Here is a 60,948-nt window from a genome sequence, read left to right on the forward strand (position 1 = left end):
GATTACCCACTATAGACAGTATACGTCCTAGAAGTCAAACGTTGAGCAAGGAAGGTCACTCTTTACCTCAAAAATAGTAGTTTAACAAAAAATCTCAACACAAATTAAATTTATGAGCTTTTTACAGACCTTGCAACTGATATAAATTTCCAAGAAAGCAAATAGGTGAATCTTAAATTAATATTTTTGTGTCAAGTCGGTCATTTTGTCAAGCATCTGTAGGTGGAGCTACTTTCTGTGTTTGCTCAGCCACATTATCATCACTGATTGAGGTGATGATATTGTGCAAAACACAATAATAACAGGAACTTAATCACAACTGAGTTGCTGACAAATTTATAAAAATTTTATTAATTTCTACTTAAAACCAGGAAGTCAAATCATAAGTATATTCCAACTTTTTCTGTGTTTATTTTTCAGCACAGTGAGCAGAAGATTGAGAAGTTCAGCTATCTGATTGTGACTCGGACAGAGGCAGTGGAGGCAGAAACAGAAGGTGTGAACTGGGCCAGGCTGATCGCGCCAGTGCAGCGCAGATCAAGACACGTCCACTGTCGAATGTGCTGCCCTGATGGACAATTACAACACATGGTGGTGACAGCAAAAAAACACAGCAGGTAAAGGTCCTGCATTACAGATACAGTTTCTAAGTGGGAGTCAAAGCTTGGGTTTAATTTGTCCCAGAAATGTGGCTCAATAACTGTAAGAGACAGTATTAGGAGTATTAGAGGCAGCAGTATTTGGCATGTGGCAGGTGTTTCATACCTTGCCTGTAATCCATTTTACACAGAGATCACACAATAGGGCTCCAACAAAGTGCCTTCATTAAGACACCTTTGCTTTTTTTTACACACAACCACATAGCGGCAGCATCATGCTGCTCCAGTGTGTGATTTTTAGATGGCATGGCAGCGTCCCAGAAGCACAGGTATGAAACACAACAGTGCCATCCTCTAGTGTGACATACTGTAAGACATATGCATCGGCAGTATTTTTATAAAACATAACAATAGCATGACATTGCAATTACAACCATTTACCATCCCTGTTATATAGTTGCTGAGAGTAACGAGCTTTTGGACCTCATTGTCTCCCCAATTTACGGACATTTTCGACTTCTATTCTTCTTCAAATTAGTTGTTAACTGCTGCTAGCTGCTTTCTAGATCTCCCTGCAGTGTCTCACACACATAGCACATCATCAAAACATTACACTCATCCACGGTCCCGTCCTGGCAGCTGTTCATTTTACGGAGACATCGATTTGCTGCTGTTGTCACCTGCGTTGCTGTCTTAAAGGCGAGACAAACTTTGGTGCATTCCATTTGCTCAAGGACGTCCATACTTCTGATGTCCCGGTCAGAAATTTCATATGGGACTCTCTGAAGTCAGATTACAGATTCTGGAAGTCGGAGAGCCCCTACCTGAAAATCCAATATGGTTGCTGTGCACATCAACAAAAGTGAAAACTGAAGTATTGTACTGTTTTTTATCACTTCAGACCTATTTGTGTCTCACTTACAAAGTCATACACACAGTCCTGTCCAGCTTCTATCTGTGAACATGTTCCAGTGTTTGCAGGTGCAAAATACAGCGTAATGCATTGTCCTCAACTGATGGTAACAACATCATGGTTATCTGACTTATCCTTGACTGCAGTCAACTCTGATCTGACATCATCCTAATCTGCAAATTTGGATTTGAGGTAAACTGAACGCACATTCCTCCATTTGGCAATAGTACCTTTTAAAAAGAACAGCGAGGCGAAATAACAGCACAAAATTCCCACCTTGAACAGGCAGCCTAAAAGGGGCTTCTGATACATGTGTTGTATTTATTATTGGAGGTATTTTTTTAGATAAATGTGCATAAATATAAAATGGCAATAACATTTTAATTGAACAAAATAAGCCAAACTTCTGAAATGTTAAATGTTTTTAAACAAAAGCAGCACTGCAAAACTTTTCTGACATAAAATTGTCTGTAATTGGCATCAAATAATAAGGAAACAAGACCACAAATCAGACATTCAATGCCATTTTTTGCAGTAGTCATTTTTAATAAATGGTGTCACAAACGCATTTCTGACTCCATGCCAAAAAAGTTTTGATACCCAGTCCTTCTGACCATTATAGTCAGATGCTGCTTTTATTGGATTAAGCTCATTGGTTGTTCAGTTCACATCCTCAGATCGTGGCATCTCTCAGTTTGACTGAAAATTGTGTTTCATCTCCTTCAATCAGAGATGTGTACCGCTGTGCCCGGACCAGCGACTGGGGAGATCAACTGCCAGTGATTCAAAGAGTCGATGACGACGTCCAGAGTGACTCAGAGTGATTATTCGGCCAGGAAGAGACGCATTCTTTAGACTTTTGAAACAATGGAGACACCCTAAAACTCAGATAAGCCTGTTGACAAAGAACTCACTAGTTTTTCATTCAGCAGAACTTTGTTTCCTTACTGGAGTTGTTACCGAGTCATTTAACAACCTTTGATAACTTCGATAAAATGTCACAACGAAAGTACTTTACCCAGCTTTATTGTGCACCACCTTCAACAAAATCATAGTTCACTTCATGTAACAAGCATGCTGCAATTTGGACAGTAATGTGATATTTGAAAAGTCACAAAATGGATGATAGGACATTTCCTCTTGCTTGTTTTAGTGCTTCAGGTAAAAATTAACAATCTGGAAAAACATCATCCCTGTTATATATACATCTGTGGTCATTGAGAGAAGTGGATCATCTTGATGTGGACCTTGAAATTTTACTCATTTGCCATTTTTGTTATGCTATGAAGTCCATCAATGACTGAAGATCAGATCAGATCCCAGTGCAACCTAGATGTACACACCTGTATTCACTTCCATTGATTCTATCTGACTCTCAGTAAACCGCATTCATAAACTGGTCTTACGTGATATTTCAAGCAGTGCTCAGACCCATTTGAGATCTTGAGTTCTGATTATTGTAATTCATTAAATACAAACACACAATCACAGAATATTTAAGGTCAGCTTTCAACTCCCAACAATCTCTTTCAGGGCTGAGGTCAAGTCTGGGTACTTGTACTCATATCCGGCCTCTTGAGTCCTCTTTGGTATGACTTTCTGGCCCTGTGTGAGGACCACGGCCCTCTCAGAGCCCAGTAGGCTGTTCATGACAAAGCTAGGCACAGGAAAAATAGTGGGCCTCCTCAGGAGCCGGCCCAGTTCTTTAGTGAACTCATAGTTGGTGTTCAGCGCAGGTGCAACTCCGTTTAACACTTGTGGTGCTGGCGAGGGAGTGTCGGCAGAGGGCTCCAGGGCATGGGAAATAATTCCTGCCAGGTCAGAGACGTGGATCCAGGGGAACGGCTGTCTTCCTGACCCCAGAGTGCCACCAAGGCCAAGCCAAAAGGGGAGCAGCATTTGCTTCATGGCACCACCATCACGGCCCAATACTGCCCCTGGTGGAGGGAGGGAGGAATTAATGTTTAAAACCGTACTAGGAAAGATTTACGATAAATAAAAGTTTTCACCAGCATATAAAGCTCCTACTTTCAAATGCAAAAACAGAAATAAAATGAATCAGTCTTACACCTTCACTTATCACCCAAGACTGTGCAGGAACATGTATACCAAAATAAATATCTGATTTTAAAGAACATCATAACAGTAGTGAGACCTTAACATTTAGAAACTGAGCATAACAGGGTTTCCCACACATTAATTTATTTGTGGCGTTCCAACATGATTAAAACATCTGCTGTCACAAATGGATATTTCTATTTTCTAGCTGGACTATTCATCAGGAGTGCAATAGGATTATGTGTGTAATTTGTTTTTTCATAGCATCATACTGTTGGAGTGCAGAGCACACTCTGAGCAAAGATGGAGCAGAGTATTAAAATTTTACATATTGTGTATAAAATATGCATAGTGACAGCCCTCTAAAGGTTGAAACCTGGCTATTCAAGGTAATCAAGTGATGTTCTCCCAGCTACTTATACTGCTGATCCACTTGTTACCTGTAATGCCTGTCGCTTCCCCCTCTCTTTGTGCATGTGCAGGGGGCAAGGAGGTGCTGTGGATCAAGAGGCAGCACGATCGGGTGGCTGGGTGTGTCTTAGGCCCCCACCGCCCGTCCCATTTTTGATACTTTTTCCACATGCCAGGGAGGAGACACTCAAGCTAAAAGTGGTTTTAGTTACTCTTTCAATTTTGCATTAACTCAAAAACTCCTCTTATCCTTCAATCTGATCTGATCAGATTAGCTGTGAATGGAACAGATCAATTATCCACGCCACAACTGAAAAACTGCTGCTGAGGAAAAAAATAACTAATCGAGAGCTCAACCTGCACTGCGTTCATGGACCCACAAAAACCTCTGAAGTTAGAGAGGGGACACTGAATGACAAATAGGGATGCAAACGTATTTAGAAGAAAAACAATGCCACACATACACTCTTATTTTTTGGGAAATGCTGTAGAAACTGTTCACAAACAGCAGTGAGCAAGTGCTCCAACCCTAGAAAAACTGACTCACTATTATAATACATTTCTCATTGTCATTGTCCTTCTGTGAAAAAAAAGGGAAATCTGTTGCACAAGAGCAATTTGTATGTAACTTTCTGATGCTGAAATACATGGTTACTGGACATTAAACTTTCTACTGTAACTTCAAACGAAATGTGAGCTTTCTTATACCAGGCCTGATGACGACTTGTTTGGTGGTTTTAGTCACATTTTCAGGAAGAAGTGCAGAAGCCTCCCACTCTTTCACAAGTTTGGAGAGGAGGTCAAATGGCGTCCAGTCACTGTCTTCTGTATACTCAGCTGTCAGACTGGGCCTGTAACAAGCTATGGGTCAAAAAGTAAAGAAATAAGTAAAGTAATAAATACACAGTACATATCACTTGCCATTAGCAGCAAATTATTAGAATATTAAGGATTTTTTTCTGCAGAAACTTACCCACACCTGAAACCAGAACCCAGGAGTGAGGGGGACTGGAGGAGGTAGCAATGGCTTGAGCCAAAGTTTTTGTAGTGTCGATACGACTGGAGAACAAATCCTTTTTATAGCTTTCATTCCACCTGAAACCCAAAAATAAAACAAATCAGGTGGCAATCCAGAACCCATGCAACCTCATTCTGAACAAAAAATTCATTATCAGGGATTTGTTCCCATTTAACCACATGAGCATTAAAAGTCAATGTCTGACGCTGGACAATAAGTTCTATCTCGCAGTGATCCCCAAAAGCACTGGATGGGGTTGAGGTCAGTGCTTTCTGCAGGCCAGTCAAGTTCTGCCATGCCAAACTGGGAAAACCTTTTCTTAGTGGACCTGGCTTTGAGTACAGGATAAACAACTTTCCCCAAATTTTCGCCACAAAGTTGAAATCAAGAAAAACTAGCTAGCTCAGTGACACACCACATTTTAGAACAGGGGTTTACAGAAAACCTTTTGGCTATTTAGTGTATTAGCGATTGGAGAAAAGAGTTTGGCTGTATGCAGCTGTCACTCAGGCTGTTTACTTATTGCTCACCATCGTAGTGGGTTCATCAGATTCTCTCCAGCCAGGTTGACAGCGCCCTCACATGGTGGGAGGCCATGAGACTCTAACTCACCCTGTAGAATCATAGAGAGGAAAAAAAGTTTATAAAGAGATAAGTAATCTGCACCAAAAAAGCTGATGTAAAAAAGATTCAACAGACATTAGAGTAAAAAAATGCTGTGATGAATTAGGAGTTTCCCATGTTTAAAAAATGACCTTGGTCCTGACTGTTGAACTACAACTCCACATTAACCAGAGATCATACCCATGTTATCTTCCCTGGACCAGGCTTGCGAGATATCACTGTGACCTCATGACCCTTGTCCCTGAGCATGCGAGTCAGTTCACGGCCTACAAAGCCAGATCCTCCTCCTGAGAGGCAGAAAAATATGAAGAAAAGCACATTTATGCAGATGAATCACAGATGCACACAGAAGCCATTTCCCTGTAGCTCCAGGAGTGCTGGAGTATCTAGAGTTAGAGAATTACTAGAGTAAATATGTGGATTTATATAGGATGATAAAAATAAAATAAAAGCATAACTCTCTATTACAAGTCATGGATAAAAGGAGGACTTAATGTTACATAAAACAGGGTGTTTGGTTTTGAAAGGGGGTGAGGACAGTGTGGCTAAGATTTGAATGCGACAATAAATCTTTACATTTTAGTGCAACTATCACAATTGGTAGTTTTCATACACACATAGATAAATGTTTGTCCCATCTGTTTTGGGGTTTTACAGGAATTTAAAAAAAACAGCTACCAATATAATCAAAGAAAAATCAAAAACACTACAAACAAGACATACAAAAAATATAAACTGGAGAGTATGGTAAGCATTAAGTAATTAACAGAAAGGGAGAATGACAAACTTTATGGAAGTCAGGGTCTAACATAACTGTACTATGAAGATTTTTGGTGAGTTCCCTCAACAAGTATTTGTTTACATTGATCACCTTATCTTTTCATTAATAACATATTGCATTTTTTGGCAGTTATAATAACTGTGGATGAGAGAAAAGACAGATTAGGTCATATTTGAACTAATGTTACTAATACATAATAATTATTGTGCTGCATAATAATGTATTGACACAGTTTATTGGGTTGTTATTACTTTATGGTTGTCACACTAAAAGCTTCTGGTCGCTGAATGGTGCGCACTGCGCATGCGCCACATACATGCTTACAAAACAGGACTTTAGCAAACTTAGCTTAGCATAACAATTAAACAGCACAGTGACAGTTCTCCGGGTTTAATCACGTAGCTAGCAAGCCTTTTGACTGTGACTTTATGGACGAACATTAAGCACACGTAACTTACTTAATACCTGCTCAACTCATTCTCAAATTATGCCTGCAACGCTAACATTGGCTAGCAGTTAGCTAGTAACGTTATGTCACATTGACCTTTCCGAAGCAACATTTGAAAAAGTTTTAATTGTTAAATAACTTGCATACCTATTAAAACTCTCATGGTGGGTCAGTTGCCGCCGTGTGACTGACACAAATCGAAGCCGCTGCAGGTCACACTGTTTCCTTACCACCGTTACTCTGCGAGTGACAGTGACTTTTGTGTCTCGCCTTTTTTGGACCAATAAGGTTTCCGTACACGGCAGATACGTCATTTTATAGTTCAAAATAACTATTTTTAAAGAACAGGTGGAATTCAGTCACCAGCAGTTATACAGGCTGCACACACACACACACACACACACACACACACAACTTTTGCGTCATCTGCTGAGAGCAAATATTGGTTGTCATTGTCAATTATTGCTATTGTTCATTAGATGGCTAAAAAATACAGAGGAGCAATATATGTGGATCAGTAAAGGAGAATAAAAGAAAATGAAAAAAAATGAACTCTTTATTACAAGCTATGGACAGGTATGCAGGGGCTTGTTAATTAAAACATAGTATTTGGTTTTAGGAACAAACTTTCGTACACACATTAATAGATTTTTGTCAGCTTATTGATTTGATTTGTAGGGGAAAACTCAGCCACCAAAATAGTAACAGACAAAACACTCAATAGATATAAAATGGGGAGGATAAACAGCAGAAATAAACAAAAAAGAGAATATAACAAACATGATAAGTCACTTAATGATTATCTAGCACTGACAAAGTTGTGTGATGTTGTATGTTGACTGTCATCGTAAGTAGTGATACTGAGATTGTTGAATCTCAGATGCGGAGATCACTACTGGTTATTACTCTGGTTTCCAAAAAAAAAAAAGGGGGGGGGGGGGCTGTGCGGCACTTCTTCTGCCACTAGACGGCAATACCTGTGACCAATCACACCTGAAGCACTTTTTGCACTTACTAAGAGTTTTTTCCTTAAGTCTAAATTCTTGCTTGTGTTGTACGTCGCTTTGGATAAAAGCGTCTGCTAAATGAAATTGTAGAATTGTAGAATGATAACTCAGGGTTTGCTATTACAGCAAGAAGATTTTTTTTAACTTAATCTTTTATTAGATAAAATGATTTAACATTTGTTTGCTGTCATTGTTAAGTACAAGTTTCTTGTTATATTTGATTTCTGTTCTCTATATTTTATTAGTTTATAATAATGTTTGTTTTGCACAACCATGCTCCTTTGCTGGATGAATGACATATGTTCGTTCGTTGCAATATTTCAGCGGAAAAAAAATGAATGATATTCATGCATTAGTGCGATCATGCTTTACTATTAGAAACATGTGTTTTTAATATGCTTTTGGCTCTCTTTCAGCCTTCAGCGCCAGACCCGGAAGCTGTTTGTGTCCCGACAGCAGACACGTGGTTTTGATGAGGCGATAAATTGAGCCTCAGCTTCATTAACAGTCTCTCTTCCTTGTTGCGGTGATGGAGGTTACACATGCTACGGCGCAGGGCCAAAAAACAACCTGCGTGCAGCTTTATTGACGGTAAATGTTCACATTTTGTATCACAGTAGCTTGTTTATGTCGCAGCTGGTGTGTTTATGTATCTGTGTGTCGCAGTTTGGTGCGTTTATTCCTGCACAGATTGCCGTTGTTAGCATCGTGGCTTCAGTAGCTACAAACAGACCGCATGGTCTGCGCTAATGAGCAGTTAGGCCGACAGTATATAGCTCACATCGACGCTGACCTAATTAGTAGCTTGACTATTAACCACGTGTTTTTAAACTCTTGCTTTTTTTCTTAAAGACACGCTGTGCTGCATTTTTGCATGGATTGTGCATTAACAAAATGAAAAGTAGTTGTGTGCACCTGGCAGGCCTCAATCATTTTACCATGATCATGCACTCAGTCGCCTGTTTGTACGGCACATTTAACATTAATGCAAAAGTCATGTAATAAATCCTACTTTCATGAAGGTTATCTTGTTTTTGTGAGGTGTTGATGCAGCTGTGGGATCATTTTAGAGACGTCATATCAGCAGGTGCTCTTTTGTTTATCCCGCTTATATTTATTAGGGTAGGCTTAATAGTATAACGCATGGCCTTCAACATTTTTGACTTTTGATTTTTGAAGAGAAAGCGCAGGGAGTCAGGCAGATGGCCATATCGGCACCTGTCTTTGTACCTGTATTTGCTTTTTCGTAAGATGAGAGGAAACTTCAATTATTTGTATTTTCAGACACATTTTAATTTTTGAAAGGAGAAAATATCAAACAATTTTGAGGACCACCTTCTCGGAATTGCAGGAGAAGGGGACCCCCTTTTTGAGGACTGAGTTTCAGGGGTTATTTTTCAACCTTTAAACAGTGTTGTGAAAAAAAAAATTATTATCTTAATGGAGTGAGAATTTATTCAAAAAGTGTTTTGTTTGAGTATTTATCAACTTATCTGGCAGTGGAGTGTGGTGTCATAATATTGCTAGGAATCATTTGCACCTTCTGCATACTGCCATCATCCTGCCATATTGCATTCTGGGTATTGTGGTTGTTTTTTTTTCTACCTGCATCTGAGAAAAGCACCACCTTTTTAATGCAAAGCTTTAATTCTGTGGTCAAACCTTAATGATGAGTTGCATGTGAGTCCGTGTTTCACCTGAACCTCATGATTATTCTTTCACTGCACTGATGGGTTTGACAGTACAGACACTAGTGAGGATGTTTTGTGTTGCACACTTAAGTCTAACCTGTTGTGTTTTCTTTGTAGGATATAAGAGCTTGGATTTGGATGCATTTTCATAAGGTCAGTATCTGCTTCATTGTTTGATGCATGAAAGATGTGCATTACTATTTACTGTTTAACATGATTGTACACTCTACATTCTCGATCAGCACCAAATATTTATTTTTTTATTTTACAGGTAATGAAAATACAGCATCAATTTCTGGATGTCCCATGATAGATAGATAGATAGATAGATAGATAGATAGATAGATAGATAGATAGATAGATAGATATAGTGCAACACCATTTAAACTCTGAAATTCACTTTTAATAAAGCTTCATGTGTCTAACTTGAACTGTATTGTAGAATGTTTACTATGTTGGAAAAAATAGGCACCTGATGACATCTTCAGTATTTTTTTTTTTTTTTTTTAAGCTGTGTAAAACTGGATATTTGATGTGGTCTACAAAGATTTAAAAGCTGTCTGAAATAAAAATGAATATATAATATGATGCATGTGGTTCAACATTTTTTGTCTGTAGAACTTCAAGTCTTGTACCAAACACTTTTGCTTTACTGAACAATAATATATTCTAAAATATGAAAAGGTGTATAACGATGTATAGTACCATGCAGAAGCATTACAGAAGCAATTTGTCAGTGCAATAACACTAAGACTTGACTAACTGAACTGTTGTGCAACAAATGAAAATGCTGTTAACGGTCAAGTAATTGCAGAAGTGAAGGGAGGAAAAAAACAGTTGACAGACTAAGACGCATCTAAACATTGACAAAGGGACACACTCTCTGTAGAGTCAAGATTTCACATTTTCATGTGGTTTATTATAGATGGCCCAATCTGGGTGCAGTTTGTACAAAACTCTTCAAACATGTCAGAACTTGGATGAGGAGGGTGCAACAGTGCCAGCTCCAGATGTTTTAAGAGGAAAAGGTGACCTGCCCTTCACAAGTATTGCAAGTGTGTTTGAGTTCTTTACTAGTAAAAATAAGGGTCATGCACCAGATTCTGTCCAGATAAACACTGAGTTGGTTAAGCTGTAGAAATGGATGTATTTTGTGTGAAGGGCCAAATGGGCCACATCTTAGACCCCTTTTTAAGTCTATATAAACACATTGAAGAGGTTTATAACTCAGTGGAATGTAGTTGCTGTAAATGTTTCAATGTTTGTATCATTTATCATATATGCTAAATGGGGCACATAAAATAAAGGGACACCAGTTAAGAAATTACATTTTTTTCACAATATGTTCAAGTACATGTTGCTGTTTTTCTTTTGAGTGTTATTCTCTAACTTTTACAAAATGTGACAAAATAAAAATGGGCTATAAAAATATTTACAATTCTAGTATACATATCAGGTACAGTTTAATTTCTTGTTCCTGCACCCCTGACTTCCAGTCAAACTTTCTTCAACACAATCAACAAAGTACAATACCTGATGGTAAGCTGCTAGCTGGGCTTTTGGTTTAACAAATTCTCAGAGCACTCTTACATATGCTCAAAGTTCATTCAATGCTTATCTCCCATTTTGTAATGTTGTAGGTCCTGTGCTGTTTGTGGAGTCAACATTACTGAGTCCCATAGTGTCTTTACTCTTTTTGGTCCCTGAATGGTCTAATGATGTGCCCTCAAATAGCCGAGCCATGAAGGACAAGCCATTCTGCTTGATGTAGGACTTCCCGGCGAAAGTGTAGAGGACGGGATTGGCACAGCTGCTGATGAAAGCTAAAGCTGAAGTCACTGCGCGACTGGATTTGGTGATATAGTCCAAACTGCAGATAGATAGAACATTTTAGATCACACCTACAACATATGTTTAAAGAAAGTAGTCTTTGAGTTTCGCAGCATTCTTGACAGCTTAATTTAAAAATCCTCCTCTTAAACTAACTGACATAAAATACGATAAGGAAATAAATGGAAATTAATTAGCAGACCCCCTGGTCGCTAATGCAGTGATTTAAATGAGACACAAAAAAGTAACCACTGGAGACACAATTCAACAACAAAGAGACACAAAACATTTACAGCCAGAGATGCAAAAAAAAGTTGCAAGCTGACACAGACAACTACAAAGAAACAACAATACAAAAAAACACAAACATACAAAAAGCAACTACAAGGAGATAAACACAAAACTACGGCAAAGAGACACAATAACAACAGTGAGACACACACAGACTACAAAAAGACATGAAACATACAGAAAACTACAAACATGCAAAAAACAACTACAAAAGACACACTGACTACAAAGAAACAAAATGATTGAGACAAAATTACAATAAACACAAAATAAATACTAAGGAACACAAAGCAACTGACTACAGAAAGCAACTACAAAAGACAAAGACTGACTACAAAGGAAAAAAATACAAAGAAGCACAAAAAACTACAAAAAGACACAATGACAAGACGTAAAACACAAAAAAGTGACAAAAAATACAAAGAGACTGAAAGCAACTGCAAAGCTACAGAAAAAAAACAACTACTAAGAGACACACAACAAGAGATGCAAAACCACTACAAAGAGAGACCGTATGATCTATCAGTACTGGCTTTTTAACGTAGAAAATAATTATTCTGATGGCTATTTTACTTATTTTTTGATTGTCTGTGAAACCATCTTTTTGTGAAAAAACAAACAACTTTTAATTACCAACAGTATAGATTCATATACTTTTTTTTTTTTAAATTGCATTGCAGTCTCTAAGAAATGCAGTTTCTTGAAAGAAATCGTCAAAAAAAATATCTTTGGTTTTATCAGATGTATGTAAATTAATCATCTTTTCTCAAATGTGCCATCAGGCAAAACCCTTATCTAATGTCTGGTTTTAGATTATTAGGGTTTAGTGCCTTACTTTGACATTTCTGGGAAAAAAAGCACAATTATACACAAAAAACTACTTTGTGATGTAGTGCTGTTGCTTATGTGCAGCTCTAATAAATAATGAACATTTCACCGAAAAATACTTTTGTTTGAGAGGTTGGGTGAAATTGGTGAAAATCCTCAGTTACTCACTTTTCTCTTACAGGTGAATCCTCCGGATACCACTCCGCTGCCACCTTAGACAGACCAAAACATTCTCATTGTTTATTCAAAAGATCAGATAATTGTTCCAAACTCAGAAATGTATTTCAAGTGATAAGTGATGCTGTGAAAATGCCCTCACACACCTGCATCATGTTGATAACATGGTACGGCAGCCAGAAAAGACAAAATGTCACCACAATGGCCAGAATGAGTTTCTCGCTGCGGACCTTTCGGCGGAACTTGGTCTGCCTCAGGCGTCTCAGGATGAGGATGTAGCTGGTTATGATGACTGCATAAGGAAGAATGAATCCTGCCACTGTCTCTAAGGCATACTGAAACCTCACCTGCACAAGGGGAAAACAGTTGTGTTCACTGTAATGATTACATGGATTTACAGTAGACATGACAGAACCTGACAAAACAGGACAGAGCAAGATGAGAAAACATGAGTGTTCATTCATAAAACAGAAAGACTTTACAAGATTTTGCCTTTCAAGTGAAAAAAACTGATTTGGGGGTTTAGTTACTCTTTCAAAATCTAAATAGCCATATCTAGAGTCAGTGCTTGGTTTGTCCATTCTGGGCTCCTGTAGAATTAACATGGCAGACTCCAGGGACAAGGACCCTCTCACTATGTAGGTATAAACTGCACATTCTAAGGTAACGAAAACACATTATACACTGAAGAAAACATACTTATTTTATTTTTCCATTTATTTTAATATATCCTCCTTAATCCTACACAATATGTATACATTTTTAGTTTATCATTGATTCCAGCTCTAAAAGCTGTGACGAGTCTGGAGACCAAAAGAGAAGTAAAAAAACAAAAAGTGGATGTTGAATTTGTCAGGTGGCCATATGCACGAGTCCAAAGGGCTTTTGATGAATTACAATATAAAATAATGAGATTAAATACAGATGTGAAAAGAAATGTTAGTAGCAGCCCTAGTCTACTTACATGTCGAGCCAGTGTGTGATTGGGTGCACACACCAGTCTTGTTCTGTTCTTCTCATCTTTGTCCTCTCTGACGTCTCGAAACACCAGTGACGGGATAGAAATGACCATCACCAGCACCCACATGCCTACAATCACCCTCCTCACAATCTTCCTGCTGACCTTGGAGGACACTCTCCTCGAAAACACCACAGCCACCAGTCTGTGCAAACTCATCAGTGTGATCAGAAAGATGGAGGCGTACATGTTGGAATTGCACAGGTAGAACAGGCCTTTACACAAGGCGTCACCAAAGACCCACGTCTGCTTGGCCAGGTAGACAATGAAGAAGATGGTGAGGGCCATGAGAAAGCCATCAGCACACGCCAGGTTGAGGATGAGCAGGGTGGTGACGGAGCGTCGTCGGATGCGAGCTAGGATGCTCCAGACAATGAAGAGGTTGCCAGGGACGCCCAGGAGGAAGACCAAGCCGAGGATGAGGGCACCCAAGGTGGTGGAGATGTCATTGCTCACAACGCTGTCATCCTCGAGGTTATTTGGGCCAGGAGTGGAAGACAGATAACTGACGGTGGTCATAGTAGAAATTTTAATCCTAAGGACAGGAGACAAAGTTAGGGCCTTAAAATGTCTTTCGAGCAATGTGAAGGGCATTAAGTTGAAATGAGTGTTGGGAAAATGATGAAAACATCTCTGAGCAGAGAACAAGATCAGCCATCATTTAAAAGAGGCCATAAATGATTGTTAGTGTCTTGTTAATGTTTAAAAAAAGGGTATATGGTGTATGTCACACTAGAGGCAGATGCTGTTGTGTCACAGAGGCTTCCAAAATGCTGGCATGCTGTCTATAATCACACATTGGAGCAGAATGATGTCATGTCAGAGGCATAAAGCAAGGACCTGTTAGCTGCTCTACAGTGCAATCTCTGCATATAAAGGGCTACAGTTAGCCTCACAGCCTTGTGCTGGAAAATGAGTTCCAGATTACATCACATGACTCACCTGATCAGTTTCCTTTGCTGTTTGTTGTCAACAGGTTCTCTGTGTAATCATATACAACATATCTTTGTGGCATCAATGTTGTTTTCATATTACAACTTAAAGCTTGTGAACACACCAAAATTGGAGGAGTGACTATTAACGAGCACATGAATCCACTATTGGCCTTGTTCTGGCCGAGGTCTCCAGATTTAAAAGCTTCTATTTCATTCACCATAGCAGGCAGCATGAGCAGGACTCTACTGTGACAGTGCGTTGGAAAATTAGGGCCATAATGAGCACTCTGACTTAGTTTGTTCATTTTCACCCATCACTACTCTTTGCACAAGGTAAATGGTTTTTGGACATGGGTCTTGACAAAAATAAAAATATAATACCCTAAAGTTTTATTTTCCCTAAATAGAGACAAGCAAACTTGTGGATGCCTTTCTCATGACTTTTTAGTATCTCTTGGGAAAGTTTTTCATTGTTTAGACATATCCATATAATAATTCTGGGTAAAGATAACACAAACAGTGGATTTTTTTTTTTTACAAGAAAAAATCATGTACATGCATACTTTATACTCACTCTGTCAACAATCTGTTGATCATTGTCAATTATTAAATGTTACTGGGGCAGAGATAGAAATCTTTGTTGCCACAAATGACATTTTCTCACTTCAGTCTTCTGCACACTTTGTCTCATAAAGATACAGGATGTTTTTTTTTGGTAAAGTGCGCAATAATAGCGGATGTAGACCTACTTTCAACACTGATAAAATTTGAGCTGAAGTATGCTGAACAGAACTTATTATTAAATGTATATCTCCATATTATTAGATGGTTATCTCTTTTGAGTTCTTTCTGAAAATAGCTATTGCAGTTTTCAACAACCTGCTTTGATACACTTTTTGTTTTTTTTGTCAGCCTTCGATAAAACGGTTTTCACAAATGTCCACCCAAGTGTGTGATGCCAGGTGGTAAAAATTGTGGTGATTGAAGAGGAAGCTACATATAATGCCACACGGTTGTATGCCTCCATGCCAACAGTCAAGTTGCACTTGCAGTTTGCAACCACATTTCTGTAAAAACATGGATCCTTCGCATACATATTTTCCCCGACAGCACAGAAGATCTATACAATCACAAGTCCAAGGTGGGCACCCAGGCTTCTGGAGTTATGGTCCAAACCACCTTTGACAATCAGTTCATTCTTGAGGCCATCTTTAGATACTGCATTCACAAATGTAAGGTGCATGATTACAGTGACCCTGACCTTTAAACACTAAATACTTATCAGCTCATCACTGAGTCTAAGCGAATGTTTGTGACAAATGAAGAAAATTAAGAAAGAAAAGTTAAGAAATTCCCTCAAGGTGCTCTTGAGATATCATTCTTTCACAAGAATGAGACAAATGCAAAGTCTCTGTGACCTTGACCTTTGACCACCAAAATCTAATTAGTTCATCCTTGAGGCCAAGTGAATGTTTGTGTTAAATTTGAATAAATTACCTCAAGGTGTCTTGAAATATTACGTTTACAAGAATGTGCCCAACATACAGATGGACAGATGGACAGATGGACAACCCAAAAACATAGAAAAGGGTGATAGAAGTTACCATTACAAAATACTGTGCTGGTAATGTGGTTCTTTCAAATGACACCTTATTTGGATAGTGATGTTCTGAAGAAAATAATGCATTAGTAACTGGTGATAAAATATTTTAAAATATCATTCACCAATGATGCACAAGCTGTTTTCACAATTAGGGGCTGGCTGCCACCCTGACGCAGCCTAAAAAATATTCAGACCCTGTAGCCAAATTAGCTCAGAGGCAGCATGCTAAAACACGCCAAACACTACAAGCACTGCGTCAGAGAAGAACAGTATTTCAACACAATCTTTAATTTTACTGTCTTGTCTTGTCCCTTTCTCTCTCACTATCGTTTCACATGGAAAATGATGCCATCCAGTGCAGAGGTCACAGAGGGTTGACCTTTAAGGAAAAGATAGTTAAAGATCCCAGACCAACCCTGATTATCATTATGGACTAATATACTAAAAAGAGATTTTAAACATGAGTGGGATGGAGAGAGGTTAATTGGTTCAGAAACGATATGATTGCCACGAAACCACATTTGTGAGAACGCAACATCAAGCCCTTACTTTCTGATTAAGTCCTAATTTCCTTGTTCTGGTCCCACTAAAGCTAACTGTTTATTTTCCCCTGATGGCTGTGAACCAGAAGGAATGAGTAAACAAAAGTCTTACGTCACTAGTGGAAAAATGCTACAGAAAGCAGAGTCTAAGCAATTAACTGATGCTGGCAGGTGATCACATTGTTTCTTAGACAATAAAACTGTTTAAAGTTTTTAATGAAACCAGGTGTCATAAAGTGTCATAAAGACAAAAAATTGGCCTGTCAGTTAAGATAAAAACACAAACATCTGCAAATTATGAACTTATGCTGCAGTTGAAGTACAACTTTAATGGACAAACTGCACTACACCCTTAAAATTGAAGTTTCAAGTTAGAACCAAAAGTGAGACTTCATGATGATGCTATAGGGCAGTGGTTCCCAATTTGTGGGTTGCAGTCCAAAAGCGGGTCCATTCTGAATGGACCACAAGTGACTCATGAATGCCTCAAGTTTGTAAAAACGCCCCTTTTTTTAAGCACAGACCTACAGACTTTGTTGAGGGCCTTATTTATCACATCAGCCTATTGTTTCCAGTACAGCAACTATTTTATTGCCTTGTTCTTGGCACTATTTGGCCTATTAAGATTGTGTTTTTATGTTAGCAATATTGAAGCAATAATATGCACTTTTTAAGTTGCAGTGCTATTTTTTTTTATATTCAAGTTGTTTAAAGAACCTGATTAGGTTATTTGTGAACCTTTAAGGGTTCTTCTTTCAAGGTTCCACAAAGAACCTTCTATCTCGAGGTTTCTGAAGAACCCATGCAATTTAGAGCTTTAGAAAACCAATACAGGTTCATGCACATAATTCCCAAGGAGCTTTTACTGGTTCTATCACAAACATTAAAAAAAAAAAAAAAAAAAGGTTCTTAAAATATCTGGATTGGTTTTTTTTCTTTTCTTTTTCTTTTTTGTTTTCCATGCTTTTCCACTTAAATCATCAGCTCTGAAGAAAACACTGATGTAAAAAAATGTCTTAAAAAACTTTTAAACTTTTAAAACTTTTAAAACCCTTTTAGACATAAAAAGGTTATTTAAAGTGTGGAAAGTTCTGTAAGGTGTGACCTAAAGATGTATTTGTTCTCCCTTAAACAGCAAAGAGAGGTTCTTAAGCATAAAAAGGTTCCCCACAGCATTTAAAGTGTTTCAGAGCACGTGTGTGTAAGGAGAAAAAACATTTGATAGAACATTTAACAACTGTCAGACTAAAGAAAGAACTGTAAAATAATATGCAAGAGAAATCGCCAATGGAAAAACACAAATTATTATCACTGTAAAGTACATCAAAGACATGATTTTTGAGCATATTAAGCTGTCAAGCTTTTGTTGTTTTTTGCTGCCTTGTTTTTAATCTGTTGCTCGTCTGAAAAGCACTTTGTACCCTTTTTAAGAAAAGTGCTATATAAATAAAGTTGTATCACTATTTTATTTAGGTTCAAAAACAACAAAACAAAACCTGAATAGACTTTTGAAAGAATCTGAAAATCACCACAACACAGCAAATTACTTGCTCCTGCCAGAAACTGTTTGCCAATAAAGAAATAGCAATCTTGCAGTCCAAAGTTTTAAAATAATGACTCACAGGTTTGTAATAAATCTGCTAAGTGTACATAATCAAGTCAAGAAAAGTAAATTATTATTCTAAGAGGCAGATGCTAGTAAGGAAATCTGAAGGAAAATGTTAGTAAGAGTCCTAAATCAAGTTTTCCACTTCAAAAGTGACTGACCTTTCCAGGACTTGATGTCTCTCTATGGTTTGTGTCAGATTCAATTATTCCTCTGCTGCTCTCCGCTCTGTCTGACAGTGTTTCCCCTATGTGACAGTCTCTGTTAGCTCTGTTCATAATAAACTGAATCACATCCTGCCCTACAGGCTGTAACACGCTGTGGTTAGAGAGAGGGAGGCACAGAGGTGTGTCCTTTCTTAAAACTCTCTCTCCCTCCCTCTTTCTCCAGTGTTGTATGTTCAGCTCCATATAAGTTTCTAATCATGTGGAATGTATCTCAGGTGTCTTTGATATGCATTAGGGGTCTTTTTTGATATCAACAAACGCACATTTTTTTCGAAAAAACATGTCACAATGTCATGTATCAAAATGCACATTCGTGTATCCATTTCGTTCACTCTCTGAGTCAAATGTTGCGTAATCTTAAGACACAGGGGAGTATAGGTGATTCAAATTCTTGCACAAGCTCCCTGTGTCATGAATGTCGGGCACACAAGCGCAAACACGCATACAGATAGCACACACGCACATCAAAACTCAAACTCACCAGTTTGTACAAGTTTCTGACTCTGACAGGAATGTTGCTTTTTCAGAAAAGACAAAAAGGAGACACAAGAAGAAGTCCAAAGACGAAGACTTTATCCATTTCGGGAGGGGTTGCTGAACATGCATAACCTTGTTCAGTGACATCATGGCTCACATTTATGCACTTTGCATTGAACACCAATAGACGACTCTACGTGATAGCTACCTGTTAGTTACTGAGCCAGAATGAACTAAGCACCAAACACCAAACAGTTTATCACTTTGAAATCCTGATTTAAAAGCTATGTTTCAATTAATCAAAGTACAGCCTAAACAGGTGTTTAAATGTGGTGGAGAGTTCTGCATATGTGAACGTTGTTTAAAGCCTTTTGTGGCTTCAGAAGGTGTAAAATCTAATCGATTGCCTCAAGTGACATCCTCATCTCTGGCAATGTCATTAGTTTTGCAGGCATTTGGACATTAATAAAAAAGTTAATGGATCAATAAGTCATGTCATCCACTGGGTACCATGAATATGTGCACAACATTGTGTGGCACTCTGTTGCACAGTCATTATTGAAATTGCAGTCTTGACCAAATCAGTGAACAGACTTTCAGCTTGCATCATGCATTTTGCGAGGTGAAAAAGTAAAAGGGCTGGGGGGGGGGGGGTTTAGTCAGAGGCAGAGCACAGACCACGCTTACTACCCTTCGGGGAGATCACTTTGGGACCTGGCTAATGAGGCTTTTTTTTCCTGAAACAAAACATTTAAAGGAATACTCCACCACCAAAATTACCATTCTTGTATCAAGTATTCACCCCATGTTACAATCATTTCCTGAGGAAAACTTTCTTGCATTCCTCCACTGTGAACTAAGAACCCAAAAACAAAGAAAATTCTTGATGAGTTGAAATAAATGGGGTCTGTGTTTCATAACACCAAAACTACAATGATCAGCCAAAACATTAAAACCTTTCACAGATGAAGTGATAACATTGATCATGTTGCTACAAAGAAATGTTTTACTGGGAAACCTTTGGTACCGGCATTCATGTGGATGAATTCACTTGACATGTTCTACCCTGCCCAAGTACTACGTGCTTCCTGAGGGCAGTGGCCCCCCTGGCAGGACAACACACCATGCCACAGTTCAAGAATGGACAAAAAGCTCAAGGCATCGACCTGGTCTCCAAGTCACCTACATCCCAATTTAATGGAATATCTGTGGGCTGTCCTGCTACCCCAGAAGTACCCCTGATCCACAGTGGGGCCTGCTTGGATCAGACTTAGCTCTGACCTGTTGAGGCATGGGTGGAAGTTCTCTGGGGGTTTCCTGTGGTGTCTGGCACTGGGGCGTTGGCGGCAAATCGTTTGAGTCCTGTGGATTGCAAGGTTTGGGTACTAGTATGTCTTATGAATTCTCAGTGAGATTGGGATCTGGGAAATTTAGAGGCCAGGTCAATGCCTTAAGCTCTTTGTCACATTCCTCAAGCCATTCTTTAGCATTTTTTGAGGTATGGCATGGCGCATTGGTCTGCTGGGGGTCCACTGCCTTTGGGATGTGACATTACCATGAGGGGGGGTACTCAGTCTGCAACTGTGTTTGGGTAGGTAGAGTGTATCAGGAGACCTCCACATGAATGCCTGGACCCGAGGTTTCCCAGCAGAATACTGCATTATGACAAGATGATCAGTGTTATTCACTTCATCTGCCAGTGGTTTTAATGTTTTGGCTGATCAGTGTATTTCAAAACTATGAGGGGTGGAAGTAAGATGTGATAAATTGTAAAGAGATTTGATTGATTTAAGGCGTATTTGATGAAAACAGTTGTGATATGATGAAAACAGATTCATGTTTTATCATTTTTCCCATCTTACATTCATCATTCATCACGACTCCCAACCTTCAGGCCATAGCTTTACTTTGTCTCATCTGGTCAGGTAACCCCTGGGGATCGCCCAAAAGGAACTGGAAAGAGGGATATCTGGAGTGCCTCGGTCAGCCTGCGAACCCTATCTCTCTGTGACCCTGTAACCCCACTCCAGATAACAGTTGAAAATGGATGGATGGATAGATGGATGGATGGATATTCTTTCTACTTATTGTAGAAAGGACACTTTTTTCCTCTTGTACATTTTAACCTATTGCTTTGTTTAAGGGCGCCTGTAAATTAAGTCTCTATAGGTAAAAAGGGCGTGGCTCACTTTCTGAGCAATTAATGTCACAGTCCAAGAATGAAGTCTGTTTAGTCATCACACACACACACACACACACACACACACACACACACACACATAAACCCCACACATACAGAACATATCACTACAACAGAATAAATATTAAAGATTCGGTGTCTCCATATCAGCTCAGTTATAGTTATTAATTCAGGTGATATTAAATTGAATGTCATTACACATATAGAACCATGGAATAATTCATTATTATAAAATGTTAAACAGTTATGAGGTTTTCACCTGACAACTGTCATGGTTATAGGTTTTGAGTTATATTGTGGACTTTGTTTTGGGGTTTTATGTTTTCCAGTTACTCATGTTCTGTTTCCAGCTTTATCTTTACAGTATCTATTCTCATGTCATGTCTAGTTTTACCCCCTGTCTTTGTGTTTCCTTGATTAGTTTCACCTGTCTTGTATCAGTCTCATTTGTCCTTCCTTGTTAGTCTTCCCTGCATACCTGTCCTGTTTGTCTTTTTTGCTCCATCCTTGTGTTCCCTGCCTCACCTTCATTTGTCCACTGTTTTTTCTCCAAGTTCACTGTGTCCACCTACCTCAGCTGTGAGTGTCTTGATTAGTGCCCTCTGTGTACATATACCTGTGTGTTCCCGTTTGTTCGTCTTGTCAGTTCATCCATAATCCTTGCTGTAGTCCTGCCCTGTTACCCTTTGTGTTACCTTTGCTGTAATTCTACCCTGTGTTTTCCTGCGTGTTGCTGCCGCCGCCTTCACCCGAGTCTTTAATTGTTATCCTGGTCTGTTTCAGTTTATTTTGTTTTTATTTGCGTTTTTTTCTGTACTTTGTGTTTTTGGTACCCTCTTTGTTTTTCTGGACTTCATCATCAGCATTAAATGCACGTTTTTTGTTTGCGCACCAGTCTGCTTTTTGTTCTGCATTTGGGTCCTCATCCAACCTTACCCCTCACAGCAACGCTGAGGTAGAATATGATTAAATGTCTCCATGTCTGACAGCTGTCGCCCATTGGTCTTTACGGTTCTATAGAAAACCTTCACCAATTACAATCACTATTTTAATATTTGACTGTAGAAATTAAACAACTCAATTTTCATTCTTAAACAACTACATCGGGAATATATAATTTTTATATTTAATATTAACATTAATGTATAGGTTATGTTCAAGTCATTTTGTTTAAATACATTGTATCATTTGATCAAATGCTTATCATATATTTTATAATATTTCTTATCATCTTAATAGTGACAATACTGGCAGTTTAGATGTATAAATCTTTGTCTCAGTGCTTATATATTTGTAGTATTGTTAATCAGTGCTACAAGTTGCATTACTCTTTATTTTTTTATTTTTAAATGAATCTATTATATTTACTGTTCATTTGTTTAAAGAAAAACAACAATCGAGCAAAAAGATTTAAATCAATACTACCTTCAACATTTGAGCATATTGTCATTATTTATATGTAAAGTAATATTAAACACCACTGATCATATTAAACGCCATAAAAATTACTTCGGTTAAAAGTTTGAGTGTGTAGTCTTTCGTGACATCTAGCGGTGAGGCTGTAAATTGCAGACAACCAAAACTTCTCCATGTGCCAAGCATGTAGGGGAAGAATGGCGGCTGACAAGAAAATGCAAAAACATGAAAACACGAAATGGTCATTTGTAGATCCAATGTTTGGTTTGTCTGTTGTTGGCCACTATAGAAACAACATGGCAAACTTCCTGGAAGAAGACAGCATTTGTGATCTAAAGTAACAAAAACATGATTCTGACTTTCAGTGGATTATAAACTAATTAAAACATATTGTGAATGTTATATTGTGTTTCTACCACTATATCCTTAATGTAAATCCTGCAATCTTATAAACCATCGACTCAATCAGTCAACAAATCATTTGAATCTGTCTCTGTGACTCAGAACATGAGTGTGTCAGGGATCGAGTTGTAAAAACATTTTTATCAGTGATATCAATATTCTGTATCCTCAGGCTGTGAAAGATGACTGTTGAGGAAAATCACAGTGAAACTGTTCTGTCCATAGATTGTTCTGTCTCTCACCACATGATGGCAACACGTCCACAGGAGTCTCCGGTTTTCTTCCCCTCTCATAAACTTGACACTCAGCAGTTCCTCCTGTGTGTTGCACTCATCCATCACATTGCAGCACTCCTTTTAAACAATTTATTAGCCATTCAACTCCACAGTTTCACAACCCCCAAAACTTTCCATTTCTAGAAAGGCTCTGTGCCTCAACTACCGGACATGTGCACAGATAAAGTACCTGCCTGTAGTTCTGCTTTACTAACCAGTTACTGCGATTTTCATTTGATTCGATTTTCATTTGTAGACACTTAAAATAGTTAAAACAAGTTTCTACAATTCAGGATTCCCATTTAAGGACTACTGTAGTTACTGTGGCCTTAGATCAAGTCAAAGACTAAATCTCAAAATAACTTAAACATGACACTGGTATTACACATATTTTAATCATATGTATATATGTAACTGTATATCTTCCATGTAAATATGATTTTGTTTTCCTTTTTATTTCTTCCTTTAGCAAAAAATGTACACTTGATTCTATTTTCTCCCCTGTCTTATTGTTGTATTCCCTGAAACAATATTTAAAAAGTTTATACATTTCCTGTGTGTGCAGCATGGCATGCTACAACTGCATTTCATCGTGCGGTTCTGTTTTGCGTATAGGCCTGCAGCTAACAATTCCATTGTCAATTATTCTGTTGATTATTAGAAATCAAGATGAGTTGTTTGGTCTATAATAATGTCGATCAGATTTTCAGATTGTTGCAACGGAGTAAAGAAACCAGAAAATATTCACATTAAAGAGGCTAGAATAAGAGAATTCTGACTATTTTTCTTTAAAAAAAAAAATCAAACCAATTAATAGATTATTAAAATTAGTTGGCAATCAATATAGTAGCCAACAACTTATCAATTAATTAATTAATCATTGCAGCTTTATTTAAATAGTGACAATGACGCTAAATCTAGAACTTGAAACTGCATTTACTTATTTAATTTTTTTATTTTTTGACTTTTCCTCCACACTAAACAAACATGATTCACACACAAAAACAATGCAAAAACAGAGTGGATAGATCTGAAATGCCAGCCTTTGCAGTTTAGTGTGGATGAGAAAGCTTTAACTTTTCCAAAACAATGATGCACAGTATGCTTGCTTAGACCATTAAGACTGTGTAACAAAGTTAGGAAACCAACTTCCCTCCAGCAGAAAAAAAAACAACTTGAAGCTGACTCAACTTCTACCACAACACGGTGCCATGTAATCCAGGAAAGTTATTGAGTTGCTCAATCAAATGCATGCAGGCACATATTGCTTGTAAATGGCACCGTTAACATGAAAGCTGCAGTTTTGTTTACTTTGTGATTGTTGGGATATAAAAAATAATTGTCGCAATAACTCTCCAGAGTTGTAATATCCTGTCTCAAGATTCAAAAATGTATTTGTCACTGACTCACTGACTTCACTATGTGCAGTGAAATGCTGAGGTTAAGGGAATGGTCTAAAAGGCAATAGCAATACTCAGAATAAGCAATTAAAGCAATTTCAAAGATAACAGTTCAAATGTAAAGATATAGTATTAAAAAAAGGATTAAAAAGTTGAAGCACTTATTTACGCTCATATCTAATCAAAGTATTCTAATACAACAGTTTGTATGACATCTTTTGGAAAGGTGCCCCACGAAAGACATTACATACTTAATATTAAGTCACTATGGTTAGGTTTAGGAAAAAAACACGGTTGGGTTTCTTCAGGTTAGGAAAGTATAGTTACAAAGGTTAGGTTTCGGAAAGTAAAGTTACAAAGGTTAGGTTTGGAAGAAGAAACACTGTGACAGCTCTAACGACCTGGGAAAATACTCATAATAATAATAATAATGATGATGATGATGATGATGATGATTATTATTATTTTTTTTATTATTATTATTATTATTATTATTATTAGTAGTAGTAGTAGTAGTAGCAGAATCACCATCATTATCATAAATTATATGTTTTGAAGAAAAAGTATATTAATTCTCTCTCACTCTTTCTAATTTTTCACCTTTTACACATTTCTTGCCAAAAAGCTGATTGCTTTTGCTCCTATGTTTTGGAAAGAAATTGAACCAATTTGTTCATTTTTCAGAGATTTAAATGCTTTTGAAAGGCCTCTGAATACAGCTCTAGAAAACAGTTGTTAGTCCAGGTTTCAAAGGGTTAGAATAACTCAAAGCTCACTTGGTTTAAAGCAGTGGCAAGCACCAGTCTCTTGGGGGGAAGTCCTGTGTTGTTTGACCCCTCTACCACCCCAGCCCTCCTTCTTATGTGGACTTGTGGTCTTCGTGATACTTCCATCTTTACTCACATCATGCACTGATGATGTGACTGCAGTCTTTCCGAAATTACTGTCTCATGATTACGTGATTTATATACGAAAAGTATGCACACTGCATGAGAAAACTGCATATGCCTTCCTGGAGTGTGTTTCATCTCCTTCTGTATAACACATTGGCACTGTAGACTGCAAAGCAATAATTCACATCCCTGAGCCACCACAGCGCCTCAAAACAAACTGAACGCTCAGAATATGAAAAAAACTCTCATTGGATTCATTTTTTACGACTGGTATTTAAGGGAAATGTATACACTCCTTAATTTTGTTATAAAGCCCAATAATAGTGTCACAGGGATTTGGTATGGGTATGAGTTATCAGATTCTAGGCCCCAAAAAGTCTTGCATTCGCCCTGCTGGTATAGCACTTTTGCCTCTTCTGACCAGACTGCAACATGTTAAGCTCAGGATCCAAGGCCTGCCCACACAACCCCAAGAGGATGACAGGGAGAGCGAAGCCCCAGTTACACTCCAGTACAACATCCATAATGATTGTGAGAATCAGAGGAGGACAAGGAAGGAGGACAGAGGGGGGAGGAGGAGGAGGAGGGAGGGAGGACTAAGGAGCTGGACTGAGGCGGAGAGAGCCAGAGAGAGTGTTTATTTAAGTTTTTCGTCTCCTGACTCAGACAGAGAGCAGACTACAGAGGATAATGAGAGAAACAGATCTTTGGTAGAAAGGAAGAGGGGAGGGAGGGGAGACTGGAGAAAAGGAGGGACGAGGAGGAGTTGGTGGGGAGAGGAGAGAGGAAGGAGGAGTGGGGTAAAGTGAAAAAAAAAGAGGAAAGGGGGAGGAGAGGGAAGAGTGACAGCCAAAAAAGGGGGGCTGTCGTGTTCATCGCCACAGGAAATAGGCCCTCTTATGTTCACTAACTGACAGTTAACATCACAGCCCTGGTGGCCGTGCAGCCGGCCTACAATGGCAGGTTTTGGAGACAGCGAGCTGCTTGCCATGAGTCTTGCTCATGAGTGGAATAGTAAGCACATTGTTTTGGGGTTTAAAAGTGAGAAAATGTTATTGATGCTGAGGATGATGTGATAATTCTAGAGGGGAAAAAAGGCAAGAAAATAATGTGTGGATGATGTTAACCAAAATTAAGCTGGAAAGGCAAGCCATATTTAGGGGGTTGAGATATGTTTAAGTGAATGTGGAGTGAGTTTGACTAAAAGAGAAACCTCCAGAGTGAGTGGGGAGGAGGGGGGAGAGGAGGGAGGTTGGGCAGGGGGATTCATGACTGACAGGCACAAGGTCCTATGGGGAATGAGTAACGGACCAACTGGAGCTGGGAAACCCACCCAAAGGCAATTAAGGGTAAAGGACGACAAAAATATTTGATAAACTTTTTTTTCTCCTCTCTGCGTCTTGTACGGGGAGGAAGAAGCTACAAGGATGGCGATGGAGCTAGAATGAAAGACCCCGGCTGAATGTGGGAAATATGTTTCGGAAAAGATTGTGAGATATCCAGAGCGAAGATTTGGACCGCAAGGCATCCAGGCTGAAAAAGTTGCCGAGCAAGAAGCATCGTGTGGCTCGGAAAAGTTGCTGAAGTTACATCAAAATCTTCCCAGAGGAGGGATATTTGCGCAATGGCACGCACATAGGAGAAAGACAAAAACTTTTGGGGTATATCTTTGGGGAAAGTGTGTTTCTCGAGGCGCACCAAGGACGTTTAAAGTCGCCGCTGTATCCGACGCAGGGAGATAAGATTGTATCTCTCGATCTGTATCCTGTCCGTGCTGCCGGAGGGCGATGGGGGCCGCGCCGGGCTCCGGCTGGGAGGAGGGCGAGTTTGAGTTCAAGTTGGTGTTTGAGGAGGACCCGCCGCCGCGGCAGAGCCAGGGGCCATCCCCGGTGCGCACAGCCGAGCCGGAGAGCTCCGTTCCCGGGGAGGAGAGTGAGTGCGCCCTACTGCACCTGGAGTCCTCCAGCAGCAGCAGCATGGGTTAGAGTCATTTCTTGGATAGTTTGAATGCGTTGAAGTGAAGGAGAACAGTAGATCGAGGAAGTCTGAGCGGTCTGACAGTGTGACTTATAATGCATGGGAACGTGCGTGTGTGTGTGTGTGTGCGTGTGCGTGCGTGTGTGTGTGTGTGTGTGTGTGTGTGTGTGTGTGTGTGTGTGTGTGTGTGTGTGTGTGTGTGTGTGCGTTTGCGTGCGTGCGTGTGTGTGTGTGTGTGTGTGTTTACAGCTGCATGTTGCATATGTTCCAATGAGGGCCTTCATCTGTATGCGTTAACATGTGAAGTGTCTGTGTGTGTGTGTGTGTGTGTGTGTGTGTGTGTGTGTGTGTGTGTGTGTTTGAACTTGCATGTGATGTGTGTGCGTGCCTTTATCTGTAAGCATGTGAGCATTCGTATATTTGTTTTTGCGTGTTTTGTGTGCATATCTGACTGTACGCCTGTTAGTGAGTGCAGTTGCGTGCGTGTATTTGTGTGTTTGCGCATGTGTGCGTGCAGCCCCAGACTCAATGTGTTTCCAATCAGCTGTGCGTGTGAGTAGAGTTAACAGCTGCCATCTGGGGAGGAACCTCAACCTCTGTGTACTGAACAGGCACCACATACACACCTCCCTCCCTCTTTCACTCAACCTCCATCTCCCCCCATTTTTTACTCCACACACACACAAACACAACAAACACACACACCTCCTATCCTCACATCCACTCTCATTTGTTTCCCGCCCACACTGGCATACAGTTGTATTACCACACCCAAGGCATGGAAGTGAACTGCAGGACAAACAGAGCAATTCTTCACTCAAGGTGATAAGTTTTTACTTTTTCAGAATGTTACAGGAGAGTTTTGTCAACTTTGGTGGCACCCATGGTGTTCAGATTTATGTCCTGAACTCTCCATATCTTTGATAAAGCATGCAAACCTGTCGAGCACAACTTTTTTTGGCTTGTGACAGAACAATGTTGACTTGCCGTTCCATGTCATAGGTTTGACATGTCTACCAGTTGTGACCAGGTCAAGTAAACATTTCTACTTAAACTAACACTCTTATTTATTTCAGTAACTTTTAGATTTTTGGAGAGGTCAAATGTAGAGCTGTACTGATTCCAATTTTTCTTGAAATATGTAATATCTCCATCTGAGGGTACAGAACACCAATCAAGTGCTTTATTGTCTCCAAATTTATAATCTGTATATCGCTGCGTAGAGCTCATTGGAGTCAGTTTTATATGAGGTAACATGAGGCCAAATACTGTTGTGGTCCTAAGAAGTTGGCAGTTTGCCGTGACTTAATGAATGTAATCTATAACAGAGCCACTGATTTTTTATAATGACAATGATGGAAAAACTGCAGTAAATGTGGATAAGTCATGTCATGTCCGCAAACCAAAGACTGTCCATGGCTAAAATTATTCAGTAATTCACAAGTAAAAAAACATCTATGTTAGGTCTGAAAAAGAAAAACAGTTTTCAAGCAGTAATATGTCTGTTCTGCTCTCTTATCATCTCAGCACTCAGATTTATCCTGTGACACCTTATAGGGGTCATGCTCCCCAGGTTGGGAAGCCTCTCCTTTTGAAAGGTTCATCTCAGGTTGCAAAATGAAATATGACCGAATAACAGTTCACCCTGAAATCAAAATTACATAATTTTGTAACTTGGTTTGTGGAGCTCAAAGCACCAAAATAAATACATTTGAAAAAGTCAACAGTAATGTCTCTTTCCAGAAATCATGATCCGGCCACTCAAGATAATCTACAGATCTTGTTGTGAGCAGTTTCATGGAGGAACTATTTTCTTTCTATCAAACTGTACCTGCCAACCAGGGTTGGAAATTAGCACCAGCCATCAGCCAAACCCTGGTAAAATATGCAAGTGGCTGCTAGATTTGCTTCACTCACAAGCCGAAAAAACAATGGTAATCTATTGAGCAGCTGGTAGATTTTTGAGTGAACCAGCCACATACAGTAGGCAGGTGTACAAAAAAGTTAATTTCCATCCCTGCCTCCAACTGTATAATTGCACTGAAAGAAGCGTGTATCTACTCATGGATGAGAGGCTAGTGCTTGTGAAAGCACGAGATGTAAACGTTAATGGGGTTCTCCTCAGCTGAGCTGTAATATTAGCTAGCTCAGTGGTGCTAAGTCAGCAAGCAGTAGATGCACACTTCCCTCTGCATGGTGATACAGATGCATGTATTGTTCAGTTGTAGAAAATAATTCCTACATGGAACTGTTCACAAAGTGGTCTGTGGATTATTTTAAGAAAGCAGGTCGTGATTTCTGGAAAGAGACAATGCTGTTGATTTTTTCAAATATATGCCTATTAATACATATTTTGCACTTGGAGCCCCCCACAAGTCAAGTGCCATTTAGTTCCATTATATTGGAGAGAAGGCAGACATCTCTACAGCTGACAACTCAACAACTCACACCAAAACAATCTAGACAATCACCTGTAGACTTTAGAGCGCTACAGGTGAGAAGAAAAATCCGTTTGTTTTTTTTCCCGTTACAGGGGTTCTTTTTGGGGAGTTTTTTTCCTTGGGTGATGTGAGGGTCTAAGGGCAGAGGGATGTCGTACACTGTAAAGCCCTCTGAGGCAAACCATGTTTTGTGATAATGGGCTATATAAATAAAACTGACTTGACTTGACTGTCCCTTTAAGATAAGGCATCCCAAAAGACAGTGGCAAACTGATGGTGTGTACAACAACAGTCAGGTAAACTTTGGTAAGGTTAAACTCTTCTGCTGGTCTGCACACAAATACATTATTGTTTGCTAAAAAGTTAAAAGAATCCAGAGGAGGTGAAATTATCAATTATTTTATGAGAAAAAAACAGCTTGAGGGAGGTCTGAAAAACTACAGTAAATATTTCTGTTCAGTGTAGCAAAAAAATATATGTATTTTACTTCGATCTCCTTTTTATCATCCTGTGACCCCTTGTGGGGTTCCTACTGACTTTTTGCAAGGTTCAACTCAGGACACAGAACAAAATATTACAGTACATTAGATCTGTTAGATCTTTATTGTCTTAGGTACATTTTCGTGCCTCATAAACTTCTCTGCTGGTCTGCACACAAACATCTGAATCATTGTTTCATGTGAAAAGAGAAGTTGCCTCAGCACTGCAGCTTTAACCACTTGGAAATATTTCTGTTGCCAGGAAACATTTGAAGAGATTTTTCACCCCGAGTCTTAATTTGTTGGCAGTTGCTGTTTTGTGTCGGCGTTGCCCAAAAATTGCCCGTAGGGCCCGCCGCCACTGCAGCACAACAATGATCAGTTGGAGCCTCGTTCATTACAGAGTAACTACTGTTTGGCTCCGTGTGGAGGCCGACCACACCACGCTGGGGAAATGTTGTGGTGAGGACTGTGGTCTTCAGAGGTCGTGTCCTCATTTGGATGATTAGTTGGCAAAAAGAACGAAATGTTTTGTTCTCTGAAATTTTTAAAGGGAGATGCAGAAAAGCCGAGATTCGCATCAGAGTTGGTTTTGCGACTTTCTGCCGTGTAAGATTTGGATCAGGGCGCCAAATGTTTGGTTACAATTCCCACTTCACCCTTTAATGCACTATTTATGACTATAATACATGGTAAACATGGATTGAAATAGTTCTTCACACTCAAGTAGAGTTTATAAAGGTGTTAAGTAAATTGTTTCCATATGTCTGTGTGAGATTATGGAACATAAAACCAAATCTGCTTTGTCATGTAGTTTTTTTCCTGACACAAGCCTATATTTTTGTTAATCTGATGTACAGAATACTGTATCTTCATTTTTGACATGTCTGGTTAGAGTTCTAGAAAGGTATCATTTACTATTGCAAAATCATTCACTACAATGTTCTGTGTTGCCTTGCTGTAGAATAAAAGTGTTTTTGGCTATTTAAGGTGAAATAAATAACAATATTAAGACTAACACTTTAAGGGTAACTTCACTACCTTTTCACCTGGACCCAATCTCCCATGTTTTTGTGCTTAAATGACTAATGGGATCAGCAGTTTTTGAAAATGGTCCAGTATTGAAATACTGCTGCAGCCTGCAGCTGCAAAACTGGCTGCAATGTAATGTTCAGGCAATCACACACCGTTAATGTATATCCACAAAAAGTGCTTGTTTTGCCACTGACAGGCTCAGATAATTACGTAGTGTCTGACAACATAATGGAAAGGAACCATACAGAGATAGACTCTTCTATTATATAGTATGATCCTTTTAGTTTAACCAGAAACAGACCCAAAATCGCTGTTGCTAAATCTGCCAGACTCCATAGAAAAACAACAACCAAAAAACCCAACAGTGATATTAACATAATTAGACACAAGTTATTCAAAGAGGACAGGAATAAAATAAAATTCACAAAAGCCATCTTTTTTCGTCTTTCCACTGTTCCAACAATGACCAAAGTTGGTTCGGTTTACACAAACCTTTAATTCACACAGTTAGATGTAAATATATGCTGGCTCTATACACTCTAAAAAAAACGGTTTATTTAAGTCTGGTGGGTTTAGCATTAGCAATTTTGGGGTTGTTCCTGGTAAACAAAAATGATCATATTCTATAACAGAAAAGTCTATCTCTGTAGGGATCCTTTCCGTAATGTTTTCAGACACCTACATAATAATTTGAGCCTGTCGGTAGCAAAAACAAGCACTTTCAGTGTAAATTGTTGGTGCATAATTGACCCAAGTGGTTACATTGCAGCCTATTTGCCGCTGCCTGCAGCAGTGTTCTTACTCAATACTGGACCAATTTCAAAAATAATTTTTCATATTAGTTACTTAGACTCAAAAGATGGTAAAACAGGGCCCACATTGGAAAATACTGAAGCTAACCTTTAAAGAATAACAAAATAAACACAGTTTAGATAACTGTGATAAATGTGTTTCATTTAAAAGAGTAGTTCATCAGCCTTGCATATAACCACCCCTATGTGTCATTTTTACACTTTGGTTTTTGTACAGATCAAACAAATAAGATTTAATGTGTTATAGTTAGTTAGTAACTTTAAAAGTGTTGCTAGATGCATTTTGTTACTTTTGGACAGAACCAGGCTCACTGTTTCCTCCACTTTCAAGTCTTTATGCTAAGCTACGCTATCCGTCTAGCGGCTGCAGCTTTATTTTTTCCATACAGATCTGAAAGTAGTATCAATTTCATCTCTCGGCAAGAAAGTGAACCATCATATTTCCCAAACGGTCAAACAGTTCCTCTGTGTTAGAAGTGACAAAACACTGCACTTGTTTCAAAGACATTTAACTGCACTTCCTGAGGAAAAGTCCCTGTTGCATGCATTTTCCATATGGCATCAATTACAGATCAGTAAATTAAGGAAAATTGATGTGTAATGAACGATGTAGGCATGCTGATGATAAAAAAATGAATCTCTGCATACCGCAAAATGTGTTTACAGTGTTTTGATTGACATGTAATGAGTATTTCTCGTGCCTTATTCAAAAGAACAGCATGCTCTGAGAGCTTACTGTCATTTTGAGGTTGTGAAAAAAGATTAATGGGAGGTCACATGACCCCCAAAACCCACAACATATGATATAAAAAGAAAGTGTGTTTGAACCAAAGAGAAAAGAGTTGTTTTTTACTAGAAAGCAGCCAGAAGATAAATTGTTGCCATGTGGCAGTGAAGGTGTGTGTTAGGAAAATGAACACAGCGTAAACTCTTTATAAGCAGCATTTCATAATCAGCATTTTCTAGCAAGTAAGACCAACTTTTGTCCACAGTTTTGATACTTTTGCCAACAAAGGCATACAAGCTCACTCTGTGCTCTGAACCTGTGAATTTGCCACCTGGTTCTGCTTGAATTACTTTTTGCTGCCAGTATTTGTCATGCCTTCACACATTTAGTTTAATTATTCTTTCTATCAGTTACAGATAACCACCACTCAATTAGCATCCCAAGCCCGCCACCCTCGGCCAATCAGCGAGCTGGGATGCATTCCCCACCTCCACGGAGGGCCCCCACCAGAGAATTCAGTGGGACCTATGAGAGTTTGCCGGCACGCTCTGTACAGGTGAAATGACCTGTTTATAGGTCCTGTTCACTCATAATCTAAGTGTTGCACCTGAAAACTTAAATGGATACTTTCCAATTTTCAACCAGCTTTGTATCATAACGATGTGCAAAGTATGTGTAAATGAACTGTGGTAAACTTCCCTCCATCTTACCAGTGCCGAGATCTCCATACATACTGCATTTTTGTATACCACAGACAGAAAGTGTTTGGAAGAAAGAGAGAGAGAGACCCCCCTTTGTCTCTCTCAAACATAAACCAGAAAAAGGCAGCAAACACTTACATTTGAGAATCTTGAATAAGCAAATATTTGGCATTTCTTGTGTTATCGACTGAGTGTCAAAACAATTTTAAAGGTGTCTCTCGTTGGCCCTCCTCCTCCCTTCAGGTTTCAGAGTCTCGTGTTGTTGAGTGTCCAAGCATCCAGATCACCACCATCTCCCCTGAGGATGACGTAGCACCCTCCATTTCTAGTTACTGGGACATGGGTGGCGGTGGCGGGTGGGACCGAGAGCGCCTCTACCTCCCCCTGCTGGACCCCTTTACTTACCGTGACAGATGCCCGGGCTCCCTCAGCCACAGCCCCAGTCCTGGCTCTAGCCCCTCCTCCCGAGGCTGGCTCAGCCCCGCCTCCAGCTGCGACTCCCTGCTGGTGGAGGAGGAGGAGCTGAACGAGGCTACAATCAATTTTGGGCTCTCGCCATCCTCAAGGCCAACGTCCCCTGGGGGTAAAAAGCGTAGAAATTCTCCCCTGATCTCCCCTTGTACTTCAAGGAGGGGTAGTTACTCAGAGGAACTGCAGGGATGTAACCTTGAGGGTGGAGACTCCACCAATCAGTCTCAAGCTCCGCCCAGCAGCTGTGAGCTCAGCATCCCACAGAAAACCAGGAAGACGTCGTTGGAACAGGTGAAGACGTTAGCATGGTTTCATGGTGTTTCTTTAAAGCTTGTTGTCTGGCACTAAAGTGGTAAACCATGTGTTCTAGTTGTCTCCCAGGGAGGTGGATCAGGAGCAGGCTCCAGGCCACAGCTCCCCCTGCCCGCTGCCAGAGACCCAGCACACAAGGAGAGAGCCCCCTTCGCTGGGCATGGACTACCTCTCTGTGCCCCCCGCTCTAGCCTGGGGCCGCACCCGAGCCAGTGCCCACAGCCCTCTGTTCAGGCAAGCATACACACCACCTACGTACATGATAATATCCATCAAAAGTCGCAGTTTGAAGTTCAGTACTGATGATATGTTAACAGGATACCCTAATAACAAATACAAATACAAAGAGAAACAAACACTGAATTTTGAAAAAAGTGACTACCAGTGTGTCTTTTTAGAAATAGTCTCTCCATTACTATTATAAGAAGAAATGCTTTTAGTGAATTTTTAAATGTGATTTTTCACCACAACAACAGCTGCTGTGGCTGGTCACAGAGAGCTTGCTGACACCAGCATTTGGAACATTTCATCAATAATAGGGGAACAGCACTTTGTTTAAAAATTCCAGTATATTCTTTCCATGGTCAAGGAGGCCAAGAGAAGTCTCATCAATATTTGTGAACATGAGCTACTCTTTCCCAGAGCCAGAAACCAGAGAGGAAAGTGTCCAACTTGAGATGTCCTCAAGTACAAGTCTGGAGCTGCTCCATGGACAATGAATGGGTTATTTGGGTATAGGCACATCCTGAATGGCCAGCTACATTTATTCTTTTTGTTAAAGCGAATGCGTGCAGTGTATTTCCTAAAGAGTCCTGTAGAGGGTGGAGCCTGTGTGAAATAGAACAGAAAACGTACCTTTATAATCAATCGTTCCCCTGGCTGCTCTCTGCAGACGGGTTTCCATTTACTCTCAAATTGCGTAAATTGAAATTGTGAATATAAAATACGCCTAATGGAAACACGTCAATTTTGAAAAAACACCAATTTATTTCAATTTTGAAAAAACACCAATTTATTTCAATTTTGAAAAAACACCAGTTTATTGCAAAAAAGTTTTTGCAAAACTGCAATGGAAACCCTTTTTCTGCTTTTATAAGTCACATGATGCTATGGCTATGCGCTTGTTGGTAGGAAGTGGCTCCTTCGAGCATGATGCCTCAGGCGCTGCAAGAGGTCTTATTGCATTGCATATGTCATGTCATAAATTGGGCAGTTATTCTGGAATTTTTGAATCCACAGTTCCTCTGTGAAATCACTTCCCAGAAATCTATCACCTCCCAGAAATACCTCATATGTGGCCACTCCCATGTATAAGGGGCTTGCCTTTCCATTATCGTCACCTTCGATGGGAAATAATGACGGCTAGTGTGGTGACTGCAATAGAAATAAACCTGCTAATGTCTTGAACATCCATTGCCACGCTTCTTGGAATGTTATCACCAGAGGAGAAGTCGTATAACATCACTTAATAGAAACGCAGCATTTCTAAATTGTGTTTTATCAAGATTTCAAAAATACTGCTTAATTTTTTCGCAAATCTGTAATTGAAACTCTTGATTGCCATCTAGAGCAATGATTCCCAACCGATGGGTCATGGTCCAAAAGTGGGTTACAGGTCCATTCTGAATCAACCACATGTGACTTGCAAACCTATCAAATTTGTAAAAAACGCACTTTATTTTGAAGTACACTGAATTTCCAGCACAGAGCTTTTATTTTGAATTCCTGTTGTAATATGAGTGAATCACAGACATGTACATCACAGAGACAGCAAACTAGCTCGATGACATGGCTAAACACACGTATGACATTGAATATATTAAATTGAGTGGAGCTTGAACTAATGACAAGGGAAAAATGTGGACCCCTTGGGTGGACCAGCTGGGAACCACTGATCTAGAGCATCTTTTGCAATTCATTGTCTACTGACAGACTTTATACTCTATGACATCTCAAGTTTGAGTTTCATCACTTTAGTTTTTTGATTTGGAGTAGAATTCTTCCTTTTTACTAATATTTTGGGCCGTCTCAGACTATAATATGTAGAAATTTTAAAATGGGCATACGTCCCCTTTTAATTAATTTTACTGGGGCTCTAGTAATCAGTGAGTGCATGCACGGAGTCTGAGTAAATTTGTGCAGTACATAGTGTGAACTCTGCAAATCTGCATCATATGTGCACTCACTTGGCTCTAAGAATATAATTCAGGGTTTAACAACATCTGCTTAGTGTTGTATGAGAATGCAACAGTAAATTTGCTTGCAGCATGTCACTGTGGTTTTATGTTTTCCAGCAAAAAAGAAAGAAAGAAAGAAAGAAAAAAAAGATTAACTTGATTTAAATAACCCACTCATGATTTATCTTTAATGAAAAGTTAAGATGAAAAAAAAGTCTTTTGATCAAAATAAAAATATGGAAATATATGCCTTGATACCCTATGAACTGTCATATATAAACATTCAGTACATCAGTTTTATCCACATTACTGAGCATTTGCTCGTCTCTGCAAGTCCGTTTTGCGTTTATCATGTTTGTGTGTGTAAATTATATGTAAATCTCATTATTTGGTCTGCAAAGTATTTATTCATTGGCATCTCAGCATTGTTTTAAATATCTACTGCAACTAAAAGTGTTTAATGTTTTACTGATATAATCCATGTGTAGGTCAAATGCTCTGCCGCCACTCGACTGGCCGCTGCCATCCCAGTTTGACCAGTATGAGCTGCGAATTGAGGTGCAGCCTCGACCACACCACAGAGCCCACTATGAGACAGAGGGGAGCAGAGGAGCTGTCAAGGCCACACCAACAGGACATCCTATTGTCAAGGTGAAACCCAAAACTGCAGGTTGAGGCAGCTGCTTTAAGTGACACAGATTCCTTAGCTTTTCTCAAAACCACATCTTGCTTAGGAATGCTGCAAACTTATATACTCATAATTTATTTGCTTTTATAATGAGGTAGTTTTAACAACTGCAACTGTCCTTTTGTAGAATGTAATTTCTTGTGAAGCTAAAGTAGAAATTTAGTTTGAATGTTGTGTTTGCGTAGCGCTGGAGCAAAGTCTCAGGACACGTGTTGTGGCTCACTGCTGTCGGCCTCATCACAGTTTGATCTCGTCCTTCACACTGTGTCTCTCTACAGCTGTGCGGCTACACAGAGAGGAAGCCGCTCTCCCTTCAGGTTTTCGTCGGAACAGCAGACGACCGATCGATCAGGCCACATCCTTTCTATCAGATACACAGGTACTGAACTGCATCTCTGTTTAAAATCAAGTTTATTACCACACTCCCTCTAGTCTACATTAATATTCAAGGGACTGTGTGTATTCGTCATCTGACCACTGTGGCTTTAACCATTGCATAAGTGACCACCAGCTGCTTCTAGTGTTGCTCCAGGAAATTTCTTGCACCACTTGTTCTCAATGTAACATGTTATTGACGAAAATATCAGTGTAGTGAAGATGTAAAATCTTGAAAGGCCAAGACATGTTACTACTTTGAGGCCTAGCGTTGGCTGTTATTTTGCTCAGGGTTTCAGCATCTACGTATGAGATTTTTTGGGGGACATTAACAGCATATGATTTGTCTGTATTCCAATGTATTTATGCAATTTCCTACTACATTATTATTTGTTCGTTTCATAAATTCATATATGCATAAACCGAAAACCGTTTCATTCAATTATGCTCACTATGAAGTCCTTTGGTAGCCAAATGGCTACAGTGCATGCCCATAAGCCCAACTTAATACACATTCTGGCTTCTACAGATCTAGAAAGTAAAAATTAAAAAAAAAAGAAAGAAAAAAATGCTCCTATAATGTCGGAGCCCAATGGCTTGTTTTATTTGACCTAAAGTCCAAAATCCTAAGATATTCGAATTTACAATTCAATAAAACAGGCAAAACTATTATGTGCTGTAGCCTGCACATTTTAGAAAATCTTGCTTGATAAATTTCTTACACAGTCAATCTTAATCCGCACAAATTTGGACAGAGCCTCAGTCTATCATGGGACTTTGATTCTGTAAACAACTTTAAATGTAAGGCTGTTAAACTCAGCTGCTTGTGCTTTCTCAGGGTGACAGGGAAGATGGTGGGTACTGCCAGTCATGAAAGCGTCCAGGCGGGGACCAAACTACTGGACATCCCCCTCAACCCTGAGAACAACATGACTGCACTGTGAGTATTAACGAGACTTTTCCTCTTAAAGCCCACTTTTTAGTGCATGTTTTTCAGCCGTATACTCCAGTTTATACAGTGCAGACGTCTTTTTGTGTATTCTTTCATTTAGATTTCTTTTACTGGACCAGTGTTAGGTGGATAAATTTACAAACGTTTGTGTCGTAGCATCGACTGTGCAGGGATTCTGAAGCTGAGGAACTCTGACATCGAGCTGAGGAAAGGAGAAACAGACGTCGGAAGGAAGAACACTCGCGTCCGTTTGGTGTTTCGTACCCACCTCCCTCTAGCGCCCCCTGTAGCTCCGCCTGGTCGAGTCCTGGCTCTGCAGGTAGCCTCCCTGGCCATCGAGTGCTGTAAGTAAATGGGCAGATGAACTAGAGAATACCCCTTTGCATAATACTTACCAAAAGCAGGTTGTGTGTAAGATTTGTGGTATAAATTGGGAGTATCAGTGGTTTAATTTGCCCGCCTCTCCCTGCCTCAGCCCAGCGTTCAGCTCAGGAGCTGCCCGTCATTGAGTCTGTCAGTCTGACTTCCTGCTCTGTGGAGGGAGGAGAGGAGCTTCTGCTGAGTGGCTCCAACTTCCTGCCAATCTCCAGAGTCCTTTTCATGGAGAGAGGGACAGGTAAAGGTCCATCAAGGAGACAAAATCGTTTCTTATGATGTTTTTCTGATCATTTGTCTCTAATACCTTGATCAGGATAATATAGAGCCAGTAAAGATTCTGAACTACTTTCCAGAAAATACTTGTGACACACTGCCTGGGGAAAAAAAAAAAAGGAGTGAAAAAGTGATACAATTCAGATATGATCACTGAGTCTGGAAATTAATTTAAATAATAGTTAAAGTAATAATAATCCAGTCCATTGCATTCAGTTTTGAATGGTGCACCACACCGCGCCAGTGACAGCTGTGACGGGAGGCATTATGGTTTCATTTTGTGTCCATATCACAAGAGCACCTTGAGGGAATTTCTTCAGTTTTGGCATAAAAATCTTCTCGGATTCAATGATAAACTATTTAAAATTTTGTGGTCAAAGGTCACTGTGACTATGTGTCCCCCTCATTCTCTTGAACACAATACCTCAAGAATGCCTTGAGAGAAGTTCCTTAACTTTGGCACAAACATCCACCTGAACTCAAGGATGAAGTGATTAGAATTTGGTGGTCAGAGGTCAAGGTCACTGTTACATTACATTACATGTTTTTGGCAATAACTCAAGAATTTATATAGATACGACAAAATTTCACACACATAGGATAAGTGATGATGTTTTATATCGAAAAGGTAAGGTTTGCAAAAACACTTTTCATTGCCAAACATAGAAAAAGAAGGGGAAACATTTGTTGCTGATACCAAATTAGTGACACTAATCTTGCATGTCCACCCTGAAATTGTGCAGATTGTGTAGATCTTCTGTGTTTTGGGGTTGAATATGTGTGTAAGGCATTCATGTTTTAGAATTGGTATCATATTTGAAGCCATGTTAACTGTTATGGCTACATATGAGTGTGGACAGACATGGTTTTGAACAGTTATTGCAACTTGACTGGCATACAGACGATAATTCTAATGTTATACTCTATTTTATTTATTAGCTCAGCAACAGCTCAATACATTGTGTTCTGGCCTCTGTCTTTCCGTTAACACTTTGTAACAGCAGTCTGGCACTTACAGACTGCACAGTTGTGCAGCATTCAGTGGAAAATTATTGTAGGTCTGTGTGTGTGTGTGTGTGTTTGTGTGTGGGTATCTACATTACAATTAATTCTCCCTAATGTTTTTAAAATGTTAGATGGTAAACTGCAGTGGGAGGAGGAGGCTCATGTCGACCGTGACAACAGCAATGAGGTAATTTTACGTCTGGGATATAGGTTCTAAAAATCGCAATTTAAAAAGTCTCTGCAACAATCTGACCTAATTTTTTTCTGCACCTCTTTTTGCGACAGTGTTTGTTGTGTGTGAGGGTGCCGGCGTACAGTGACCTGTCCGTCAGTCGGCCAGTGTCAGTTAGTCTTTACGTCTCCAATGGGAAGAGGAAAAGGAGCAGCACTCACTGCTTCAAATATCTCCCCAGTGAGTGTCTAATCACACCGTATTCACCTCTGTCTATCTTCTGTCTGTTGGAGGTTATATTTATCATTATATATATATATACACACACACACACACACACACACACACACACACACACACACATATATATATATAAAGAAAGATGTGACACCCCTCCCACTGTCTTGGAGTTGGAGGCTGTCCTGACCAACCTCACCACACAGCTGGCCGACATGAGAGGGTCGTTACCTTGATTACGCTCACCTGGGCCTTGCAGGCTATAAAAGATGAGCAAGGTAGCAACTTGATCTCTTTTCCTCCAGCACACATCGACCCTGCATTCCTGGTTTTTGGTTTTGAGCCTTCAAAGCCTCCACAGCACACTTGGCACACATCCATTACTGACCTGATCTACACACTCCATTGTCCATTTAAGTTAATCTTAGTTTAATAAATTATACATTTTTTACACTACATTACATTAACTGAGCCAGTTTGTGACAAAGAGAATTAAGACTTTTGTACATGATTCTAAAAAAAAAAGGCACAAATTGGTGTATGAAAATTCACAAGAATGCAGAAAATTAAGTGTTAAATGTTCAAATTTTTTTGGCGGAGGACCCCCAAACCTTCTGTTTCATATGCCTCATCCCAGCGATGAAACAAAATCCAAGCCCTTGCAAATACTTAAGTCTCCAGCTGTGGATTTCATTCCCATTTCTCGTGATTTGTTTCAATATGGAATCATAACGAGTCTATATAAATATTTATCATCCTTATGTTCATTAGGAGATTTTCTACTACAAATTGTTTTCACATACAACAGTCTTTAAAAAAAACAAAAAATTATAATCTTATAATATAAAAATTGAATCAGACATTTACATGAATATAAAATTCTTAAAATAAATAATACATTTTAAATAAAAAGAACTGTGTTTCTAGCTTTATTTGCAGCAGAATTAAACTAAAAAAGCTACAACATAAAACCTTTTTTTAAATGTTTATTTAGAAAACATTGAATAATAAACATAAAGATGTTATTACACATATTAGTTAAACTGTTTCTGTTCCTCCTCACAGTTATGTTCAAAGAGGAGGACCCGTTGCTGTCCCGGCCGTCTGTGCTGCCTCTGGATGGGGGGACTGTGTGTCCTGTTGGGGGTCAACCCAGGATGGACAGGGGCTTCCACACGAGAGGCGACCCCATGGCTGATGATCGAGGCCTGGGCTTCCACCTGCCCCCTTACCCCTCCACCTACTCCCCTCCCTGTCCCACTATGGGTTACCATGAGGAGTACTGCTCCAAACCCGACGCTGCAGTGGAGGAGCCCGGCGGGTCCAGGGCAGCCCTATCTGAGCGTCAACCCAGCTTTGAGAACCTGGAGCTGGGCTTCACTGAGCTCCTTCCCCCCCTGTACCCCCGCGGCCCGCAGCCTCCCTCCCCCTCTCCTTCCCCGTGGCTGGACTCACCGTACCTTTCCTCCTCACCTTCTCCCTCCCACTCCTCCTCTCTCAGCCCGTTTCCTGCCGGCAGTCCCATCTCGACCTCCCCTCTGCCTCCCATCCCCACCTCCCCCTACCCCCAGTACTCTGCTTATCCTCAGGAGGTGTGTCCCTCTCCTCCCTCCAACCCCAGCCCATATCAGGACATGTGCCCGGCACCCTACTCCCATTACGAGGGCTGGGACCCCCAGGGAAGGGTGCTGGGGATGGGACATGGGGGAGAGAGGGATGCCAAGATCCAGGAGTGCCCCCTAGAGTTTACCAGCTCTTCTATGCACCACATTACATTTGAAGAAGGTGAGTTGCTTTTGTCTTTATCTTATTGAGTGCAATAATCTGATGAAAAGATGAACTAATTGACTAGAACATAGACATTTTAAGGACAGAGACGATAAAGAAATGTTTTTATGTACAGTATGGATGTTTGGATGAATGGCAGAATGAATGTGTTGAATGATAAACTGACAGGTAGACAGCAATTGTCTAAATAAATGGTTAAATGCATTGCTTTAGAGTAGTTGAATAAGATAATGCCAAATTTCTGTCTGTGAAGACTCCATAGGCTTAGAAACTAGGATGTATAATTTAGTTTTTTAATGATATTGAATTATTATTTCCATTCACTGGTGCTTTAGATGATAGTTGGAAATGCTCTCCATACTTACCTCATACCTGTCCCGGTAGTCACACTGTATATCGTTTTAAACTAGAAGGGCACTTTTAGAGCGTAGACCTCCGGAGAATGTCCTATCTTGTAATGTTGATAAAAGTGAAAAAATACTTTATGTACTTGCCCCCCTTAGGATCTGTTCCAAAATTTAATGAGTAATTACAGCGTAATTCTATTTTTCCGTTCATATTATTTGCTTGCATTACCATTTAACTGCATACTATAAAACAACGTCACTTATAAAACACAAGCATTGTCAATGATGTTAAAGTCTGAACAAATAGAGAGTTGACAGATGTCAATTTTAATCCCATAATTTGGGATTAAATTCAGGATCAGAGTGGAGCTGAATTGTTACAAGCATGTGCCAGCCATCATAGTTGGGAGTGAAGCCTTAGATGCAGATATCCACCTGGAAAATAACTCCTCTTAATGTCTGAATAAATTTAACCAATTCCCAGTAACAACCAGTGAAGACTTATGTCTTTATTTTGATTTCATGATTCTTGAAGTGATATTAATTATAAGTCGTTCTTCCCTTCAGTGCAAAATGACAGAATGCTGCATTGTGTAGCCTAGGTAAAAACAGTGTTATTACAGCCAATACCAAATTTGATATTTGATTATGATATATGAACCTATGTTTTTTTTTCTTATTAAAGGGTCAGTTCATCCCAAAGTCAAAAATACATATTTTTCCACTTACCTGTTGTGCTGTCTATGAATATAAATGTTTTTGGTGTGACTAAGAGTATTAGAGATATCAGCCTCAAAGATGTCTGTCTTCTCTCCAATATAATGGAACTAAATGGCACTCGGCATGTGGTGCTCAAGGCACAAAAAAATAAATTTAAAAAGAAAAGAAAAGAAAAAATCTACCACCAAGTTTTGTGAAAACTGGGCCAGTAGTTTTTATGCAGTCCTGCTGACAAACAGACAAACACACAAACAAACTGAACTAACAACATAACTTCCTTGTGGTAACAATAGATACATGTAAACAAATACTTTTGATAAAGATCCCTTACATTTTTTTTAAAATAAGATGCACTGAGTGGGATCCTAAAAGTTGAAAATGTGTGTTCTCTGGTAAAGAACTCAAAACTACCTCAAACATATCTTTGGCATTTTTCTTGAAATATATACACTGAGAAGGATATATTGGTGATAAAATAAATTAGCTGACGTTATCTTGCAGTTTTGGGGCATACACTAAAAAACTGAACAGCTGCTCCCATTTTGAATGTTCCCAATCTCCAACTGAATTTTGAACTGTTCAGCATTGAAGACTTCTGATGTAAGTCAGCCAACAATGTAAACATTTCTGCAAGAAACTTTGAAAAACTGCATTACTGGGGTGACGTCTAGCTCACTGGGTAGAGTTTGCACCCAATATGCCTTTGGCTCCTGCAATGGCCTGGGTTCAAATCTGGCCTGTGGCCCTTTGCTGCATGTCATTTTCCCTTATCTGTCCCACCTCTCCTGTCTCAAAAGGTCTTTTAAAAAAAAAGAAAAACTGCACTGCTGAGCTACTGTGAAAATCATCTTAGACAAGTTATTGAGATGTTGCAACTACTGTGCTGAAGGTTATACATATAGTTTTACAGGTCGGTATAATTCTTGCAAAAAGCTAAACAAACTGTACCAATGACATTGATATAAGAGGTGGATGAAAGGATGATGAACAGGATTGTGATTTTCTCTCCTCCCTCCACAGTGTCGGAGTTCATCGGGGAGGACATCCAGTCTTACCAGTCAGGCTCACAGATGGACAACCAGCCAAATTGAGCTCAGAGCAGCTCATTTCCTCCTGTTTGATATTCATTTTAAATCCATTATGCACTTGGTATTAAGATGCATCGCTCCTGTTTCATGTGATATTGACAGGAGGATTTGATAACCAGGACACTGTTGTAATTATGACCACAGGTAACAGTTTTTATGTGGTTTTATAAAGGGAAAACATGTTTTCAATATAAATTATACAAACAAGTGCTTGGTTTTGGTGTGTCTTGTGTTTTTCTTTCAAAAAATGAACACTCATACAAGGTGAATAGATGGACCAAAGGAAAAAGGCTTAGGCACTGTGGAAAACAAAATGGTTTAATAAGATATTATGTCATAATCTCTACAATCCCATGTAACTATATAAACATGTTTTGTAAGAGAGGCACTTATGTCTTTATTTTAAGATCGCATTAGCAGGAACTTAATCTATCCTACAGTAAAGACACATTTCACTGCTAGGATCCGGAATGTGATTGAAATGAAATTTTCTGAGTAATGGTGGCAGGATTTAGGATGCTCTATTATATAAATATATATAAAAAGGGATTTTTTCATTTGTGCATTTCTGCAATGCCTTCCTTTGGCATGGTAGTTTAAAGGAGGACTATGTAAGATTTAGTGGCATCTTCTGGTAAAGACTGCAGATTGCACCCAGATGAAACGTCTCCCATGTGCCAAGCATCAACTCCTGGTTAGAATGCCTTCAGTGTTTGTTGTTCAGGAGGTTTTTACCAGGAGCCAAATTATCTCTTCTACTCCAGAACAAACAAATCAGGTGATTAAAACTGAAAACACTGAATAAAGCAGTTTCACCCTACAAATCAGTGTTTCTCAAACATGGTTTAGCTTGTAAGAAATGTTAATGTTAATGTTTGCTCACCATTTGGTCTGATAAGTTAAGATCCAGACGTTAATGAGATTTTAACCAGGAGCTGAGTTATCCGCATAGGTCTCTTACTCTTCAAAACAACTGGACCAAGTCATTAAAACTAGTAAAAAGACTAAATAAAGCATTTTTATGTTACAAATCAGTGTTTCTCCGGTACTGTTTGGCATTTCGCAAACAGGCCACTCACCCAGCACCTGCTAATGTGTAATAACTTAAGATCAGGATTTTCAGGAAGTTTTTATTGGGAGCCAAATTATCTGCATTGTGCATTATTGTGCTGTGGAGAGAGAACGGTCTAACTAAAGCAGCTTCATGTTTAAAAATCTGCTTTCCCGTTCCACTGCTTGTTGCAGAGGGGCTGCTAACTACAGTAACGAACCTTATATACCGCATATAGCCCTATCTAGAGCCTGTGTTTGATTTGTCCATTTTGGGCTGCAGTAGAAACATGGCCCTGCAACATGGTGAACTTTGAAGACAAGGTCCCTTATGTAGATATAAACAGCTCATTCCAAGAAAATGAAAACACAATTCATATTTTCATGTGATAATGCATTAAAAAAAACATACTTAATATGGTCAATTTTTGCTAATATGTCCCCCGAATGCTACACACTGAACCTTTAATGCTGTGACTTATCATCAAAGAAAATGACAAAAAGTGGTAAAAACTTTACTGACAAATCACCTTCAATGTTTCTGAATCATCTGCCCTCAGCAGATGCTAAACCTGTGGTTGGTGTTAACTGTTGAGACAAAAGGTAGTTTGACTTCATTTAAGGATGATGTAACCAGGCTGTGTCTGTCAAAACGTGTTTGAAAGGTTTGTATGAGAAATAGCTTGTTAGATCCTCTCTAAGCAGAGCAGGTTTGTCTTGAAGAACAGTGCCACCTGGGGGGGCTCAGGACCAGAAATGCCTCAACAAATCTAAATCAGCAACTGTTGTGAAATCACTCCTCCCGCTGTAAAACTTCACAGGTCTTATTTCCTGCTATTTCTCCACTAAAAAGACCATGGCTATAAGAGAGATGGACAAAAAGTGTTTAATTTTTGCAAACAGCAAAGGCAATAAAAATGCAGCAACCCAACAAAAAGACACTAAAGTAACATTATAGGTTTTCTTGACAGTTTTATGGGTCTAAATGGTTCAGCGTAACCATAAATGGGCATGTTGGGAGCTTGAGACCAAAAAAGCCTTAATGTTAAGGGGTAGATATAGTTGGTGTAGCACTTTGAACATCTTTTAAGAAGAACTTACTGTTGGAATTTGGAGCCATAATTCCTTCATGACATTCACTTTTCCAGCAGCTCCTATTTTATTTCTCTCTGGCAGCAGCTCAGGAAAGGTAGTTACACGTGGAAAGTTTAAGAGAGGTGAATGTGGCAAAAAATAGAGCGGAAAACTCCGAACACAAAGCACCACTGACATTTACTTTCCTCTCTGCTGAAAATAATTTGATTTTAGTTATTTTTGGATACCAATTGTTGGCATCCTCTTCTGTCAAGTTTTTGTTCATGTAAAAACTTCTACAGTGTAAAAACATTTAAAAATACAACTTTCTATTCATTTAGAAACTGTCCTCTGGTGTAATAATTCAAATATTTAAGTTTTCTTTACTAATAGGCACAGTCTTTCTCTTATTTGGAGCCCATAAGTTTGGCCACATTTACGTGATTTTTGGTTCATGATTTTTAAAATCTCTGTCCCAATTAGCAGTTATATATTCTGTATTTTGACAACACACAACTTAATTTTCCATAATATCTATGTAGCATAGTTTCCCAGCTTAAGAATAGACAAGCAAGGTCACCATGACTTTTAGCTGCTAAATGACCTAAAATATTTTGTTTCAGTGGCTCCTTTAGCAGCTTTTCCTGCATCAGGACCAAGGGCCTCATAGCGGGGAGGAGAGTGGGACTGATTACCCAGAGCCCCAATGGTGGTGGTGGTGGTCAGTTGGAAGACAGAACTTTTATTGAGTGTTTGCTTGACATACTGTACACTGGCATGTCTTTCCACAAGAAAACATAGATGGGGCTCCAAAAAAAGAGAACAAAACAAAACAACAAACAAAACAAAGAAGTATGACTGATTTTGTAAGAAAAAAAAAGAATAATGGATGAGAGACATGGTTTGAGTGGGGGGCCCACAGACACTGCCCATGCAAAGGGCCTAGAATTTGGTGCTACACCCCTGATAAGGACACACTACTCCACAATATTTCTCATAACTTGAAACAAGTACAGTTAGAAAAAAAACAAAAAAACTCACTCTTCCATCCACTTATCTTGTCACACTGAGTCACTCAGAGTGTCACCAGGGGGAGGTATAATCTCAGATATCACACAGTGAGAGCTCTGAGCCAGCCTGACTGACACAAACAGGTTCATGAAACAACAGCCAAGTGGACCCTTAATGGAAATGCCTGTATTAGATCACAAAGAACCTTTGGGAAAACAGAATGACCATTATGTGGGTAAACATAGCCTCAGTCATTACAGTGCCAAAAGAGAAACTAACTATAGGGCCACTGAGGTATGTGGGAATCATACAGAGCAGTCAGGCTACTGCCGCCTACTTGATACACTACAGGCTGTTTTACCATCATAATGCCTCCATAATATCCTACTGCTGCCGATGCTGACACTTAGGCTGTAAGCTATGCTAACTCTATGCTATGCTCATATTAATACTTCTAATTATAATTTTAATGTTATATAATGCTTCAACACTAATAATAATACTACTGCTACATGTATCAGTTTAACATCAATTATTAAATGGAGGTGAATGTAATTTTGTTTAATAAATCACATTTAACATGACATAAGCTAGATTGCACCAACAAGGATTAACTTTTAAACCTGATTAAATCATGGTTCACGTTTAGATTTTGTTACACCAAACATAAAGACTTTAAGCGTGGCTCTGTGCAAATGTAACAAAATTAACCTACTAGCACCCCTAAAGTATATTAATTACTACATACTGTATATTGTTTGCTTGTACAATATCAAAAGTGTGTTATTTACTTATTTTTTTATTCATTAATTATTTTTATTTTTTAGGGGGGATTATATGCACGACTTATTCTTGGCTAGGGCATTAACCTCCTTCCCATGTCAAAGTGAAGTGGCAACCAGCAGAGGGGAAGTCTCTGCCCCACCAAGAAATAGTCCTGCTCATGACCCCAAATAAAACCAGGCCTTTTTGTTACACAGACTAAGCGGTACTCCCTATGACATAAAAACTGAATTTTATGTGCAAAATCAATGAAGTTCTCCTTTTAAACAAAAGGATGACAAGAAACCTTTTACTAGAAGCTATGACTTACAATACAGTCAAGAGTCACTGTAGGGTCAGAGGACGCAAATGTGTTGAAATAAAATTATGGAACAACCCCACAAAATAACTCCAATTGTTACTCAAAAACAGCTTGCACAGCTGTTTGTCATTGAGACTCTTGTGGTTTGGAGAGAGAAGAGGGAAGTAAGTATCTGTGGGAAGATGAGGATACATGAGCCTCAGCACTGGAGGAATGGTGAGCCTTTCCAAACACTCAGCACATCTGTGCGACTATTTTAATATGTCGTATGTTTTCAGTTAAGTATTGTGTTGTCATTTAAATTTGCTTGTTGTTACACACTTGACTCTTGGTTGTGTTGAGAACGACACATCCGCTTTAAGAGTCGAAACAAGACGCTGCGTTTGAGACAGAATTCTTTCTATGGCCTCTTTCATTTGAGTTTGTATAAAGCTATTGTAGTGCTGATGACTTACGCTCTTTGTTCTTTTTATGGGTCAGAGTGGGAAGGCCAAGAATTAATTTAGTTACTTAAGGAGAGTAGGAAGGCAATACTCAACTAGACTTTTTCACTGCACGAGAGAAACAAAGCTAGCCGGGAGAAGTGGTGCCCCCAAGGGGAGGGCACGGGGGGCCATGGCCCGCCTGTCATAAACAATGTATCCCCTCCCCCCAGTGGCTCCCCCTGGTGAAAATAATTGGAGGTCTACATTACTGTTTTTCATGAGCCTGTGGTATGCTCATGTTCTATGTGCAAAGTATCTTGTGAAACTAGACAACCTAAGGCATCCATTGGTACCAAGCATGTCAGCATAGCTTTTTGGTAAGGGGGCTAAATAACACTCCAAAGTTAGGCTAAATTTTGGGAAAGGGAACAACTGGCATGGTCATTTTCAACCTTGAACTCTCACCTCAGGATATCTGAATGAAAATGCGTTCTATGAGTACCCACAAGTCTCCCCTTAGCCTGAGAAGGCTTGCTCCCAGTAAATGTTTTGTTCCTTACAATCAATATACTCATTCATATTATAGCTTTATATAAGTCTTTTTATTTGAAGAACAATGAATCCCCGAACATGTACACATTAAACAGGGCTGTTGTGGAATTCAGAATGTTGACTGGTATTAGTCTATACACATCAGATAATTATTAATAATTACTTTAGAATAAGAAAAGAAATTATATCAATATGCAATTTTTTAACTCTCATATTGACAATTATCAACAAGCCCATATACTTCAACAACTTAATTCCTGAAATTGAGTTATGGCTTTTGGTTTTGGTGTGCCACCCCAAGATTTGCAATGGTCCTAGAAATGGCCGGAAGAACATGACAAAGAGCTCAAGGTGTCAACCTCCAAGTTCCCAGATCCCAATGCTTAACACCTTCAAACTCATAAACTCAAACCCAGGGGTATACAAGCTCATTAAATGTAGCCTGAGCTTTTTAATTCAAGTGCTGTGTCCTTAAAGGTGTCCAGCCTTCAAAGGATTACAAGATACTAAATTTGTACACAAAGACCAAAGAAAAGCAAGAAAAGAGTCAATGATAAATAAAACCTAAGCTGAGTCAAAACATCTTCTATTTTTTAGCGCTTAATCCAAACTTTGTGAACCAGAACAACTCTGCAAGTTCTGTTGCACATGAATAGTTATGAAGTTGAGTCATAGTGTTCCTGTCATGTGATCCAGGCACACTAACCCCTGACTTGCTTGTGGCTGCGCTTGCTATTGTAGTAGCTGTGTTCCCATGCCAGAGGTAGCAACCTTTCCTTAAACAAAATAAACACTGTGACATGTCATTGTGTCCGGGCTGGGCGTCATTACTGTCTCTTTTCCTCCTGTCAGTCATGGCTCCAGAGACCTGTAAGTTGCACTTGGATCTGCAGAGATCTGGAGGGGATCTGGCAGTGAAAGGGGGAGGTGGGGAAAGTGTGTTGAGAGATAAAGTAAACAGGGAAGTATAAATAGTGTGCATGGAGCAGATGCTGATTTATACTGTTTACTTTCTTTTCAAACAATACGCACTTTGAGAATCACTTTTTACGTGTGTTCATTGATATCCCTTGTGAAAGTTTTTACATGTATATGGCAAAGTTAAAGACAATTAAAGATCTCTTGTGCTGCATGATTGTAACAAGGCAAAATGCTCCAAGTTATTTTAAAAAGAGGCTTCTGACATGAAGCTACAGACTGACGCCCGGCACCTGTTGCTGCGTGCTGAGTGTGACATGCTACCAATGCATGATGAGCTGGACTTATTTCAGCACTCCAATAAAGCAGTGAAGCATAAACCAATCAGGTTTTTGTTTCACTATTTCCCAATCACGACACAATTATATCAACAAGCTCTTGAGCAGCACTTCAGTGGCGACTCAGTGACAAGGTAGCTTGCAACGTTGTAGGTTTGACACTTTGGTGTTCAGTCATCCTGTGAACAGACCACTAGTCTTGTTGGTGCCAGGCAGGAAATAAACAAACTTGTTTTAGCTCTTGTGCTAGTGCTAGCTACTGTTTTTTCCTCACGGTGAAGAGAAATCGAGATCACATCAAGTCGTTTTTGAAAATTGTTTGGGAACCATGAATGTCTGTACCAAGTTAACAGAGTAGATGTTGGGGTATTTTATTAGATGAAAAAAAAAACCAACACTGACATGCTGGTGCTACTTAATAATATGGACTACGTGTATTGCCCAAGTCTTTAGGCTTCATCCACTGGGTACCATGAATACCTGCACCTGATAAATTGGCAATCCATCCAAGAGTTGTTGAGCCATTTCCCTTAAAACCAAAGTTGTCAATCTAATGGTAGCATTTTGGGAAAAGTCAGGGGATATCAACAAAGTTATTAAGATTCATCCTCTCAGGACCATAAATGTCTACAAAATTTTATTGCAGTCAAATTGATAATTGCTGTGATATTTCAGTCTGGACCAGTGTGGTGGACCACAGAGCTAACTTTCTCCACTAGCGTGGATAAAAACAAAGAAAGAAATCATGAAAGTTGGTAAAACAGCACCTTTAAAGAAACCAAAAGTAAAACAATGCAATCACACACACACCCCCTCATCCATTTAACATGTGGTTTTATTGAAACACTGGATTATTTTTTCCTACAACTCAGATGTGGTATGCACAATTGAAACATGAACAGTGGACTATAAAAAAAGCTGAATAATATAACACTAACATCATCTAGAGAGAGAGAGGGAGAGAGAAGCACTGTTTTTGGTTTCTTTCTCAGAGTATTTATTACAGCAGTGTAAAACCAATAGACCCAATCAACAACGTGCAAGAATTTAGTAGTGTGAATGTGGTGTTAATCAACGTTTTGATACTTGGAGACAGAAAGGGTAAAACCAGAAATTTAAACACACATAGAAAATACTAATATTAAGTGCACTTTAAACATGTTTGTTTGTTTGTTTTTACATCCACAATCTTGCATATATTCTTTCCACATATATACTGTATATTGTTGCCATTGATTGTAGCTTGCAGATACAAATACACATATATCAATACAAAAAGCTAGCTTTGCATTCAAGATAACATCATGTAAACTATTTTGCTCTAGCCAATTTCAGATCTTACAACATCAGAGCTGTGTAAAAATGACATGAATGATTTGAGCTGCTAATCAGCTGCTGAGCTGAATGGTGGGAAAAGTGTCAATTCCTTTAATGAAATATTCAAAAAACAAAACCCAAGTTTGAGATTTCCCATTGTATGACATTCAAATATATTGTCCAACAGTCAACTTAATCCTGGTTCCTTACAGCTCATTGTTTTTCTACATTTCGTCCTTCAAATTGAAGACAAACTTAAGGCAGAGCACTGACATATACATTATGCCACAACAAAAACACAATAATAATAAGCCGCCATTTTCTTTGGTTTTTCTTCATTTGCCATTCAAGACTATGTTTACATGCACATAGTATTCGGGGTCTTTTAATAGATTACTCCATAACATCTCTGTATACATGAAATAATTTTGCATGTTGAGTATTACAGTGGGCAATGAAAAGATCCAGCAATCACATTCAGGTCTCTCATAATCAAGATTAGAGTCTATCCAGGTCACTGGAAGAAAGATTTGACATGTATGTCCTCCAACACATGAACAGAGAGCCATAGTGATTTCAGGGAATATTGTTGTACGTGTAAACATAGCCATTGACCTCCAACTTTCCGTCCTCTCTTTCTGTATCATCTGAAGCAGTAAACTTCATACAAAATCAAATTTGGCAGGTTTGCAGAGGCGAAACTGACAGTCTGGGGAAAATTAGGCTGGGCAATATATTTATAATATATCAATACTGTGATATGAGACAACATATCATCATAGATTTAAGATATTATCACAAGTGTTGTCTTTTTCTGGTTAAAAAGGCTGCATTACAGTGAAGTAGTAAAATTTCCACATTAATGATTATCTAGCAAAAATGTCATTGTGTAAATATTTTGTGAAAGCACCATTACTCAACCCAACAATATCATCGCAACATCAATATCGATGCTCTTGGTAAAAAAATATCATGACATTTGATATTTAAAAAGATTATCTTTTGATTACTTGGGTTGACCAGCTGAACTTGTTAATCCATGTTTATTTACTTCCCCCAGTGCCCGCAGTGTGTCTGTTGTCATCCTGGGTCATACATTAACTTTGGGCCATTTCTATTTCTTCCAGGCTACCATCTTCTTATACTAGAATTAGAGTGAAATCAAATCCTTAAATTTTTGTCAAGCAACAAATAGAGTCACACTAGTATAAAACACTACTTTAAACCATACCAGATGTGGGAGAAGTCTATAGTCTACTCCCATCATGATGCAAAAGCTCCTCCGGCTGGTGCAGATACCTTTTAACAAACAATATCATTACACTAGTTTTTGCTTGCAGCATTGAATTTGACAGCAGTTTGTTAACCTTTGAAAACTTGCCAAAATCAGTTTTATTTGGAGCGTACTGCTCACCCAACACTCTTAGTCTTCCCTCAAGCACTGACAAACACCAGGCGGGTAGAGTAGATCAGATCAGCCAGGTAAAGAATGAAGTTGACAGCAGTGAGCACAGCTACCGCCATGAGCTTATCCCACACACACAGACCCATCCCAGTGTTACAGTTGTAGGGCCTAGTTTTTGAGCCGCCGTGCTTTGGATCAAAGTTGAAGATGGGCCAGATAATGGTCGCTGACAGATAGAGAACAACTGCCAGGAGGGCGTAGGCAGACAGGAAGCGTGCAAATGGGAAGGGGAGGCACCCAGTGCACTCGCCTATGCAGAGCAGGATGATGGCCGCCGACAGGATGAAGCAGATGCAGTAGACTGACATGCAGTACTTGAGAGCATCGTGACGTTCGTACAACACAGGGTCGCTGATGAAGACGAAGATGATGCAGGCCACAAAGGTCTCACAGACTTTCAGCAGGCCGGGAGCTGTAGCCATGTAGCCGGCTACCTCACCAGGGCGCGCCTTGCTGATGCTCACCTCGGTCATGTAGGCGATAGTGGCCAGGCAGGAAAAGACGGTCGCCACAATGCGGTAGTCGCGGACTTCACTCTGGCCTGTGGAGCCCTTGAGGAAGTAGAGGGGGAAGATGATGGAGGCAGACAGGCAGAGCAGGGCAGCGTAGCAGGCGAAGGTGATGGGGAAGTTCTTCCAGGAAACAGGGGCTCTGGTCTGGAGGCCGAACAGCTCCACCAGGATGACGAGCAGAGTCCCGGCGAAGCTGAAGGCCCAGCAGAAGATGCACCAGTCTCCGGTGCCGTGGTAGAGTCGGCCTCCATGCACGGCCACAGAGAAGGCCACGCAGGCGAAGACCAATGCTGCCAGCCGTGTCCATAGGAGGGGGCTGGAGCGGAGGACAATAGCCATGATGTGGTAGGTGATGTGAGAAACTGGAATGGTTACTGTGAGATAGAAGTTTCTTCCTATTAGATGTCACCTCCTCAGATTTTTACCATCAGCAACTCAGAGATGGAAGAGTGAGCTGTAAGAAGAAAAAACGTGGGAAAAAAACAGTAAGCAAGATTTTATGTAGTTTTTATGATATTTGGATGAAGAACATGATACAACCACATAAGGGCTTCAACAGGCTCTGCACTCCTACACACTCTTTTCTGAAACATACAATGCTGTTATTGTGTTTTTATGAATGGTTGCAACAACAAGTGAAACCATGAAAACACAATTTAAAAACACAAAAAATGACTGCACTGTGGCCACATTCGTCACAGCACATATACATCTGGTCGAATCATCCAGTAAACACTCCCTTTCCTCTTCTCTGGCTCTTTCTGCCCTGTGTCAAACTCCAAACTGCTTTCTCAACAGCATTCCTGTGCTGAGAGCAGACTGTTTCACTCTGACATTCCTCCACTGTCATGTCCTCGGACGGGTGTGGCGCTGCAACCTTCGCCGACCCCACAGTGTGTCTGTCATCTCGCTCTAAACATGGCCCTCTTCACTTGATCCACTCCCACTCCCATGGACTTTATCTACACTGCAAAACAATCTGAAATCTAACAGGCCTGGGAATCTAGTACTGCCTGAACTTTATTTTTAATGCCCTGATAACATTTTGTTACTAAAAGAAATGGGCTTCTTAAGGAGCCTTTTTTTCTACCAAAGCTAAGACAGTTGAGTTATTTCACATGACTTTCTGCTGGTTTTTCAGTGCTATTTGAAGTGGGTGGGGCTCAGTTGGATAGATGTCATGTCAGAGATGAATTCAGAGCGCCAACTATTATATTTTTGAGTATTAAAGGGGCTGTATACAAAATTCAGAGTGTACGAGTTTACTGGACATGGTTCTCACACAAGCGGCAACCTCCAAGGTTAAAAAATAAAGCCAATGTGGAAGTGCCAAAAACTGCAGTACATCAAATGACCACTTGAGGCTGGGTCAAAAACGGAGTAAATTCTCATAGACACCCATGTTAAAAAGCCCAACATTACAGCAGAAATAAACATGGTTACAGCCTAGTGCAAAAAAAAGTTTTGGTCTGTGTTACTAATCTTAATATTCATGACAACTGTGCGGCCGTTTAATTTTTTTTTAATTTAAAAAAAAAAGTTATGCTCGAGTGACATGCTGTCAGATTTCCAGTCAGATCCAACCCCTTCCTCCGCCACAGCTCTACCCTTTCATCCAAATATGGTTGCTTCTGGCTCCAAAAAAAAACAAGATGGCAGCAGCCCAAATGCCTTAACTCAAGGCTTCAAAACAACAGTCTACAAATCAATAGATCACATCATGGTAGCTACGTCCATCATTACAGTCTATGTTCTCAACATGGAGATGGCAAAGCCGGCAACTAGCAACTAACAGTGCAAACACGATAAACAGTGCTACAAAATGGCAACAGACTGACAGAGCTAACAGTGTTAGCCAGCGAGAAACGAGAGAGTGGGCGCTACACTTCAACTATCTTGTCAAGTTCTTTTGTAAATTGAGTAAACTGAAGAGGGGAATGACTCAAAAAGTCAGAAAGCCACTACTGGTCACACCAAAGCATAGTGAGTGTGTAGTGGCACACCCTATGAGTCTGCGGGTCGAGTAAGGGTTTGTTTTATTGCTTATGAAATTAACTGTTGTAAGAGAATGAATGTGCTATTTCCTCTTTTAAAAGTTACACAATCTCACTTACAGAGCTTACAGAGGAATATGTTTTGGCCACAGCTCCATTTGTCCGTTGCCTATTTTTTGATTATTTTATTTATTGTTCATTGGTTGTGTTGAAGAAAAGAATATTTTTTCAGGTCCAATTCTGTGGCTGGTTCAGGTTAGTTTTATTCACTGTACAGTAGGGACAGAAGTTGACAACTAAGGTGTCTTATTCTATCTGAAGATCCACATTCAGAACAAGGTTTTTATATCACTGAATCAAAGGCCAGACTAAAACAATGGTTTTTGGGGTGGGCTAATCAGTTAATAGGAATCTCTGGACAGGACAATTAACAATACAATCTGATACAATACAATTCTGATCAGTCTTGCTGCTTTAATCCCTTCAACACCCCCAAAGAGAGTTTCTTTGAATGAGTAGTTAAAACAATTAAACACATGGGTCTACTGATCAATGTTAGACAGTTGTATCTTAATCAGAAGAGCAGGAGGGACAACAATACATTAAGATAAAATTTTTAAAAAAATAGGGTAAAACATTATCTTCTAGACTTCTAGACTCTAGACCCTGTCAAACAAAGGAAAAAGGGGTCAAAATCACAAATATCCGAGTTACAATGAGATAAAACAGAAATAAACTGTAAATCCTTGCATGTGCAAAGCTTAACCAAAACATTTTTGCTTGAAAAATTACTTTTTAAGTTACATTTTCAAAAGTATTTTTGACCACCGAAACACTAATTAAACTGATCTTTTCAGCCCACATTTTGGCTGATTTGCCTGATTCACAGTCGTCAGTTAGGATATGACGCTAAACCTTGTTTATCGCTCGTTTCACTCCACCTTCAGCCTCACGTTTGCTCCAAAAGATCTGACAAAATGGCGCCCAAGTCAACTGCAGGTTTCATAACGTGCTTTCCGAAAATGATGGGTAATTTCATGTTTTCAACAAGCCCTAAAGACACAAGAGCAAATGTGAGATTGTTGCGTTCATCTTTTTTCCCCTTTGCAGTAAAGGTTTTTTCCTATTGATGCAAATTAGTCAAAGTGCAAACTGTTGTGCAGCTGCATGTGCTGTGGTCTAATGAGGATGCTGTTATTAGTGCAGATATCCTCTTCCTCCTCTACAGTGGAATTCTATTGAATGCTGGTGCATAATGGCTTCTATATAAAAAAGCTCTGTGATTTTGAGGGACTGTGACTGATGACAGCTGATGTTTGCTGCTGTTCATTTACTGATATCAAACTCTAGACAAAATATTTCGGAACTTAACACCAGTACCAATATATATATATTTTGTTATTTGCTGCAAGAAAAGTCTTAAAACAAGATGATGCTTTTGAGACTGTCAGAAAAACAAGGTTTTCAGCCACAAAGACACATCTAATGAGACACATTTTCACAGTGCAGAAACCCTCTCTGACCAGACCGGCTGTCCTCTCTCCTGACACCCATCACCCACTTGGCTCCACAAGCACTGCATTCCCTGTTCCCAGTTTACACAGAGAGACAGTTATAAACAAGGAGAAAAGGCCCGTTTACATTAGTCCCATTAAATCCCTATAAAACAGTCAAGGCTATGGAGGTGAAAAAGCTGAACTGCTGGCCAGGTATGAATAGAACAAAAAAGAGAGAGAAATGGAAAAAGAGACCCCTAAAAGTCCTGCGGGATGACTAAAGCCAAGAGGGAGTGGTGGGGAAGGAAGGGAGTGAAAAGAGGGAGGTACACGGGGGAAGCCCTGTGTCTCAGGCCACAGAAGGACACATAGTTTAAACACAGTGATGGAGTGGAATAGCAGAGATGTGAGTCACCACCGGGCCCCTCTCTTTCACCACTCCTCTCCCTCCCCCCGTCCTCCTCCCTTATTTCTTGTAAGATTTTCCAACTTACTGATGCGTTCCAGATGTGTTGCAGTCTGGCTGCTGCTGAACAACTGGTAACTTTGTCATATTTGCCAAGCTCTTTCCTTCCTTCTCTCCTCATAGTCTCATTTTGGCGGCTACTCCCTCTCTTTTCCATCAGTTGTCCTCTTTCTCCCTCCCAGCTCAATACTCCCACTCCAGCTTTAAAGTCAGGGTACCAATTATGCTTCATGTAAACCACTCAAAATAAATGTATACGGAGGGGGTCGTAATGGAAAAATCAATCCCGCCCCTCCTGCCGCCATTACTTTGCTGCTTATGGAATCAAGTCAGGAAAGAAATGGCGGAGGAAAATGGCAAATGGAGGACAAAAAAAAGAAAGAAAAGAAATGAGAGCACAGTGTGGAAAGTGTCTTTTTCACTGCACAGCATGGAAAACACGACAGCATCACACAAACAGGGGCACTTCCCCGAATGGAAGAGGCGCTGAAAATAGGTTCACACATCAGGCTCGCAGCAGGACAGCAAACAGGATGTGACAGCATCATGCTCCTCTGCACAGTCACAGTCATACAGACAGCAGGACACACACACACACACACACACACACACACACACACACACACACACACAATCCTTAAAGCCAAGATGTGCAGGAAACAAGTGTTCTCAGGCAGAGAGGTCATGTGCGCTGCTTGTTTGGTTGTCATGACACAACATCACTAACTTGATTTCACCCATAATCCACTTACAGGAGACCCGTGTGTTGGAGCACAAGACAATCTCTGTGGGCAAACCATCCCAGTGTGTGTATAATAGCTTCATGTCAGTATATTAGAGTGTGACTGTTGTGTTTTTGAAGGCTGGGGCAAAAATGTAACTTGACATTTGACCTTTTTCACCCCCCCCCCCCCCAAAAAAAAAACCAAGTATTCAGCATTTACTGCATATTCCCTTTCTTGTCAGACTGGGTAACAGTCAAAAACAGCATGTAAACAACCAAAAGATACTAAATGTCTCTCTAGAAAATATTTTTTGAGGGTCATCACCTTTTTTCAGACCAATCACACATACTCAACACAGAGGGAAACTTGGATACAGTTCTGCATTTAAGAAAAATTAGGTAGTCGTTGGTGAGAATCTAAATCTGTGTCTTCAATACAATTTAGGAATAACCCAAAATCCAGAAAAAGAGAGTAAAAGTCCCTGTAAAGCTGTGTGTGCCAGCATGACAGCTGTGTTTCAGGCCCCTGCAGAGGTTCATTCATTTGACAGTGAAGGTGGGTGTGCCGCCTGCCGCACCCTACTCCCACCACACACACCACACACACCACACTACAGCCTATACTAAACAGACACTGACTCAAAACACAGAAATATATGTCCAAAATGATATTTTTTCAGGAAACTATTTTTTTCAGTACTTTTTTTGAAAACATAGTGCAAGTGATTCATGTTTTAAAATCTCGCCACAAAAATACTACAACAAAAATAAACCAATCAAAAAGTGTTATAAAGTTATTATTATTATTATTTTTATTTTATCATTGTTATGTGCTCATTCTATTCTCAATTCTGTTTTATATGTACACATAAAAAACATCTGTGGACTCACAAGATGCCACACTTTTTTTCTTTTTAAAGATTTATTTTTTGTAAAATGTCCTCTAACATGCAACAAGAATAGACGCACACTAGCTGCTCATTATCTCACATTCTCCCCGTGAGGCATGCAGGTAAGCAAGATGCAACAAGTTGAATCTTTTTTCCTCGCACGAGCTCACACAAGAACACGTTTCCTTACCGCGAAATCACCTCATGAGGTTGTGAACTATCTATGTTTGATGTAAAAGTTGCTTACCTTTATGATACTTGGCTGCGGATAGTCTCTGGTGTCTCCGGGACATCCAACGATGGAGAATCGCAGATCGCAACTCTTCAGCTCCTTGACTTGAGCAGCAGCTCAGGGCAGCAGATCCCCGCCCAACAAACCAAATTAGGCATCAAATGTCTGCACCGATATTCACATCTGTCTCCATTCTCCTCCTCCTGTAGCCTGCAGCCTGCAGCCCAGGACCCTGAACACACCCAATACAGTGCAGCAGACGTTTACCCTCCTTTAAAAAAAAAAAAAAAAAACACTTCTTGCGTTTGTTTTCTACATTTTTAACCTGACTGCATCGTGAAAAGTAGATTTTTATGAATATACAGGCCAAGCTCTTCTATGTATATGCCAATATATTTTTATGCATTAATCATGAAAGATACTTTTTGTATTCATCCCTGTCACGGGAAATAAAATTGAACTTTTTTTTTTTTATCATCTAATGTGATTTAGTAACACCTTGTCATACACTTGGAAAAACATTTGGGATTTTTTTTTATAATCTCTCCTTTTTAATTCAGTAGGCTACAACTGAA

At 39.6% G+C, this 60,948-nt stretch overlaps 5 protein-coding genes and 1 long non-coding RNA gene across 6 annotated transcripts in view; 3 read left to right on the forward strand and 3 right to left on the reverse strand.

Moving 5' to 3' along the window:
- Positions 1-2,517, forward strand: part of mettl17 (methyltransferase like 17) — a 7,046-nt gene extending 4,529 nt beyond the window's left edge. The window contains exons 13-14 of the mRNA XM_042498324.1: positions 421-617; positions 2,243-2,517. Coding sequence (XP_042354258.1) covers positions 421-617; positions 2,243-2,336 — 291 coding nt within the window. The 3' untranslated portion in view covers positions 2,337-2,517. The remainder of the gene's footprint in view (positions 1-420; positions 618-2,242) is intronic.
- On the reverse strand, positions 2,259-7,112 carry sdr39u1 (short chain dehydrogenase/reductase family 39U, member 1). The gene is made up of 6 exons (XM_042498323.1): positions 7,000-7,112; positions 5,804-5,910; positions 5,530-5,612; positions 4,955-5,076; positions 4,690-4,842; positions 2,259-3,449 (listed from the first exon to the last, which is right to left on the reverse strand). The coding sequence occupies exons 1-6, from the start codon at positions 7,013-7,015 to the stop codon at positions 3,022-3,024; spliced, it is 909 nt and encodes a 302-aa protein (XP_042354257.1). The 5' UTR covers positions 7,016-7,112; the 3' UTR covers positions 2,259-3,021.
- Positions 7,113-8,372: 1,260 nt separating this feature from the next.
- LOC121951546 lies at positions 8,373-11,068 on the forward strand. Its single transcript, XR_006106396.1, has 2 exons — positions 8,373-8,450; positions 9,668-11,068. It is a non-coding gene; the product is annotated as an uncharacterized LOC121951546 (long non-coding RNA).
- Positions 10,437-18,628, reverse strand: ltb4r2b (leukotriene B4 receptor 2b). Its single transcript, XM_042497912.1, has 5 exons — positions 18,542-18,628; positions 13,641-14,229; positions 12,823-13,023; positions 12,668-12,711; positions 10,437-11,420 (listed from the first exon to the last, which is right to left on the reverse strand). Exons 2-5 carry the CDS (start codon positions 14,211-14,213, stop codon positions 11,165-11,167), a joined length of 1,074 nt encoding a protein of 357 aa, XP_042353846.1. The 5' UTR covers positions 14,214-14,229; positions 18,542-18,628; the 3' UTR covers positions 10,437-11,164.
- Positions 18,629-27,075: 8,447 nt separating this feature from the next.
- Positions 27,076-45,032, forward strand: nfatc4 (nuclear factor of activated T cells 4). The gene is made up of 13 exons (XM_042498482.1): positions 27,076-27,650; positions 33,552-33,697; positions 34,086-34,604; positions 34,684-34,859; positions 37,291-37,453; positions 37,769-37,869; positions 38,704-38,805; positions 38,974-39,161; positions 39,293-39,433; positions 40,605-40,660; positions 40,759-40,885; positions 41,948-42,667; positions 44,758-45,032. Exons 1-13 carry the CDS (start codon positions 27,458-27,460, stop codon positions 44,826-44,828), a joined length of 2,703 nt encoding a protein of 900 aa, XP_042354416.1. The 5' UTR covers positions 27,076-27,457; the 3' UTR covers positions 44,829-45,032.
- A 7,062-nt stretch (positions 45,033-52,094) lies between these two features.
- Positions 52,095-60,493, reverse strand: myadmb (myeloid associated differentiation marker b). Its single transcript, XM_042498315.1, has 2 exons — positions 60,389-60,493; positions 52,095-55,025 (listed from the first exon to the last, which is right to left on the reverse strand). Exon 2 carries the CDS (start codon positions 54,908-54,910, stop codon positions 54,029-54,031), a length of 882 nt encoding a protein of 293 aa, XP_042354249.1. The 5' UTR covers positions 54,911-55,025; positions 60,389-60,493; the 3' UTR covers positions 52,095-54,028.
- Between the last annotated feature and the right edge of the window lie 455 nt (positions 60,494-60,948).

The sequence above is a fragment of the Plectropomus leopardus genome, chromosome 12, assembly GCF_008729295.1.
Source record: "Plectropomus leopardus isolate mb chromosome 12, YSFRI_Pleo_2.0, whole genome shotgun sequence".
NCBI classification, from domain to species: domain Eukaryota; kingdom Metazoa; phylum Chordata; class Actinopteri; order Perciformes; family Serranidae; genus Plectropomus; species Plectropomus leopardus.

Coding starts and splice junctions, on each gene's coding strand:
- sdr39u1 (XM_042498323.1), bottom strand. Junction 5,077..5,529: donor CTGATGAACCCACTACGATG/GTGAGCAATAAG, acceptor TTTGGGTTTCAG/GTGGAATGAAAGCTATAAAA. Junction 3,450..4,689: donor ACAAGTCGTCATCAGGCCTG/GTATAAGAAAGC, acceptor TCCCTCCACCAG/GGGCAGTATTGGGCCGTGAT.
- ltb4r2b (XM_042497912.1), bottom strand. CDS start 14,213: ATGACCACCGTCAGTTATCTGTCTTCCACTCCTGGCCCAAATAACCTC. Junction 13,024..13,640: donor ATCACACACTGGCTCGACAT/GTAAGTAGACTA, acceptor CCCCTTGTGCAG/GTGAGGTTTCAGTATGCCTT. Junction 12,712..12,822: donor ATGTTATCAACATGATGCAG/GTGTGTGAGGGC, acceptor GGTCTGTCTAAG/GTGGCAGCGGAGTGGTATCC.
- nfatc4 (XM_042498482.1), top strand. CDS start 27,458: ATGGGGGCCGCGCCGGGCTCCGGCTGGGAGGAGGGCGAGTTTGAGTTC. Junction 34,605..34,683: donor GGAAGACGTCGTTGGAACAG/GTGAAGACGTTA, acceptor CATGTGTTCTAG/TTGTCTCCCAGGGAGGTGGA. Junction 42,668..44,757: donor CCACATTACATTTGAAGAAG/GTGAGTTGCTTT, acceptor CTCCCTCCACAG/TGTCGGAGTTCATCGGGGAG.
- myadmb (XM_042498315.1), bottom strand. CDS start 54,910: ATGGCTATTGTCCTCCGCTCCAGCCCCCTCCTATGGACACGGCTGGCA.